Source organism: Nomascus leucogenys, chromosome 5 (genome assembly GCF_006542625.1).
Source record: "Nomascus leucogenys isolate Asia chromosome 5, Asia_NLE_v1, whole genome shotgun sequence".
Taxonomy (NCBI): Eukaryota; Metazoa; Chordata; class Mammalia; order Primates; family Hylobatidae; genus Nomascus; species Nomascus leucogenys.
Genome location: NC_044385.1, coordinates 9755369 through 9827457, shown reverse-complemented (window position 1 = coordinate 9827457; position 72089 = coordinate 9755369).

Genomic DNA, 72089 nt, shown 5'->3' with positions numbered 1-72089 from the left:
CACACTTCCAGTAACAAGATCACAACTTTTACTCCTTTGTTAGGAAGGTGTTTGTTACATTGACCCCAGATTCTCACTTTGACACTCCTTTTACCTGTGAAGATCTAAAAAAAAAAGTTATTTATTTACCATAAAATATAGCTGTTGATTCAGCTAGATTAGGAAGCCCTGGAAATATTGACAAAGATGATATAAGTATAAATGTCTATCAGACAGACATGTCTATCTGAAAGAGGGACAGTAAATAAGAACAAGGACACTTTTAAGTATTAAATATTAACATAATATTTCACGTGAAATATTAACATAATATTTAACGTTAAATATTAACTGTTCTCTGGATTTTTCATTTATCAGGTTAAATATCTTGATTTTTTTTTCAGTAATCCCTAAAATGAAATCTTTACTCATATTTTACATTTGTATAAATACTCTTTGCCTATACTTCAGTTTCTCTATATATTATAAAGAAATGAAAATCATAGAGTTGTACCTTTTCAGAAGTAGAATTATTACTTATAATAAATTATAGCACATGTTATTAGGAGTCAGGCAACAAAACGGTCTCAGATTGAGCTAAAAGTTCATATCTTTTTTTTTTTTTTGAGCTGGAGTCTTTCTTTCTCTGTCACGCAGGCTGGAGTTCAGTGGTGCGATCTTGGCCCACTGAAACCTCTGCCTCCCGGGTTCAAGCGATTCTCCTGCCTCATCCTCCCGAGTAGCTGGGATTACAGGTGGCTGCCACCATGGCCAGCAAATTGTTGTATTTTTAGTAGAGATGAGCTTTCGCCATGTCTTGAACTCCTGATCTCAAGTGATCTGCCTGCCTCAGCCTCCCAACGTGCCATAATCATTTTTTGCATTAGGCCCTATTCACACACTGCCACTGCTCAGGAAGCTAAGTTTCTCTCATCCTGTATATATGCTGCTGAACATTTGAGCATATTGACTTCGCTTGAGTCAATATGTAAAAAGCCCTTAGGAATATTAGTTTGTCAAATCCTATTAAAATTCAGAATTTTGATGTGGCTGTCAAGAAAGTTAATGTGATGAAAATAATTGAGGACATTTTTTCTAGATAAATAAAGAGGAAAATTTGTCTTCAAATATTGAAAGATGAGTCAGATGAAGAGGAATTAAATGTTAAATTTTCCTTAGCATCAGAGGATAAATGTGATAGTAGGATATTTGGGTTTAATAACGTATCATGTTCTCTTACCCTCTGTGCATTTGAACCGTTCATGTCCTCTCTGAGCTGTATTTTTCTGGTTTGCAAAACAGAAACTAAAAAAGATTCATGCCTCAAAGCATTGATGAAATAATGTACTTGAAATTGTTTAACATAATGTAAGTGTGCTTATTGGGCGTCACGTGGCTTCTCTAAGCGTGTCTTTCTCATCTGCCAAATACTTGTTCGTTCATTCATGCATTTATCTAGTACCTTTCACCTCGCTGAACAATGCTCCCTGTCTCCTCAAATCACAGAGACCACCATTTCCTCCTGTGTTTTCTTTTTTTTTTTTTTTTTTTTTTTTGAGACAGAGTCTCGCTGTCGCCGAGGCTGGAGTGCAGTGGCGCGATCTCGGCTCACTGCAGGCTCCACCCACCAGGGTTCACACCATTCTCCTGCCTCAGCCTCCCGAGTAGCTGGGACTACAGGTGCCCGCCACCTCGCCCAGCTAATTTTTTGTATTTTTAGTAGAGACGGGGTTTCACTGTGTTAGCCAGGATGGTCTCAATCTCCTGACCTCGTGATCCTCCTGCCTCGGCCTCCCAAAGTGCTGGGATTACAGGGGTGAGCCACCGCACCCGGCCTCCTCCTGTGTTTTCTTCCTTCATGCAGTAGGCTGGGACAATGGCAGAAATCATAGCTCCTGCTATGATTTTTTCCTGGGTTACTAGTTTCTAAGGGTCGAGAGTAATTCTGAAAACTTTTAATCCTTCATGGGCAAAAGTGGAAGTCTCTAGTATTCTTTATTGATGTATATATGTGTAAATATATGCTTAATATATTCAGCAATAATTCCTTACCAAACGTGGCAGTGTGCTGCCATATTTGACTGAATGTGAGTAAGATACAATTTTTTTTTCCAAAAATCTTAAAATCCTGGGAAGAGAAAACCAAAACAGGCAAACACACTAATAAGTATAATATGATGCATTATATACCAACTGGCCTATGTCACATGTAAAATTATTTGCAAAAAGAGTGCCGTAATGTCACTTGATTGAAGATCTTGGAGAAGCCTTCAGAAGGAGGTGATATATTTGATACAGATCTCGACACACAAAAAGCATTTTAACTGATAGAGAATAAATGGAAAGTTTTCCATTAAGCCTTCCCCAATCCCTTCAGTCAGAATTTGCTACTCACTGGGTTGTATTTTGTTTTCAGATTTATTGTGTCAATTATCCATGATTACTTTATAGTGTAAGTGTGTAGGTGGATAACTTTATCACCTCTATAATAGCAGCCTCCTTCAAAGCAGGAGCTAGAGTGAAAGTGATTCATCTTTACATCACTCTCCTTCAAATTAGAGTGTAAAGTCCTCTCAATCTAGTAATGCATCTTCTGCCTTTTTGCCAAATGCAACAAATCTGAGAAAATAATATTTATGAAATGAGACCAAAACTGGGTGTTAAATTGAACTGGGGAGAAAGGATTAGAGAAAGATTGATAACATAAAATGTCACTAAATTGCAGGTCAAATCTCATTATAATATGCTTGAAGGGAATCGGCCAAATTTTCTGTATTGTATTATATTTTGTCATATTAAGAACTACTTGAAATAAGTAGATCAATGATAGATTTTTGGTATTTTTTTCCTAACCAAGGATGTTTAATGTTGTGGTATTTGTTTGAACTGGTTTGATCTGCACAAAACTTAGTTATTTATGTGAGATATTTTCTATAAAAACAGACATATGCTTGTAATGACATGAGAAGGTTTGAAAATGAGGTAGGAGTTCCCTCTAGCATCCTTGAGGGAATTTGGAGGAGGAGTAATCAGGAAAAACATTCACACAACTATAGCCTTCAATTTGTCTCAACTTTGAAGTTCAGGAAAAATGTAACATAAATAAATTAAAAGTGGGGGAATTACAGATTAGAGTCCTAATAGAGCAGGAAAATTGTGTATTAGGCTTAAAATTGTAACTCACCAAACATTACAATCAGTAAATATTTAGAAATTAGTGCATTTTGGCCGGGCGCGGTGGCTCACGCCTGTAATCCCAGCACTTTGGGAGGCCGAGACGGGCGGATCATGAGGTCAGGAGATCGAGACCATCCTGGCTAACACGGTGAAACTCCGTCTCTACTAAAAATACAAAAAAAAATTAGCCAAGCATGGTGGCGGGCGCCTGTAGTCCCAGCTACTCGGGAGGCTGAGGCAGGAGAATGGCGTGAACCTGGGAGGCAGAGCTTGCAGTGAGCCGAGGTCACGCCACTGCACTCCAGCCTGGGCGACAGAGCGAGACTCCATCTCGAAAAAAAAAAAAAAAAGAAATTAGTGCATTGTATCTAATAAAATGATGCATACAGTTTTGAACAATAGTCAATAATGTGATTAATATAGGGGTATTATAACTTTGTTTTAGTGAGAGAAGCCGTAGTAGGTTGAATAATGGCTACATTAAAATACCAAGTCTTAATTTCTGGAAAGTGTAAAAATTCCCCATTTTTAATTTTTTATATTACATTTTTAAACATTTTACATTTATAAACATTTTTATACATTTTACTTTTATAAAACTCCCCTTCTGAGTTTTATCAATTGAAGATAATGTGAACAATTACAATCAAAATATTAAGATAAAATTTTAAACAACACTATGTAACATAAACATCAGTAATATTATAGGCTTTTATTATGAAGCTTTTGATATAGAGAGTCATTTATTGTAACATGAGTATGTGGTTTTCAGTAATGAGATTGGATGAACTGAAGTTTAGATCGGGGAAGCTAAATGGCCTATAGATCTGATATGAAACTCTCCAGTGAGAAGCCTACCTTGGCCTTTCAAGGGCATATTCTTGAAAAGTTCTGTATATGTTTAATATTATCAATCAAATCATCTTTCAATTGTCTCATGGTTAAATCTGGGGTAAAATGTCAAATATATTGACTATTTAATTTTCACTAACTATATTGTCATTTGAAATTTTATATCAAAATTTTAGGCATAATTAGGAACATAGATATTTGCATAGTTTTCATCTAAGTTTATGAGAATGTTATTCTATCAAAACAGTACCATTTTAACTAGCAGTTCAATAAACATCTGTAAGTTATGGAATGGCTGTCAATGAATTTGTTTTCTATGAAATATTTTATTAGAAATCACTTTTGTTCTATAGTCCAGGATTAGTTTGAGATTTCCAGCTGTGCATAGTTTAATGGGTTCAAAAGGGACCTGAAGTCCTAGGGCTGATAATGCACAGGCTGGTCTTCATAGAGAGGAGATGGTTGATATGAAGAATAATGGTGCTGCTACTGTGTTAACTTTGTATACTTTGCATGGGATAGATTGTTTTAATCTTTTAACTGATACAGGTGTTTGTTTTATTATTATTTTCCCCTTTTTCAAATTTTATTTTAGGTTCAGGGTGTACATGTGCAGGTTTGTTACATGGCTAAATTGCAGGTAGCTGGAGTTTGGTGTACAAATGATTTTTTCACCCAGGTAAGTAAGCATAGTACTTATAAGTAGTTTTTTGACTCTCACACTCCTCCCAGCCTCCATGCCCAAGTAGCCCCTGGTGTCTGTTGTTCCCCTGTTTGTTTCTATGTGTACTCAATGTTTAGTTACCACTTCTAGGTGAGAACATACAATATTTGTTTTCTGTTTGGCATAAATTTGCTTAGGATAATGGCCTTCAGTTGCATCCACGTTGCTGCAAAACGATGATTTCACTCTTTTTTATGACTATGTAGTATTTTATGGTGTATATGCACCACATTTTTTTATCCAGTCCACCAGTGATGGGCATCTAGTTTGATTTCATGTCTTGGCTCTTGTGAGTAGTGCTGTGATGAACATATGAGTGTGTGTATGTTTTTGGTAGAACAATGTATATTTCTTTGCAGCCCAGTAATGGGATTGCTGGATCAAATGGTAGTTCTGTGTTAGGTTCTTTGAGAAATCCCCAAGCTGTTTTCTACAGTGGCTGACCTAATTTACACTCCCTCTAGCAGTGCCTAAGAGTTCCTTTTTTCACACAACCTCACCAGCATCTGTTTTCTTTTGTTGTTGTTTGTTTTTGTTTTTGTTTTGGCCCTTTGACAATAGCCATTCTGACTTGTGTGAGGGGATATCTCATTGTGGCTTTGATTTGCATTTCTCTAATGATTAGTGATGCTGAGAATTAAAAAAAATTTTTTTTTGACTGTGTGTATGTCTTCTTTGTAGAAGTGTCTATTCCAGTCCTTTGCTCATGTTTTTCAGAGGTTGTTTGATTTTGCTTGTTAAGTTTCTTATATATTCTGAATGTTATACCCTTGTTGGATGCAAAGTTTGCAAATATTTTCTCTCATTCTGTAAGTTTTCTGTTTACTCTTTGATAATTTCTTTTGCTGTGCAGAAGCTCGTTAGTTTAATAATGTCCCATTTGTCTATTTTTGTTTTAGTTGCAATTGCTTTTGAAGACTTCATCATGAAATCTTTGCTAAGGCCTATATCCAGAATGATAGTTCTTAGGTTTTCTTCTAGGGCTTCTGTAATTTTAGGTTTTTCATTTAAGTCTTTAATCCATCTCTAGTTGATTTTTGTATATGATGAAAGGAAGGAGTCTGGTTTCAATCTGCTGCATATGGCTTCCCAGTTATCCCAGCACCATCTATTGAACAACAGATCCTTTCCCCATTGCTTGTTATTGTTGACTTTGTCAGAGATCAGATGGTTGTAGGGGTGTAGCTATATTTCTGGGTTCTTTAACCTGTTCCATTGGTCTATATGTCTGTTTTTGTAACAGTACCATGCTATTTTGGTTACTGTAGGCTTATAGAATTGTTTGAATTTGGGTAGTGTGATACTTCTGGCATTGTTCTTTTTGCTTAGGATTTCTTTGGCTATTTGGGCTCTTAGTTGGTTCCATATAAATTTTAGAATAGTTTTTCTAATTCTGTGAAAAATGTCATTGGTAGTTTGATAGGAATACTATTAAATCTATAAATTTCTCTCAGCAGTATGGCCATTTCAACAATATTGATCCTCCCTCAAGAGCATGGAAAGTTTTCCATTTGCTTGTGTCATCTCTTAATTCTTCAGCAGTAATTCTCACTGTAGAAATTTCTTACCTCTCTGCTTAGTTATATTCCTATTTTATTCTTTTTGTGGCTGTTGTGAATGGGATTGTGTTCTTGATTTTGTTCTCAGCTTGGATGTTATTGATGTATACAAATGCTACTAATTTTTGCACATTGATTTTTGTTCCCTGAAACTTTGCTAAAATTGTTTATCAGTTCTAGGAGCCTTTTGGCAGAGACTCCAGGGTTTTCTAGCTGTAGAATCATAACGTCTGTAAAGAGAGGTAGTTTGACCTCCTCTCTTTCTCTTTGGATGCCTTTTTAAAATTTATCTTGCCAGGTTGCTGTAGCTAGTGAGAGGTGAAGCCAGCTGGACTTCTGGGTCAGGTGGGGACTTGGAGAACTTTTCTGTCTAGCTAGAGGATTGTAAACACACGAATCAGTGCTTTGTGTCTAGCTAAAGGATTGTAAATGCACCAATCAGCACTTTGTAAAAATGCACCAATCAGTACTCTGTAAAATGGACCAATCAGTACTCTGTAAAATGGACCGATCAGCAATCTGTAAAATGGACTAATCAGCACTCTGTAAAATGGACCAATCAGCAGGATGTGGGCAGGGACAAATAAGGGAATAAAAGCTGGCCACCCCCCAGCCAGTAGCAATCACCCTGGTCTCTTTCTGCACAGTGGGAGCTTTGTTCGTTTGCTCTTCACGAAAAATCTTGCTGGTGCTTGCTCTTTGGGTCCACACTACCTTTATGAGCTGTAATGCACTACCTTTATGAGCTGTAATGCTCACCGCGAGGGTCTGAGGCTTCATTCCTGAAGTCAGCGAGACCAAGAACCCACCAGGAGGAACAAACAACTCTGGACGTGCCACTTTTAAGAGCGCTAACACTCACTGTGAAAGTCTGCGGCTTCACTCCTGAAGTCAGCAACACCACAAACCCAGCGGGAGGAACAAACAACTCTGGACGTGCCACCTTTAAGAGCTGTAACACTTACTGCGAAGTTTTGCGGCTTCACTCCTGAAGTCAGCGAGATTACGAACCCACCGGAAGGGAGAAACTCCAGACACATCTGAACATCTGAAGAAACAGACTCCAGACACACCATCTTTAAGAACTGTTAATACTCACCGTGAGGATTTGCGGCTTCATTCTTGAAGTCAGCGAGACCAAGAACCCACTGGAAGGAACCAATTCCAGACACACTAGGCCTTCCAGTACTATGTTGGATAGAAGTGGTGAGAGTGGGCATCCTTGTCTTGTCTTGTTCCAGTTAGTTTTTTTAAGTAACTACAGTTGACCTTGAACAACATGGTTTTGAATTGCATGGGTCCAACGACATGTGGATTTTTTTAAATAAAATTTACACCAAGTATGCCTGCCTCTCCTGCTTCCACTTCCATCTCTTCCATGTCTTCTGCCTCTGCTACCCCTGAGACAGCAAGACCAACCCCTCTTCTTCTTCCTCCTCCTCCTCAGCCTACTCAATGTGAAGACAGTAAGAATGAAGGCCTTTATGATGATGAACTTCCAAATAGTAAATGCGTTTTATTTCTTACAATTTTCTTAATAACTATCTTTTCTCTAGCTTACTTTATTGTATATAAAGAAATAGAGTATCTAATAGATAACCCGAATCCTTTTTAAAAGAATAATTAGGCCAGGCGTGGTGGCTCATGCCTGCAATCCCAGCACTTAGGGAGGCTAAGGTGGGTGGAGCACAAGGTCAGGAGTTCGAGACCAGCCTGGCCAACATGGTGAAACCCTGTCTCTACTAAAAATACAAAAATTAGCTGGGTGTGGTGGCAGGCTCTTATAATCCCAACTACTCAGGAGGCTGACACAGGAGAATCACTTGAACCCTGGAGGCGGAGGTTGCAGTGAACTGAGATTGCGCCACTACACTCCAGCCTGGGCAACAGAGCAAGATTACATCTCAAAAAAAAAGAATAATTAAATATAAGAATACAGTATATTATACACATACGAGATATGTTAATCAACTCTTTACGTTATTGGTAAGGCTTCTGGTAAATAGGAAGATACTAATAGTTGGGGGAGTCAAAAGTTATATGTGGATCTTCAACTGTGCAAAGGTTCAGCCTTAACCCCCATGTTGTTCAAGGGTCAAACTGTAATTAAAATTTTCTTCTTATGTTAGATTTGATATGGTAGAGTATTTGTTTTTTACATTGAATGTGTATTAGTGTGCTAGAGCTGCTGTAACAAATACCACAGACTGGATGGCTTTAACAACAACCAAAATATATTTTCTCAAAATTTTGTATGCTAGAAGTCCAAGATAAAGATGTCATAAAAAATTAGTTTCTTCTGAGACCTTCTTCTTTGGCACACAGATGGCAGCTTCCTAGTGTCTTCACATCACCTTCCCTGTGTATGTGTCTGTGTCCTAATCTCCTCCTCTTATAAGAACACAAGTCAAATTAGTTTAGGGTTCAGTGTGATGACCTCATTTAAGCTTGATTTTATCATTAAAGTCCTTTTCTCCAAGTATTATCACATGCTGAGGAGGATTAGAACCTTAGTGTGTAAATTTTGGGCAAACCACGCAGATAGTTACCTTCGGATAAGAAACATTTGTATTTATGTACTGTAAGAGTACACAGATCTACTATACAAATGTAATTAATCATGTAAAAGGGTACATAGGTATATGGTTCTATCACATGGAAGAACACACTAGAAAGATAGTAGAATTTACTATATGTTTTCCCTCCCTTTATTGTATAGGTTATGGAAATGCCCAATTTTATAAAAGACAATATTCTTCCGTGATGTGTACTATAAAGAATACTTAAATCTTCATTCACCACAAGATATGAACCAATATCTCTTCAGATCAAATTATCCTCGGAATTCATAGTCTACTCTATGATCAATGGAGTTTCAATTGTGCTTCTCCCAGACTGTATTAACATGGAGCAATGATACCATTTGAAGTCTGTCGCCATTTTCAGGTGGTGTATTATCAGTGTTTCAAAAAGAGCAAGTTGTGGCAATATTTGATGAGCCATATGCTGTGAGATACTAATACATGCTACATGAAAAATAGTTTCTGTTGCCAAGTAATTTTGGCAACATTATTAAAGTAATTTTGGCATCTTCATTAAAGATGTTTCCATGTGGAAGCATTTCTTATAGTTTAAAATGTTCTAAAGTGAAATAATATGGTGGAATATAACATGGAACATATCTGAAACTTATTTTATCATAGAAAATTTGTGGAATAAGCGTCTCAGAACACAGATTTTGAATCAGGAAGGGTAGGAAGTCTTTCTGTTACTAAATACGATCCCCTCCCTCTTTAAAAACTTCATGGGTACTCATCTTGTATTTATTTTACTTATTGTATGATGCCTTTTATTATTAGCATCTATGCAGGCAAAATGATTTTGTAATAGACCCAAAGACAAACAGCCACTAAAACACACCAGCAAAATTTGAATACAAGGTTAGTGTTTTATTTTGTTTTAACTTTAAAACCCTCACTCTTTTCAGTCTACTATTAATCTGGGCTTTCAAGCCAGCCCCTGAGGCATACTCCTGTATTCTCAGCTACTTGGGGGCTGTGGCAGGAAGATCCTTTGAGCCCAGAAGTTGGAGGTCAGCCTGGGCAACATAGCAAGTCTCCATCTCAAAAAATAAAATAAAATAAAAATAAGTACTTATAGAGCTACAGAAATCCTAGAGCTTCCTTATACCTAGTTAATGGCTAGGTTAACACATATGGCCTTCCTATAAAAGAGCACTTCCACACCTTGAAGAAATATTGTCTAGTTATGAAGTGCTATATTTGCTAGAGAGCATTGCCACTCAAACGTATTGTTTACTGTCTATGAGTTTTTAAGTCTAAATTTAGATAGGATTTTGAGACTCAGTGAGCTCCAATGATTCATCATAGATAAATTATGTAAAACCTACAAAAATTTGAAGACACAAAGTAGAAACATTTTTGAAAGACGAAGGGGTTTTGTGATATAAAAGCTGTAAAATTGGAACTTTGTCTTCAAGATACGATGATGACATGAACACTAGAATGTGCTCATTTTCTGGCATAATTCTGATATTCCTATTTGTTGACAAAACATCAGCTCCACCTATTCAATAGTATTGCTTCAATAAACAAATATTAATGACTAGAGAAAAGAGACTTTAATATTCATAATTATTCTCAAACTTTAATTATGTCAGTTCATATTTATTACTGTGCCTGAATTTCAGCTATGATTGAGGAAGCAGTCGTATTTATTATTACATTATGATTTCCAGTAATTTATAAGATTCGAGTCAGCCACATAAAGACTGCTAATAGTAGTGTTTGTAAAAACTCACCAGAATGCCTCATTTGAAATCTAATTAAGGCAATCCATGAAGTAATTAATATAAACTTACAGCTTTGAACAAAAAGGAAAAAGGAAAACCTTTCTCAGTTTGACACCTCAAAGTAGAAGCAGTCCTTTTATCAAAATAGAGTCTTTTGCTTAATAAAGACTACATTAAAAATCATGAGGTTTCATATTTATTTCCTTCTATCTTCTAAGGTCCTTATCATTACGCATGAGGACTTCAGTCTCCAGAATCCACAGGATCATGACAGTAAGAATGAAGTAACTGGAACATTAGTTTAGACACAGGCTACAATTTACAGCCTCAGCTGAAAAGGGTTTGTAATAGTTTGCTACTTGAAATTCAGACTTAAATTACTATTTAGCCACACACTGAAATGTAACAATTTAAATTCATTAAATTACAGTTAAACAATAGCATCTCAATACCATCTATCATAAATCATTGCATATTTAAAATGACTCTGGTAAACCATTCAATAAATATTTCTTCCTATTTTTCACAGCTAAAAATGGATGTTGGGGCATACCAATTCATATACGCCTATTTCTAATAAACGAAGCCTGAGAACAAGAAGTAACTTAACTGAATTAGCTCCTAAATCAATTTAGTGGTAATCTGGGTAGCTGATTGAAAATAAAGTCCCAAAGAATACTCCCGTATGACAAAAATCAAGAGGCCTAGAAAAGAAATCAGGACAGTGGGGATCTAGTTACTAAATATGTTTTTTTCTTTTCTTTTTCTTTTCTTTTCTTTTCTTTTCTTTTCTTTTCTTTTCTTTTCTTTTCTTTTCTTTTCTTTTCTTTTCTTTCCTTCCTTCCTTCCTTCCTTCCTTCCTTCCTTCCTTCCTTCCTTCCTTCCTTCCTTCCTTTCTTTTTTTTTATACATTCTCTCTCTGTTGCCCAGGCTGGAGTGCAGTGGTGCAATCTTGGCTCACTGCAACCTCCGCCTCCTGGGTTCAAGCCATTCTTGTGCCTCAGCCACCCGAGTAGCTGAGATTACAGGTGCGGCCTCCATGCCCGGCTAATTTTTGTATTTTTAGTAGAGATAGACTTTCGCCATTTTGGCCAGCCTGATCTCGAACTCCTGACCTCAAGTGATCTGCCCACCTCCACCTCCCAACATGCTGGGATTGCAGGTGTGAACCACCAAGCCCAGCCCTCTTGAATATGCACTTCCATTACTGGTGTGAAAAGGAAAATCACTTCAGCTCCCTGAATATCAGTTCTCCATCAGTCAGATGAAGAGGATAAAGTTTTCTGATGTCTAGTTCCAAAGACTCTGTCTTCTTAATTGAATTTTTTTAGTGTTCTGAGTATAGAATTCTATGTATAGCATTTAAGTTTGTGACAGGCACTCTTATAAATATTAAATGGGCACATTTGTCATGACATTTTTCAAACAGGTTTGTTAACTGAGAAATAATTCACATATCCAATTCACCCATCTAAAGTGTGCAGTAAATGACTTTTAGTGTATTCATAGAGTTATGCAGACTTCACCACAATCAATTTTAGAACCCTTTCATTACCCAGAAAAAAAAACCCTGTACACTTTGGCCGTCACCCTCATCCCAAAATTTCCCATCCCTCCCAGCCTTAGGCAACCACTAAAGCACTTCTGTCTCTATAGATTTGCCAATTCTGGTATTTAATATAAATGGAATCATGCAATATGTGGTCCTTTGTAAATGGTTTATTTTTTAATGACAAAATATTTTGAAGTTTCATTCATCTTTTAGCATGTTTCAGTACTTTATTTCTATTTCCACTCCTAGTTATATACCCAAAAGAAATAAAAACAAATACTGCCAAAAAAGCTTTTATGCGAATGTTCATAGCAGCATTATGAATGGAAAAATTACATGTGAGTATACCTATTTGGAATAATGGAATATTATTAGTTACACAATAATTATTAATTATAATTAATTATTATTGTAAATTATAACATTATTAATAACAATGGAACATGATTTCTGAATAATATTCTCAATGTTATTTCTGAATAATATTCTCAATAATCCATTATATGGATATACTCTCATTTTATTTTTCCATTCATAATGCTGCTATGAACATTCACATAAAAGCTTTTTTGGTAATGTTTGTTTTTATTTCTTTTGGGTGTATAGGTAGGAGTAAAATTGATGGGTCTTACGGTAATTCTATGGTTAGCTTTTGAGGAGAATCTAGTCTGTTTTCTAAAGCGGCTGCACCATTGTACATTCCTGCCATCAGCATACCAGAGTTCCAATGTCACTACATTCTCATTCTTGCCAACACTTGTTATCATCTTTCTGTTTGTTTATTGACATCTTAGTGGGTATAAAGTGGTATCTCACTGTGGTTTTCATTTCCATTTCTTTGATTAATAATGTTGAACGTCTTTTCATTTGTTTTTTGGCCAATTATATATATTCTTTAAAAAATGTCAATTCGAAACCTTTGCCCATTTTGAAAATTAGACTTTATGTCTTTTCATTATTGAGTGGTAAGAGTTCTTTATATAGCTTAGACACAATTCTCTTATCAACCACATGATTTGCAAAAGTTATCTCCCATTTTGTAGGTTTTCTTTTCACTTTCCTTATGGTGTTTTTGGAACCAGAAAGTTTTTTTTTTGGTGTGAAGTCCAGTACACACATACACACACGTATACATATACAGACACACACCTATATAGACACTCTCATTTATATGTGTGTATATATATATGTGCCTATACTTTTGCTGTCATATTAAAGAGAGCTTTGTCCAATCTAAGGCTGAATTGAATTTTCAATTTTCACCTCAACATGAGCTTGGAATAAAAAACTCACAATACCAAACATGTGCTTCAGACTGTCAGATAATATTTCAAGTTTACACAATGACATAAAACCTCATGTTATGTTAATTTATGTATAACTTTTGGTAGTAAAATGCAAATATAGATGTCTTATACGTATGTATTTTGAGATAATTTAACCGTCAATAACTTTTTATGTTTTAATTTTTTTTATTTTAGAAGTTTTAGATTCACAGAAAAGTTACTAAGATAGCACAGAGAGTTTATTTGTTTGTTTGTCTGTTTTTAAGACAGGGTCTTGCTCTGTTGCCCAGGCTGGAGTGCAGTGGTGTGATCTCAGCTCACTGCAACCTCCACCTCCTGTGTTCAAGCGATTCTCCTGCCTCAGTCTCCTGAGTAGCTGGGATTACAGGTGCATGCCACCATGCTCAGCTAATTTTTGTATTTTTTAGTAGAGACGGGGTTTCACCATGTTGGTCAGGCTGGTCTCAAACTCCTGACCTTGTGATCCGCCCACCTCAGCCTCCCAAAGTGCTAGGATTACAGGCATGAGCTACCGCGCCTGGCCTTTGTTTTTTTTTTTTTTTCTTTTTTGAGACAGAGTCTTGCTCTGTCACCAGGCTGGAGTGGAGTGGCATGATCTCAGCTCACTGCAACCTCCACCTCCCAGGTTCAAGTGACTCTCCTGCCTCAGCCTCCTGAGTAGCTGGGACTAAAGGTGCCTGGCACCACACCTGGCTAATTTTGTATTTTTAGTAGAAGCAAGATTTCACCGCCTTGGCCAGGGTGGTCTTAAACTCCTGATTTCAAATGATCCACCCACCTCGGCTTCCCAGAGTGCTGGGATTACAGGTGTGAGCCACCATGCCCAGCCACACAGAGTTTTCATGTACTTTGCACCCAGTTTTCCCTATTATTAACTTCTTAGCCAGGTGCACTGGCTCACACCTGTAATCCCAGTGCTTTGGGAGGCTGAGGCAGTAGGATTGCTTGAGTTCAGGAGTTAAGAGACCAGCCTGAGCAATATAGCAAGACCTGATGTCTACTTAAATAAATAAATATATAAATAATAAAAACCTGTCTACTTAAATAAATACATACATACATAAATAATAAAAAGGACAAGCCTATAATCCTAGCTACTCAAGAGACTGAGGCAGGAGGATCACTTGAGCCCAGAAGGCCAAGGCTGCAGTGAGCTATGATCACACTAGCCTGGGTGAAGGAGGAAAAGGAGGAAGACCTTGTCTTAAAAAAAAAAAAAAAAGATTCTTATATTAGTATGTTGCATTTGTCTCAATTAATGAGCCAACATAGATATAGTATTATTAGCTAATATTCATATATTATTTAAATTTCCTTAGTTTTTATGTAATGTCCTTTTTACAGAAAACCATACTGCATTTAGTCATCCTGTCTCCTTACGCTCCTGTTATCTGCAACAGTTTCTCAGGCTATCCTTGTTTTTTTGATTACCTTGTCCTTTTGAAAAGTACTGGCCAGATAGTTTATAGAATGATCTTTAGTTGGTACTTGCTTAATGATTTTCTCATGATTAGACTGAGGCCCTGAGTCTCTGGGCAGAAGACTACAGAGGTAAAATGCCATTTTAATCCATTGTAACAAGCATATATTCTGTCAGTGTGATTTCTTTTCATGGCATACTGTTATCCTTGATCATAGGCTGGGGTAGGATTTATCTGATTTCTCCACTGAAAAGTTACTCTTTTTTCACCTATTCGTACTGTAATCTTTGGAATAAAGTCACTATACGTGGTCCACCTTATGTTCCACTACCTTGAGGGAAGAATATCCTCAGATAGTATTTGGAATTATTCTGCATAGAAGATTTGTCTTTACCTGATGATTTATTTGTATCAGTACAGACTCATGCACATTTATTTTATACTTTGGGTTATAATCCACTACTACTTTACTGATTTTTGTCATTCAATTTGTTCCAACTTTGAACATTGGGAGCTTTTGCAGTTGGATCCTATGTCCCTTAGACATATTATTGTGGGATTTATTTATGTATTTATGTATGTGTGTATATGTTTAGTGCTTTCTTTCTTTCTGGCACTATGCAATACTATAGACTTACCATGTATACTCCCTGTCCATTCCTACAATCAGGCATTTCTTCAAAGAGCCCTGGTTTCTTTTTATTGGAAAATGGTACTAGACTGGGCACAGTGGCTCACACCTGTAATCCCAGCACTTTAAGAGGCCGAGGCCGGCAGATCACCTGAGGTCAGGAGTTTGAGACCATCCTGACCAATATGGTGAAACCCCGTCTCTACTAAAAATACAAAAATTAGCCAGGCATGGTGGTGGGTGCCTGTGATCCCAGCTACTCAGGAGGCTGAGGTAGGAGAATCACTTGAACCCAGGAGGTGGAGGTTGCAGTGACCTGAGATCACGCCACTGCATTCCAGTCTGGGCGACAGAGCAAGACTGTCTAAAAAAAAAAAAAAAAAAGAATAGTGCTGGAAAGGATCTGGGCACTAGGTAGACTGGTTGTGAACAAGGATCTTTGCTTCTGGAACCTATCAGCTAATATCCAATGATGTTTTGGTCAGTGACCAACTGCATTTATGATGGTGGACCGGTAAGATTATAATAGAGCTGAAAAATTCTTAGCACCTAGTCACATTGTAGACATGGTAACGTCATAAGGCAATGCATTACCTTTTCTATGTTTGATACATTTAGATACACAAATACTCATGATTGTGTTACAATTGCCTACAGTATTCAGTGCAGTAACACCCCGTACAGATGTGTAGCTTAGGAGGAATAGGCTATACCATATAGCCTACATGTGTAGTAGGCTATACCACCTAGTTTGTGTAAGTATATTTCATGATTTTTGCACAGTGATGAAATGCATTTTTCAGAATGTATCCCTGTCATTAAGTAATACAGGAATGTGTATGTATCTGTATGTAAGTATATTAAGCTACACATGGGGTAGTATCAAGGTCTCCAACTAAAATTCACCACCACATTGATCATTCTAGCTTTTTTTCTTGCTTATCTGTAACCTCCCAACAGTCACAAAACATGGCTCTCACCATCTGTGATCCATTTATTTACTCAATTCTGGTGTACATGTACAGTGGGTTCAGAACTCCTTAGCCATACATCTACCGGGAATACCCTTATTAACCACAAATGATTTCCAAAGTTGCTTAGGTCAGCACTGATTCCCTTTAGTGAGATTTTAATAGTATACGTAGTAAGACCCTTTTGTCACATTCTGCATGTCATACTGAGAACCTCCAATCTTCTAAATATATATTTTAAATTTGCATACATTAATAGTCACTCTGTGTGTAAAGGTCTGTGTGTTTTGACAAATTCATTGTGCCATGTGTCCACCATTAGGTTCCTACAGAATAATTTTCCCACTCTAAAATAATCCTCTTAGCTTCACCAAGTTAACCCGATGATACTTTGAACCCTGCCAAACACTGCTCTGTTTACCAACTGCACGGTTCTGTCTTGACACAGAAATGTAATTATAAAGGATATAATTTTTTCATACTGTCTTTTTTCAATTAAAATAAACATATAATATGTATCCATGTATTTTCATGACTTGGTAGCTCATTCCTTTTTATCTCTGAATAATATTCCACTGTATGGTGTACCATAGTTGTCCATTAACTTATTGTAGGGCATCTTTGCCTCCAAGCTTTGGCAATTATGAATAAAGCTGCTATAAAATTTTGCTTACAAGCATTTATATGAACATAAGTTTTCAAATAAGTTGAGAGAATACCAAAACATGTGATTGCTGGATGTTATGGTAATACTATGCTTAGCTTTGTAAGAAACTGCCAATAACCTGGTGCGGTGGCTCACGCCTGTAATCCCAGCACTTTGGGAGGCCGAGGTGGGTGGATCACGAGGTCAGGAGTTCGAGACCAGCCTGACCAACATGGAGAAACCCCGTCTCTACTAAAAATACAAAAATTAGCCAGGCGTGGTGGTACCTGCCTGTAATCCCAGCTACTCAGGAGGCTGAGGCAGGAGAATTGCTTGAACCCAGGAGGCGGAGGTTGCAGTGAGCTGAGAGTGTGCTACTGCACGCCAGCCTGGGCGACAGAGTGAGACTTCATCTCAAAAAAAAAAAAAAAAAAGAAACTGCCAAACTGCTTTCTAAAGTGGCTGTGAAATCCCACCATTTCAAATTTCAAAATCCCGTTTTGAAATCTCACCACCAATTAATGAAAGTTCCAGTTGAGTCTTCACCAACAATTAATATTTTCTGTATGTTTTGTTTTGCTTAATGTTAGCCATTCTATGTAGTGTTATTTAATTTTTGTTTTTATTTGTGGTTCTAATGACAAATGATGTTGGAAATCTTTTTTTTAATTAATTAATTTATTTTTTTTGAGACGGAGTCTCGCTCTGTCACCGGGCTGGAGTGCAGTGGCACAATCTTGGCTCACTACAACCTCTGCCTTCCGGGTTCAAGTGATTCTCCTGCCTCAGCCTGGACTGGGATTAGCTGGGACTACAGGCGCCCACCACCACATCCGGCTAACTTTTTATATTTTAGTAAAGACGGGGTTTCACCATGTTAGCTGGGATGGTCTGGATCTCTTGACCTCGTGATCCACCCGCCTCGGCCTCCCAAAGTGCTGGGATTACAGGTGTGAGCCACTGCGCCCGGCCTGGAAATCTTTTTTTAATGGTTATTTTTTATCTATCATCTAACTGTTTATTTTACCTATTGATATCATATTGGTGATGTGGATAGTTAAATTTTTGCCAATTGTTTAGTTGGGTTGTTCATTTTTTATTATGGAGTTTTAAGAGTTCTTTTTGTAGTTTATACACAAATCTTTTGTCAGATACATGTTATTCAAATATTTTCTCCTAGTCTGTGGTTTAACTTTTCATTCTCTTAACTCTGTACTTCATTTGTCAGAAGTTTAAATTTTAATCAATTCAAACATCATTTTCCCCTTTACTATTGAAATTGTTGTGTTGAATCTAAAGTCTCATCACCAAACCCAAGGTCATAGAAATATGTTTTTTCTCCTTTGTTTTCTTCTAGAAGTTTTCAAGTTTTGCATTTTCAAGTTAATGATTCAGTTTAATTTTAGTGTAAGGGGTGGGTTCTATGCCTAGATTTATTTGTTCTTGCATGAGCGTCCAAGTCCAATTGTTCCAGCAGTTTTTTGAAAACACCATACTTTCTCCACTGAAGTGCCTTTGCTCATTTGTCAAAAATCACTTGGCTATATTTTTATCAGTCTATTTCTGGGCTCTCTCTGTGTTCCACAGTTCTGTGTCTATTCTTTCATCAAAACCATGTTATCTTGATTTCTATAAGTTTTACGGTGTCTTAAAATCAGGTAGTGGGGGTTTTCCAACTTTGTTCTTTCTAGGTATTGTGTTAATTATTCTTGACATTTTGTCTTTCCATACACATTTTACAATCAGTTTGTATTTACTAATAGTTTGCTGGAATTTTCACAATGGTTACAAGGAGTCTACAGATGAAGTTGGATAGGACTGACATTTAACCAATCTTGTGTCTTCCAATCTATTTAGTAATATTTTATTTAATTTTTTCATCAGTGTTTCGTAGTTTCCACATATTTATTTTGTTAATACTATATTTTGGTGCTACTATGTATTTTATGTTTTTTTTAAATTTTCAAATTTCAATTATTCATTGCTGGTATGTAGAGAAACAACTGACTTTTGTATATTGACCTTGTTATTTTTCCTTATTTATTTCAGTTTTGTTTTGTTTTGTTTTCCTGGGCAGAGATTTGGGTAGGGTAGATACTTTGGAATTTTCCATATAGACAATCATATCTGTAGGATGTTGAATAGGAGTTGTGAAAGAGGACATCATTGCTTTGTTCCCAGTCCAGAAGGGAAAGAGTTTCTCACCATTAAGTACGATATTAACTATAAGATTTTTATATATTTTAAAAATCAAATCGAGAACTTCTGTCTATTCCTAGTACTCTGAGAGTTTTATTACGAATGGACGTTGAATTTTTTCAAATGATTTTAATGTCAAATTATATGCTCATGCAATTTTCTTTATTAGCCTGTGGATTGCAATAGTGATTTACTAATGTTGAACCTGTCTTGAATACCTGGAATAAATCCTGCTTCGTTATGGTGTGTAATGATGGTTATACATTATTGGATTTGGTCTGATAATTTGTAGAGGACTTTTATGTCTGTATGCATGAGAAAGATTGGTATGTAGTTTTTTTTTTCCTGTAATGTCTTTATCTGATTTTGGTATTAAAATAATTTGGAATTAAGACAATTTTGGAATTAAGATAATTCTAGCCTCATAGAATAAGTCAGGAAGTATTCCTTTTGCTCCATTTCTAAGGAAAATTGGTATTATTTCTTCATAAATGTCTGATAGAATGCAGCAATGAAATTATTTGGATCTGGTTTTTTTTTATTTTTAAAGCTTATTACTTTTTGATTCGATTTATTTGACAAGTATAGAGCTGCTTATATTAATATTTCTCCTAATATAAGTTTCGATTGTTTATGTCTTTTAATAAATGGGTCCATTTAAGTTATCAAATGTATGCGAATATAATTGTTCACAATATTTCTTTATTAGTCTTTTAAAATCCTTGAAATTATTAGTAGTGATGCCTCCTCTTTCATAACTGATTTTAATAATTTATGCCTTTCTCTCTTGTCATGATTATCCTGACTAGAGGTTTATTTACTTTATTGATCTTTTCAAAAAACAATGTTTTAATTTTCTTGATTTTTTACATTGTTTTTGTTTTAAAATCATTGAATATTGCTTAATTTATACTTTTTATTTTCTTCTGCTTGCTTTAAGCTTTATTTAGTCTTTTCTTTCTACTTTCCTAAGACAGAGGCTAAATTATTAATTTTAGATCTTAATTATTTTTAATTTATAAGTTTAGTGCTGTAATTTTCTATCTAGGCACTGTTTTTGCAGGAGCTCACAAATGTTCCGTTGTACTTTCGATTCCATTTAGCACACTATATTTTTCTCTTTATCTTCAGATTATCTTATTTACTTAATATCTTATTATCTATATCTTATTTAGAAGTATGTTGCTTAATCTCTTTATTTTTGGATTTTCCAAATATCTTTCTGTTACTGATTTCCAGTTTAACTTCATTGCAGAGAAAGTACATACTTTGTATAATTTCCACAGTTTTAATTGGCTGAAGGGTCTTTTATGACCCAGGATGGGCTTTATTTATATTGGTGAATATTTTATGCCAGCTTGAGAATGTACAGTCTGCTCCTGTTGAATGGAATATTCCACAAATAATTTGTGGAATCACAAATTCATTGATAGTGCTTTTCAAATCCCCTATATTCTTACTGATTTTCTGCCTGCTTGATCTATTGAACACTGACTAACGAGTGCCGAAGTCTCTAATTATAGTAGTGGAATTATCAATTCTCCTTTTATATATGTATGTATGTATGTATGTATGTATGTATGCATTTATTTATTTTGAGACAAAGCCTCACTCTCTTGCCCAGGCTGGAGTGCAGTGGCATCATCTCGGCTCACTGCAACCTCCACCTCCCGAGTTCAAGTGATTCTCCTGCCTCAGCTTCCTGAGTAGCTGGGATTACAGGCATGTGCCACCATGCCCAGCTAATTTTTGTATTTTAGTGGAGATGGGGTTTTGCCATGTTGGCCAGGCTGGTCTCAAACTCCTGACCTCAGGTGATCCATCCACCTCGGCCCCGCAAAGTGTCATTTATTTTCATGTTCTATTGTTAAAGGCATATACATTTTGTAGTGTTACGTAGATTCAAGTCTCCTACCTATATTATTTCTTTCCATTTGAAGAACATGTAACTTTATTGTAGAAAGATCTGCTGGTAATTAATTAGTTTGTGTTAGTCTGAATGAGTCTTTATTTCTCCTTTAATTTTAAAGCACAATTTCCATAGGTATAGCTATAGATCTAGGCTGGTGGGGTGTTTTTTTCTTTCAAGAAGATAAGCGTTTTACTCTACTCTCTTCTTGTTTACATTGCTTCCAACAGACGTCTTGTGTAACTTCCAATTCTTTCCCTTCTATAGTTAACATTTCTCTCTTCATCTCAAGATATTCACTACTGGTACTCAAATCATACCCATGTTACACCTTTTAAAATTGTCCTAAAATTTCTTCATGTTCTATCGTGTTTTTCCCTGTTCTTTTTTCTCTTTGCGTTTCTGTTTGGGAAGTTTCTATTGACCTATCTTCAGATTCACTGACTCTTTCCTTGGTCCTGTCAAATCTACTAATGAGCCTGTTAAAGGCACCCTTTATTTCTGTTAGTATACTTTTTATTTCTAGTATTTCCTTTTAGAACCTTGTTAGAGCTCTCATCTTGCTGTCTGCTTGCATTGCCCATTTGTTTTTAAACTTTGTTAACTTTTTGGTTAGAGCCCCATATTAGTCTGTTCTCACACTGCTAATAAAGACATACCTGAGACTGGGTAATTTATAAAGAAAAAGAGGTTTAACAGACTTACAGTTCCACATGGCTGGGAAGGCCTCACGATCATGGCAGAAGGCAAAGGAGGAGAAAGTCGTGTCTTAAGTGGTGGCAGGCAAGAGAGAGCGTGTGCAGGGGAATTCCCCTTTATAAAACCATCACATCTCATGAGACTTATTCACTATCAGAAGAACAGCCTTGGAAAGACCTGTCCGCATGATTTAATTACCTCCCACTGGGTCCCTCCCATGACATGTGGAAATTATGGGAGCTGCAATTGGAGATTTGAGTGGGGATACAGCCAAACCATATCCAGCCCTTGACCAACGAGTCATAATTTAAAATATTTATCTCATAATTTCATAATCCGTGTCATAGCTGAGTCTGGTTCTGAACCTCTTTTGTGTCTCTGATTTTTTTTTTTTTTTGCCATTTAGCAAGTCTTGTAATATTTTTAAGTTAATATACTGTTTAGTTAACAGGAACTAAGGAACTGAGGTACATAGGTGAATAGAGTGGAGACTTCTGTTAATTTGCCTAAGATTTAGCCTGTATTTAGTATCTGCTGTAGCTAAGGTGGCAGAAGCTTCATCTTTCTCTAATGTCCCTATCTGTATTCCCTTTCTTACCTTTCAGCTTCCCTAAGTACTCTTCTTCCAAGAGTCTGTGTCCTGCAGCTCTTTCAGCTGTAATCTTGTTTTATTTTACTGAAGGTCTGTCACTGTGGCGGAAAGTTGTGGTGGAGGGGGAATGTTTTATAATTTTACGAGCAATCTTGGTCTTTTAGTGGGCCTGTGTCTCTGGCCTATAACCTTCACATATGTTTCTCTGGTGATTTTTGTTTGTTTGTTTCATTTTTGGGCCCTCATTCCCTCTACTCTCTTCCCATACTGCAGTCTTCCCAATCTATTTCTTTGAATCTTTGCCTTCTCATTGACTATATTTTTATCCTTCCATAAGAGAGACAGAAAGGCTAAAGTGGACAGGAGTAGAAGGAATAATGGATAATCCTTGGCCAAAGTCATTTACCCTAGAAAGAAGGCCTTTGTTAAGGAGAAAGGTCAGATATGTTTCACAATGATTACTCTTTCCCTTCCTCTGACAGAGCCAGGAGGTGAACGTTGTTCTTCACTATGAGAGCCTGGTGTGGTTCCTAGAGTTAAAACCCATGGAAACTTGGCCTACAAACCTGTGGTCCTCCGGAGACTCTTACTTTCCACACCAGTCCACTTCCACGCCAGTCCACTTCCACACCAGTCCACTTCCACACCAGTCCACTTCCACGCCAGTCCACTTCCACGCCAGTCCACTTCCAGCGATTTATCACACCTGTCCACTTCCAGCAATTTATCAAAATTACCATTTAAGTGCTCCTACTGGTTTATGGCTACCATAGCTTCAGTTCCAGTTAAGGAAATCTCATCTGTGTCTCTCTGGATGAATCTGTTTCTCCAGATATTAGAATGGCTATTTGCCCTGCAATCTCATTTCTTTGATAGGTCCATGATAAGTCATTGCCCAGTTCTTTTTTATATAGGAAGGGATTACTTCCAAGGACTTTGAAGCTAAAACCAATAGTACCACCAATGATTTTATTTAAAAAATAAGAAAACAGTAAAGATAAGAAAATATGTATTCTTGATCCTCAGCAAGATAGAAAGAGACATAGAAAGAGAGATAAACACATAACGTACACAGAAAGAGAGAGAGATCCTTTAAAGACTATGGTACTTTAAATACTAAAACACTAGACACCACAGGCTTAATCAGGCTTCATCATGAAGCCATGATTATTTGTGGATATTAATAGAGTAAAAGGTGAATAGCTCATAAAGAGTTAATTTATATAATGAATAGAAATATAACAACAGGGATCTACAACGTGTAAGTCAAAGACACAGGCAGTTGAGATATAATAATAGAAATAAATAATTTTTATATTCTATCTCTGTTGATGTGATGGACACACTGTAAGTTGATCCTTGATAATTCCTTTTTCCTAGTGTCTATATTTGATTGTAATTCCTTCCTATTAATGTGAGTGGATTATGTGACTTGCTTCTAACCAATAATACAGATTAATAGTACAGGTGATAAGATGCCACTTCCATGATTCCATTATATCTTATAAAAAATACTGTCTTTGCAGACTAGTGGGACACTCCCCTGCTGAACCTGAAAAAGCAAGGTACTATGATGTACTACATACCACCTATGCAGAGGAACATGTGACAAGAAACTATGGTAGTCTACTCCAGCCTTAGGCAGAAACTGAGGGTGACCCCCAAGCAACAGTTTGCAAAAAGCAGGGTGCTCAGTCCTACTGAAGACGTGAATGCTTCCAACTCCCTGGTTTAGCTTGGATATGGATTCTTCCCCACCCGACCATCCAGATGAAAACACACCTGGGCTAACACCTTGACTGCAACTGCAGACTTTTGAAACGTTGTGTAGAGAGTCCCGCTACACCATGCCAGACTTCTGACCCACAGAAACTGTGAGGGGATAAGCACACATTTTGTGGTATGTTTGTGGTCATTTGTTACACAGCAATAAAAAGCCAATGTAGTTGATAACATAAATGTTTATGGGATGGTCTTTTTGAGAAAATAAAAAAGTTAAATTTAAGGGAAAGAAAGAAAAAAAAGAAAATTGGAGATCCAGTTTGACTTTTATGCTGTGAGATTATTGTTTATATTCAAAGGAAACCAGAAAATAAGTATAGTATACATTAAAATCTAAAGACAACAAATATAAATTTTGTTTTTATGCTGTAGAAGACTCAGTTGCTTTATGCAATGATTATGACTTTCATGGCATATTGGAAAGAGGAACACTACAGGCTCTGGGTAGATATGACCTATAGGAGCTGTCATTGCTGCTTCCCAAATGTTTGCAACTTTCCGAATTGCACTTCCTGACCTCCCTGTGAGTCAAGAATGGGATCATATGGCCTCATTGACCGTGATCATATGATTGTCAGGGTAAGGGACATGGTTCAGCTCTGTGCTAAAGCATTTAATTGCTGTTTTAAGATTTCTTGTTCCCTCTGTTACAAAAAATAGTGGACTTGGAGATGTTATGTTCTCTATTGCCCTGGATCCTTAAAAAATTGGGATAAGCAGGTGTCTGTTATCAGTCCATAATGAGCATGTCACATGAAATTACTCAACTTTGATTATGTTTCCTCAAGGATACAGTGGGAGAAATAATAATATCTCTCTCTTAAGGTTATTAGGACTAAATGAGAGAAGTCAAATTTTTTAGAGTAATGTCTTCCAGGCTCATACATGTTGTCACAATGGCATGATTTCCTTCTCGTTAAAGGCTGACTAGCATTCTATTCTGTATATATGCTATATTTTCTTACTTACATTTAAAGATATTCCATTCTAAAGTCAAGTATTCCATTCTGTATATATACCTAATTTTCTATATGCCATTCATCTGTGATTAGCACTCACATCGATTCTATATTTGATTATTGTAAATAATACTGCATTAAACATGGGAGAGTAGCTAGCCCTTCAACATATTGATTTAATTTTTATTTTATATACCCCCAGAAGTGGGATTGCTGGGTCATATGGTAGTTCTATTTTTAGTTTTTTGAAGAACCTCCACAGCATTTTCCTTAATGGCTGTACTAATTTACATTCCCACCATCACCTTACAAGTGTTTCCTTTTCTACATTTTTGCCAACACTTATCTTTCATCTTTGAGAGAAATAAGCTAAGCACAGAAAGACAGATATCACATGATCTCACTTATATGTGGAATCTAAAAAAATCCAACTCATCAAAGTAGAGAATAATGGTTACCACATGCTGGGGGTAAGGTCAAGAGGAAAGGAATAGGAAGTAGTTGGTCAGAGGGCACAAAGTTTCAGCTAGATAGGGGGATGAGTTTTGAGATCTGTTGCATACTGGGTTGAGCACAGTTAATAACAATGTGTTGTATATTTCAAAATAACTAAAAGTGCACATTTCAAAAGTCTCATCACAAACATGGATAAGTAAGTGAGGTGATGAGTGTATTAATTAGGTTGATTTAATAATTCTACATTGTATCCATGTATTAAATCTTCACATTGTACACCATAAATTTATGCAAGTATGATTTGTCAATTGAAAATAACATTAATAACAAAGATAAATTAAAAAAATAGAACAGTACAGTTCTTAGTATGTAGCAGGTATTGTTGCTGGTGTCATAATTATAGTACTCTGACACCCGCTTGCTTCTGAAATCTGGTATTTGGCCAAGATAAAAAGACAAAGAATTCAAAGAGCACACAATTCAAACCAGTGTGTCTGAAGTTGCCTACAAAGGAGTTCCTAAAGTTGATTTCAGAATCAACTTTTGATTTTCTTATTCCAGGGACTTGCATTTGATTGGATTTTATAAACAGTCTTGAATTGGCTGTTGAATTCCAAGGAAAAGAACGTGTGTGTGTGTGTGTGTGTGTGTGTGTACGTGTGTGTACACAGGTTTATTTTTTTTTACTTAGTTTGGGAAATATTTCTATCTACATACATTTATGCAAAGAAAATATATAGATCTCTGTACATATATTTAGTTATTTTGGGAAATGAGGACTCCCTTGTGATAAGGAAGATAAACTAAATAGTCAAGAAAGGGAAAGAGCATTCCAGTGTTTTGGCCACTTGAGGCAAAGGCTATGCTTTGGGTGCTTCTTCAGGCTTTTATCCTCTGAAGTACATTATTTTCCTGCTTCTACAAATAGTATTGGCCAAGTGAGATCTGACATTTTATAATCTCATGTAAATATATATAATACTCAGCTGCGTTTACTTGTTAGAAAAGTAAAAACATGTCCTTTGCCCACTTTTTGATGGGGTTGTTTGTTTTTTTCTTGTAAATTTGTTTGAGTTCATTGTAGATTCTGGATATTAGCCCTTTGTCAGATGAGTAGCTTGCAAAAATTTTCTCCCATTCTGTAGGTTGCCTGTTCACTCTGATGGTAGTTTCTTTTGCTGTGCAGAAGCTCTTTAGTTTAATTAGATCCCATTTGTCAATTTTGGCTTTTGTTGCCATGGCTTTTGGTGTTTTAGACATGAAGTCCTTGCCCGTGCCTATGTCCTGAATGGTATTGCCTAGGTTTTCTTCTAGGGTGTTTATGGTTTTAGGTCTAACATGTAAGTCTTTAATCCATCTTGAATTAATTTTTGTATAAGGTGTAAGGAAGGGATCCAGTTGCAGCTTTCTACATATGGCTAGCCAGTTTTCCCAGCACCATTTATTAAATAGGGAATCCTTTCCCCATTGCTTGTTTTTGTCAGGTTTGTCAAAGATCAGATAGTTGTAGATATGCAGCATTATTTCTGAGGGCTCTGTTCTGTTCCATTGATCTATGTCTCTGTTGTGGTACCAGTACCATGCTGTTTTGGTTACTGTAGCCTTGTAGTATAGTTTGAAGTCAGGTAGCATGATGCCTCCAGCTTTGTTCTTTTGGCTTAGGATTGACTTGGCGATGTGGGCTCTTTTTTGGTTACATATGAACTTTAAAGTAATTTTTTCCAATTCTTTGAAGAAAGTCATTGGTAGCTTGATGGGGATGACACTGAATCTATAAATTACATTGGGCAGTATGGCCATTTTCACGATATTGATTCTTCCAACCCATGAGCATGGAATGTTCTTCCATTTGTTTGTATCCTCTTTTATTTCATTAAGCAGTGGTTTGTAGTTCTCCTTGAAGAGGTCCTTCACATCCCTTGTAAGTTGGATTCCTATGTATTTTATTCTCTTTGAAGCAATTGTGAATGGGAGTTCACTCATGATTTGGCTCTCTGTTTGTGATTGGTGTACAAGAATGCTTGTGATTTTTGTACATTGATTTTGTATCCTGAGACTTTGCTGAAGTTGCCAATCAGCTTAAGGAGATTTTGGGCTGAGACAATGGGGTTTTCTAGATATACAATCATGTCATCTGCAAACAGGGACAATTTGACTTCCTCTTTTCCTAATTGAATACCCTTTATTTCCTTCTCCTGCCTGATTGCCCTGGCCAGAACTTCCAGCACTATGTTGAATAGGAGTGGTGAGAGAGGGCATCCCTGTCTTGTGCCAGTTTTCAAAGGGAATACTTCCAGTTTTTGCCCATTCAGTATGATATTGGCTGTGGGTTTGTCATAGATAGCTCTTATTATTTCAAGATACGTCCCATCAATACCTAACAGACACTTCTCAAAAGAAGACATTTATGCAGCCAAAAAACACATGAAAAAATGCTCATCATCACTGGCCATCAGAGAAATGCAAATCAAAACCACAATGAGATACCATCTCACACCAGTTAGAATGGCCATCATTAAAAAGTCAGGAAACAACAGGTGCTGGAGAGGATGTGGAGAAATAGGAACACTTTTACACTGTTGGTGGGACTGTAAACTAGTTCAACCATTGTGGAAGTCAGTGTGGCGATTCCTCAGGGATCTAGAACTAGAAATACCATTTGACCCAGCCATCCCATTACTGGGTATATACCCAAAGGACTATAAATCATGCTGCTATAAAGACACATGCACACGTATGTTTGTTGCGGCACTATTCACAATAGCAAAGACTTGCAACCAACCCAAATGTCCAACAACGATAGACTGGATTAAGAAAATGTGGCACATATACACCATGGAATACTATGCAGCCATAAAAAATGATGAGTTCATGTTCTTTGTAAGGACATGGATGAAACTGGAAACCATCATTCTCAGTAAACTATCGCAAGGACAAAAAACCAAACACCGCATGTTCTCACTCATAGGTGGGAATTGAACAATGAGAACACATGGACACAGGAAGGGGAACATCACACTCTGGGGACTGTTGTGGGTTGGGGGGAGGGGGGAGGGACAGCATTAGGAGATATACCTAATGCTAAATGACGAGTTAATGGGTGCAGCAAACCAACATGGCACATGGATACATATGTAACAAACCTGCACATTGTGCACATGTACCCTAAAACCTAAAGTATAATAATAATAAAAAAAAAGAAGAGTAAAAACATTTTCTGGCAACTTCTTAGATGTTAGCATGAAAACAAAATATAGAAATAACTTTGCATAATAAAAATAACTTACATAACTTTTTGAGAAATAGATTTATCAATTTTTTTGAAAATTCACTTGAAGTTTGAAGAACAGTGCAACCTTCTAATGTATCATCAGATATATTACAAAATATTTTCTATATTACCCAAACTTATCTGAAACAAATATCTGGATACAACTTTTCAGCATTAATATTTTCATATCCACTCTTTTATCTACTATTTACTTGCTAGAAAAGTAAAAACATTTTCAGGCAATTTCTTAGACCTTAGTATGAAAACAAATGATAAAAGTAACTTGTATAATAAAGATAGGTGTTAAAACACATAACTTTTAAAGAAATAGATGAATTAGTTTTTTTTGAAATAGAAAACCACCATGGGAGGTAGGCAAGGCATTCTTCTAATTTTACAGATAAAACGGTGTTTAGAGATATGGGGTGACTAGCCCAAGGCCCCAGGAAGAATTAACCTGAAACCCCTCGGTTCCCCCCTCAAGCCTTGTAGGTGTGTGAGTCAAGAAGGGCCTTTTACAGATGGAACTGGGGGAATAAGATTCTCTCAGAACATAAAATTACCTTGGATTCCTTATCCAGCCTTCCACCACCAACCATAGCCTGTCAGTCACCAAATTCTGCTATTTTACCTCCCAAATATTTTTTCCACTCTATTGTTTTCATCTCCCCTCTGAGGTCCTGTGAAATAAAAGAAGTAATGAAGTGCTTGACTTGGTCTAAGCTCTGGCTCTCAGTTAACTTTGGTTTTGAGGCAGTTCATGGAATGTTTAGAGCATATGCTTCGGTGTCAGGAAAACCTAGTTGGAGTCTGGCCATGATGGCTCATGCCTGTAATCCTAGCACTTTGGAAGGCCAAGGCTGGCAGATCTCTTGAGCCCAGGAGTTCAAGACCAGCCTGGGCAACATGACAAAACCCCTTCTCTACCAAAATATACAAAAATTAGCCAAGTGTGATGACACACACCTGTAGTCCCAGCTACTTGGGAGGCTGAGGTGGGAGGATTGCTTAAGCCAGGATGTCAAGGTTGCAGTCAGCCGTGAGCTGCCATTGCACACTAGCCTGCATGACAGAAGACTCTGTCTCAATAAAAAACAGACAACTTTTTTTTTTAATTAAAGGAAGACCTATTCTGAGTCACTAACTACAGATAAAATTGTGAGTTGAACTCATCATTCGTCTTTCTAACTCTGTTTATTCTATTTTAAAATGTAGCTAACATCTAGTACGTGCAACAGGGGTTGTTTTAAGAAGTAAATGAGATTCTAGGAGGTAAAGTTATTAGTAGAGTGCAGATGAATAGTAAGTGCTTAATTCATGTTACTCATATTTATTATTGTATCACTGGTTTTGATTATCTCCCTTGTTTCCCGGTTTATAATTTTAATGCTTTTTTTTGCAAATTTACTGCAAATTATTTGATCATTTATAAAGATTCCTGACCTTTGTGGAAATAAACAAAGATCAACCAAATGAGATATCAAAGGCTATTTTATTCATAACTTGCTATAAGGAGAGTCAGCTGCCATTCATGTGTTTGGCAGAGGCTGAAAAGCAGGCAGAGGAGAGGAAAGCTATTTGGTGAGTAAAAGGGAATCCTCCAGGTGTGCCCCGATTGGAGGCTGTTGGCCTGAGGAAGTTGTCTGCTAACAATGGGGCATCCCATGTGATTGGTTAGGAGAACAGACTCAGCCTCCTCTAGTTGGTCCCAAGTTGGAAGTGGGAACTCAAATTAGGGAAGCTGCCAATTATTAATCAAGTCCTGGCCACTTAGAGACAATTTTACAGATGTTATCGCTTGCCTTCATGGACTGCTGCTAGAGACAGCAGTGTGAGTATCTACAAATTGACTTCAACAGGCTGGCTTACTGGGCTAGTTATTAAACACGAGGTTGGTTTAATATGCAGGTTGGAATTCTAGTTTTGTACATGGTTTAGCCATTGTCCACTAGTATGTGTAGACTCTCACCTTGCTGTCATGGTGATACATCCAAAGCACAAATCAAATTGGTGACTTCTCTGCTTAAAATCCTTCAATGGTTTCATGTGTCTCCAGGATAAGGGCAAAGGCCCTGAGCAGGACACGAAAGGTGCTCAGTGGTCCCATCTTTTCCTGTGTTTGTGGTTTTATCCAAGATCACGGTTGGCAGGAGGTTGTGCTTTATCCTAGAGGAATAAAAACATCATTTGCATTTCCGATGCATACACTAGACTGCTGGACAGCTCTGTTGATTGTTGTCCTTGCAGGGAACACCCTCCACCCACTGCTTTGCTCTTTATTGCCTTCATTTCAGCCTGTTTAGCCACCACCATCTCTGGAAGCCTGCAGTGAACGTGTTCAGCTTCTCATCTGTGCTCCCAGAACACCACGTGCCAACTTCGGCTCCAGGACTCAGTGCATCACATTCCAATTCCATCTTCAGGTATGTCTCTCTCCCATTCCAGACTGGGAGCTTCCCAAAGGTGAAATCTGTTTTATTTGTCCTCTTCCCTGGCACTTTCAGCAGGTCCTGGCACATATTTAATGTACTGTGCTGAATAAGAGTGGTAGGGGATTAGGACCAACATTTTCCAACTTCTGTTTGAGAGTTCTTTCCAGTAAGAAACGTCTTATGAAAATGTGACATTAAAAATGAATGCTGGAAAGTAATTTCGAGTGGTCCAATGGAACCAAATATGATTAAGGCATTTTCAATCTGTCCTCCATGGCATTTCAGAAAATGTCTCCATCCTGAGCTTAAGTGTGGTGAGTAGTCTGCAACAGCTATTGGAAGACAAATCCTGTTCTTTCCCTGACAATAAAAACTGGATAAAGGAGCTCTTTTTGAAGCATCTATTTGTGTCCTGGAATGTAAATATCTGCCACTTTTCTAATTAAGACTTCAGTAAGAGAACTCTGACACTCTCAGCAAAGATCCAACCTTAAGACAAAGAGAAACAGCAAATCTCAAAGATGAAAGTGGTAAAAATGGTCCCTAGAGGTGATGGCGTGCTTTTGAAGTGGTACCTTTCTGCCGAGGCCGATAGCTGCAGGGAATGTGAGAGTTATTCTTGAAGACTAGGGGAATGTCACCAGGACCTTTGTCTCTTAGAACTGCCTCCTGCCGGCCGGGCGCAGTGGCTCACGCCTGTAATCCCAGCACTTGGGGAGGCCGAGGCGGGCGGATCACGAGGTCAGGAGATCGAGACCATCCTGGCTAACACGGTGAAACCCCGTCTCTACTTAAAAAAAAAACAAAAAACGAAAAAATACAACAAGTTAGCTGGGTGTGGTAGCACGTGCCTGTAGTTTCAGCTAGTCAGGAGGCTGAGGCAGGAGAATCGCTTGAACTCGGGAGGCAGAGGTTGCAATGAGCCGAGATCACGCAACTGTACTCCAGCCTGGGAGACGGAGCGAGACTCTGTCTCAAAGAAAAAGAAAAAAAAAGAACTGCCTTGCTTGTGCTTTCCCTCCTCCGTGACTCAAGATGAGTGCTCTCTCCCAAAAGGCAGTTACAATTTTTCTGTAAACTAGTCTTTCCATTTTCCCTTCTTGCCCTACCAATCCAAAGATTGATGCTTCCTAAGGCATGCTTTTGATCTTGTCATTCATCTGCTCAAAATGTCACAGTTTCTAAAGGCCCAACCAGTAGGCATGCGTCCAAGATGATCTGTCCTGAGACCACAACTTGTCTTTCCATTTCTAGTTCACTATACAGTCTTTGAGTCATACTCCAGCAATTTCAGAATATACCTTGCACGGTCCCACATCCATAAGTTTCTTGACTTGAAATTTTCTACATGTCTATGATGGTTTTGCTGATCTCTTTATCTTAGAGTTTTCTAGACTCACCTGAAGGGGCTGGGGAGAAAGAGTTTATAAAATATACAGAGTCCTTGGTCTGATGGCAGCTTATTACTTCTACAAAAAGTGCTCTTAAAGGAAGCAATATTTTGGGGGAAAACGTTTGTGAGTGGAAATGCCTAAAGAACCTGTCTTCAAGTGGTACCAGTATATTATGAAAATTGTTTTTACTTGGGTTGAATGACACAGATTAATAAAAATAGCAGACTCTCTAAATGACATTTTATTCAGACATCATAGAAGAGGACAGCAATCAGTGACCCAGATCAGACATTATGATGATTTTCATTTGGATTTGGTGGGCTTTAAGAAGACTGATTGCAGCATCCAAATCTATAGCACAGACTTTTGAGTGTGTCTAGATGCTGCATTTGTAAGAAGCACCCAAAGGGATTACTCTTTTTTTTTTTTTTTTTTTTTTTTTTTTTTTTTGAGAGTGAGTCTCAGTGCAGTGGCGCAATCTCGGCTCACTGCAGCCTCTGCCTCCAGGGTTCAAGCAATTCTCCTGCCTCAGCCTCCCGAGTAGCTGGGACTACAGGTGCCCGCCACCACGCCTGGCTAATTTTTTGTATTTTTTTGGTAGAGATGAGGTTTCACCATGTTAGCCAGGTTGGTCTCGATCTGACCTCGTGATCCACCCGCCTCAGCCTCCCAAAATGCTGGGATTACAGGCGTGAGCCACCGCGCCTGGCCAGGAGTACTCTTTAGACTAAATTTTAAAGAGACCTTGTGGGAAATACTCCAATATCTTTCATAACGTTTTTTGTAGTTGGTGAAACTTTATACCTGGGTAATTATTTTTTCTAGAGGATTATCAGTACAACAAAAGGCCCTGCATTACTTATTTTTATTTATTTATTTATTTATTTATTTATTTATTTATTTATTTATTTTCTTTAGAGACAGGGTTTTGCTTTGTCACTTAGGCTGGAGTGCAGTGGTGTGATCATAGCTCACTGCAGCCTCAAACTCCTGGTAACAAATGATCCTCCTGCCTCAGCTTCCCAAAGTGTTGAAATTACAGGCTGAGTCACCACACTTGAAGGCCATGTATTATTTCCCTTGAATCTCCACAGAACATGCCAGTGTTACCAGAAATAAACCACCATATGTTAACTTCTGGACTACGACAGTTTGAGGGAACGAACACAGGTTGTTTGATATTGTTACAGAGCAATAATTTGGGGGTAATAACAGGTTATTCTAATGCAATTTTATTCAATTTAGAAGATATATTCCTGAAAAAAGCCAACTGTGCTCATCGTTTGTAGCCTTACTAGAAAAATAAAGTTTAGTATAAGCAGGCATGTTGAATGTGCAATTTAACAGAATTTGCACTGAAATAGTTTGACTCGAAAGATTCTGTACTTTAATTTCTGAACTCCCAGTAATTTAGGTGACAGATATTTGTTGAAATTCATTGTATTCGTAATGGCACAGGAATATTCTCAGTCCAAGCTGAACAGCATGTATCATCCTGGAACATGGAAAATCACCAACAATACGCAGGAAAAGAAGGAACCAAAAGGACATAGATGGTTTTGAAGTAACAAACATTCTTGCTTCAGGGAGTTACCAACTGGACATAAAGCCAGGCTGAATTGTCTTAAGGAATGTACGTTAAATGTGGTTTGAAACCTTGCTTTATCAATAGTATGTCTTTTCTTTTTTAAATGCAGACACTTATTTAAATAATTTATAGACGACCTTAATTGGTCATTGGTCTTCTAGTGGTGATGCCTTGTTAAATTTGTAAAACAGATAGATCTACAGAGAACTGTTTTAGGTAGATCAAAGCAGATCCACAAAATGTTGGTCAGAGAATGAATTGAAAGTACAATGGGCGTTCCACAACAGGGAACACTCAATGAGCTGCATAGAATTTCTCAGTGTTGGGTGTTCTGATTTGAAGCCTCATTACTTCCTCTGTATCATTAGGTAGCAAATTTACTTCATCCAAATTAAATTAATCAGTTATCTAATTAATACTTATACAATATTTTTAACAGTTGAGGGAAATTGAGGGAGGGGGAGGATGACAGATGTCGATGTGCCATAATTGGTAATGCACCAATTAAGCCAATCAGATATGACAAATTGGATTAAAACCTAACAGATGCAGGGATGTGTTTTGCCTTTTTTCACCCCTGCAGCTGTAATGCAAAGTGAAAAAAAAAATTCAGTATGTACAAATGAACCTTCGGATTAGTCATGACTGTTTCATGCTATACTGTACAGTTGAGCAACATCTTTGGATGTGACATTAATTGGGAGGGAAAGAACAGGTGATTTGTCCTACCAAGGCATGGTGTAAGATGTTATCATATATGGCTCCTACATGTTGTTCCATGACATGCAAATTGTCCTACAACAGCAACGTGGTTTATTAGGAATGTTCCGGACTCTAAATTTGGTGAATCCTTATATAAACGGTGATCTAAACTGGAGAAGAATGGTAATTTAGTTTTAAGTAGACAGATAGGGACAGCATGAATCTCAAAAGTTGCTCTTATTTCACCAAGTGTAAAGACAACGATGGCAGATTGTGACTAGAGCTTCTGTCTGTCCCTCTCTCCACACAGCAGGCACGGCCGCTTGGCAGCAGCAATGTTTTCCACCAGAGATTAATATCATTTTACAAATCTTCTACACGCAGATTTCCAGGGAGCCACTACCCACCGGGTGGACCCAACCTATTTTGATTGTGAATGTACTATCAATTTTATGTTACATTAGTAATATGAGGACTTAAGGCTTAGGGGGAAATGGAGAGGGCAGGAAACATTATGACATTTTGATGCCCGAATGTGAAATATGAATATCACATACCTTTTCACCACTTAGCCCCATGCCTACTAGTGGCACAGATGAGATGTTAGGGAAAGAAAGTCAGAAACATTGTTTGGTTCCAATTTAGTGGATATTACTCAATTGCTGCAGGCCTGAGTGTGAGCCACCACGCCCAGCCCAACCTATCAAAAATCACTCACGTCCTCTGCTTGTGTATTTTCTAGCATTTCTTGTCTCATCAATACACTAGGTGTTGAAGATGGTGATTGAGTAACTCTAGAAGTCATAAGTAGGTGAGAATGACCATATAGAGTTTATGATTGTAATAGGATGGGAGAAGACAAACTGCAAAGAGCTAATGTCACTCCAAGCTTCCTTTTTTTTTTTTGAGACAGAGTCTCTCTCTGTCACCCAGGCTGGAGCACAGTGGCAAGATTTTGGCTCACCGCAGCCTCTACCTCCTGGGTTCAAGCAATTCTCTTGCCTCAGCCTCCTGAGTAGCTGGGACTACAGGCGTGTACTACCACACCTGGCTAATATTTGTTTGTTTGTTTGTTTTGAGATGGAATCTCGGTCTGTCACCAGGCTGGAATGCAGTGGCACGATCTCAGCTCACTGCAACCTCCACCTCCCGGGTTCAAGCAATTCTCCTGCCTCAGCCTCCCAGGTAGCTGGGACTACAGGCACACGCCACCATGCCCAGCTGATTTTTGTATTTTTAGTAGAGACAGGGTTTCACCATGTTGGCCAGGATGGTCTTGATCTCTTGACCTCATGATCCACCCCCCTCAGCCTCCCAAAGTGCTGGGATTACAGGCGTTAATTTTTGTATTTTTAATAGAGATGGGGTTTCACCATGTTGGCCAGGCTGGTCTCAAACTCCTGACCTCAAGTGATCCACCCAACCCAGCCTCCCAAAGTACTGGGATTACAGGCGTGAGCCACCACGCCCAGCCAAAGCCTCATTTCTCGAAGAAAATCTTAGCTTCTAAATCTTTTTGTGTCCAAATTCCACACATCAGACTTTGAGGGAAGGTGGGGGGTATGTACATGTGTGCTAAAGATAAGATTACAGTGGCGCAGTCTGCATACACTCAGGCCTGCAGCAATTGAGTAATATTCACTAAATTAGAACCAATGTTTCTGACTTTCTTTCCCTAATGTCTCATCTGTGCCACTAGCAGGCATGGGGCTAAGTGGTGAAAAGGTGTGTGATATTCATATTTCACATTCTGGCATCATAATGTCATAATGTTTCCTGCCCTCTCCATTCCCACCCTGAGCCTTAAGTCAGCCAGTACAAATCCGGACCACCCAGCTGCCGGAATCCCAACAGCAATGACAGCTCAAGAGTCCTGCTTTATCTGTGGCTCACATCCCAACACATGCCCCTTGCCAAGTTTCGTACTCTCTTTTTACCTGCTCTAGTTGCCCTCTTTGACCTCCTGTCTCTTTTGTGTCCTGCATATAAGATGCTGGTTTTCTGGCATTGATGACAGCTCCTCTCCTATGTCACACTTTCCCCTTGCCCTTCAGTTTGTGCTTGCTTTTGATGTCACCGTGTGTAAGACAACTGGAGTCCCTGGCTTCCCTTTACCCGGCCAGTGTTTCCCCTGAGTTTGCCATTCATCTCACAGAAGTTTTTCTTATAACCTTAAGAGTTTTTCTTTCCTTCCCTTTGTACAAAGAAAAAAAAAAGTCACTTCTCAGGTCCCAGCTCCTTCCTTTCTGGTGCCCTCATTTGTCAAAGTGACATCTGGTTATTGGAAAGTGGCAATTCCTGCTATTCCGTGAATAATGTGAATGGGCTAATTTGAGGGGTACTGCCCCATTTCCTGTTTAGAACTTACCAGAGAGGCATGTGCTTTTGAAAATTGCTTTCAGAGAAAAACCTTCTAGACCAAGCTTGTCCAACCTGTGGCATGCAAGCTGCATGCGGCCCAGGACAGCTTTGAATGCAGCCCAACACAAATTCCTAAATTTTCTTAAAACATTATAATATCTTTTGTGTGTGAATTTTTTTTAGCTCTTCAGCTATCATTAGTATTAAGTTTATGTGTGGTCCAAGACAATTCTTCTTCTTCCAATGTAGCCCACAGAAGTCAAAAGATTGGGCACCCCTGTTGTAGACTTTTATTAAGCTAAAGTTCAAAGGTTTCCTTAGTTATTCAGGTTTCCTTAGTTTTTCACCCTAGTGTTATTTTTCTGTCCCGGGTTTTGATCCTGGATACCATATTTCATTCAATCATCCTGTCTCCCTAGGCTCCTCTTGTCTGTGGCAGTTTCTCAGAGTTTCCTTATTTTTGATGACTTTGCCAGTTTGGGGCAGTCGTGATCAAGTTTTTGGAGTGTCTCTTAATTGAGGTTTTCCTAATGTTTTTCTCATGATGAGACTGAGATTTTGAGTTTTGAGAAAGCTCACAGACTTGTTAAGTTCTATCTTCTTCACATCACGTCAAGCGTACATAACATCAACACGGCTTTTCACTGTTGATGTTAATCCTGGTCACCTGGCCACAGGAGTGTTTGTGAGGTTTCCCCAGTGTAAAGTTATTCCCCAGCCCCTTTTCAGCAGTGTTTGGGATTCTGGCATAAGTCATAGATGTTGGCCGCCTTTGGATTGTCTCCCAGGCTTTCAGTATTGGTCCCTGTGAACTGGGCAATCACATCGTGCTTAAAACAGGTCTGTTGTCTAAGAAATTAGGGTTCTAATACTCTTACTTTGTTGGAGACCAAAAAAAACTTCTTTGGGTTGTTGTTTATTTTTATTTATGTTTTTAGTAGATGCCAGGTAAGGAAGGAAAATAGCTGTGATCCTTGTGGTGAAACTCTTCTGCATCTTGGCTGTAATGGTGGTTACATGAATGTACACATCTGACAAAATCACATAGAATGAATCATACACACACACAGACATACACACAACTGCATGTAAAACTGATGAGATCTGAACACAGTCAGATCTTTGTGTCAATGTCAATTTCCTGCTTGTGACATTATACTCTAGTTATGCAAAGTATTACCACTGGGGAAAGCTGAGTAAGGGATGCATCTTTCTGTATTATTTCTTACAACCTGCAGGTGAAGCTACAATTATCACAAAATAATAAGTTTAAAAAGATTAAACTATTAAATACAATTTAAAGTATCTGTGCAGTGCTTTTTGTTTTTAGAATACACCTCACTAAGCCTATATAGTCAAAAAATATATATTTTAAGGTCACGTGAAAAAAATGTGCTGTGGGCTGATATTATTAATGCAATATTCAGTTAGAGTTATTTGCCCATTTACTTTTATTTGTTTTCAATATCAGGGATTTCTTACTAAACTGAATTGTGTTTTCTTAATAGGTAATGTATTTACATGATTCAAAAGTTAACAATAATACGAAGAGGTGCCTAGAAAATCTTGCTTCCTTTAGTGCCTCTTTGTTTTCCTTCTCAATCCCTTATAGGTAAATATTTTCTTATGTCATACTTACCCTTCCACAGTTTGTTTGTATGAACAAATAATTGCCTTATCTTACTAAAGAAATCAACATACAGTATATACTATGATGAATGTTGCTCGTCTCCCCAGTATATTTTAGAATAGCAGTATAATCTCTCTTTATCATAATACATACAGAACGTCCTTATTCTTAAAATCTATATTATATTATATTCCACCACAAGAATGTACCATAGTTTACTCAGTTTTCTTTTGCAGAACATTAAGCTAACAGATAATATCACAATGAATAACCTGGCACATATGAAATTTCTTACTTATTCGGGAATATCTGTAGTGGGCATTGCTGAAAGTTTGTCAGGTTTAAAAATTAAAGAACTTGCAATGTTATTAGATACTGTCAGATTTTCCTCCATAGATAATGAACCATTTTGCACTTCTTCTAGAAATTACCAGTGCCTCTTCAACAACATTATTTTCAAACTTCTGTATTTTCTCCAATTCGATAGCTAGGAAATGATTATTAACGTAGTTAATTTTTATTCATTTTATTATGAGTGAGGTTGCACATCTTCACAAATGCTTAAATGCTATTTGTAATTTGTTTTTTGTGTAATTTGTCTTTTTATATCCTCTGTTTAGTTTTTTCCATTGGGGTGCTCTTCTATTCTCAATTTCAAGAAGTTTAAAATGTATATATTACATATAAATATATACTATATGTAATTGATATAAATTTTAAATACATATATTTATGTTTTTAAATACATGTATTTATGTTTTTAAACACATGTATTTAAATACATGTATTTATTTTAAATATATGTTTATTATATTTTATATATTTTATAAATATATACGTATGTCATACAATATATTATATAATATATATGAACATATATGCAGTTTATATATAATGTATATGTATAACTTACATATTATATAGCATAATATATATTAATAGGCCATATATAGGAAATGCTTAGAAATTTAGTTATGTGTGTATACATATATATGTAGTCATATATATATATATATATATGTACACACACACACACACATTTACTTCTTTGGGTTTTTAAACTGACATCCTATGGCTCAAAAGGAGATAGAGTGAGCATTGAACAAGTCAAATCCTCCATTTTTAACCATTCCCAAACTACAGGATCAACACAATCAATACATGTATTATGATTAGACAACAAAAGTTAACACAATCAGTTCCAGATATTGATCTCAAAGCTCAGAATAACAAACACATTCCATCTTGAATCATAAAACATTCCATTAGGTAATAAGTGAACCCAGTACAATGCCTGGTGATGTAGTACTTAATAAATATTTATTGAAATAATTAATGATATTTGGAATGTTTTATTTATTTTAAAACATATTACTGATTGACTAAAATATGTTAGCTATGTTAATCCAAGTTCTGTGTGTCCCAGTTATGAGTTCCTTGTACCTTGTGTTAACTACATCAGTTCCTCCAGGTAGACACCTAACAATTGTTATTGTTGACATGATTGCAACTATGTAAAAAAGGTACATACAGCAAAGAGTCTTCTATGAAATACACCAGAATGGTTGTCACTTTTCTAGATGCTGAGACAATAGGTGATTCTCAACTTCATTCATTTATATATTGTCACATTTTCCATAATAAATTCACTACACTGTTAATGGTTAAAAATGCCTTATTTTTTTAAAAATGCAAATGTGGCCAGGTGCAGTGGCTCATGCCTGTAATCCCAGCACTTTGGGAGGCTGAGGCGGACGGATCACCCGAGGTCAGGAGTTCAAGACCAGCCTGGCCAACATGGTGAAACCCCATCTCTACTAAAAATACAAAAATTACCTGGGCGTGGTGGCAGGCACCTGTGATCCCAGCTACTTGGGAGGCTGGGGCAGGAGAATCACTTGAACCTGGGAGGTGGAGGTTGCAGTGAGCCGAGATCATGCTATTGGACTCTAGCCTGGGGGAAAGAGCAAGACCTCGTCTCAAAAAAAAGAAAAAGCAAATGCTTCTACTACTGATACCATATATGGGCAGTTATTCCATATTTTGGCAGTTGTTTCGGATTTTGGTCCCATTGCAATGGAAGCTATAAACTTCTAACTGGGGAAGTTTAGGTAGATAACAAAAACTATTACAACCATTAACAAGACTTTATCCCCAGTGCAATGGGTTTATTAAAAACAAGCAATGCAAGGATATGATTATATATCTTAGTTTCTGATAGCCATTCTCGATATGAAAATAGCTGAAAAGCGATTCCAGAGCAACTAGGGATTCTTCTATAATAAGCTATTGCTGTCAAGATTAAAGCAAATTCATCCATTCTCTGCAGAGTAACTCTCATTAATTATATGAGCATGATTTTCTTCCTGGAGAGTTATTTAAGTGAGCATTTTCTCCCACCACTGTGGGATGTGGTCAGGCACACTTGAACTTTAAGGAGTGTGCCTTTGATTCTCTTATTTCTGACTAAATTGCTAAAAGTCAGACATTGTGTGGAAATGGATTTTGGTACCAACCTACATGAAGCAAGATCACTTAGCGTTCTCCTAATGCACCGAGGTTTTCCTTTGAAGTCTGTTCAAGGGAAAGGTTTTGCTTTCTGACAACATAAAAATTATTCTCCTGGACTGTGCTTTGAGTTTATCAATTTGTGGGGGTCATATCCCGAGCAAAACTACAAAGAATTGCATTCAGCAAGCATCGAAGACCTTTGTCATGTAGAAACACTATATGCTGGGATGATCTAGGGTAGAGGGGAAAGGGTATTTTTAAAAAAGGGGAGAATCAAGGGCATGATAAACTTTACTGCTCTAAATGCGTATTTTTCTTTTATTCTTCAATTTATACATCAAAGTATTAAATTATAAAAATATTTATAATCCTCTCATTTGCAAGTCTTTATATTGCTGTTGATGGTGCTGATGACCATGATGATTGTATTTTCCCTATACACTATGCATCCCTATAATTCTTTGAACCTTTTCATACTTCATGCTTCAGACCACATAATATTAGGGGTTACAATTATGCCAAATTAGTGATAGCTCTTATTATTTTGACACTTATTTTCACTGGCCCTTGCTGAGCCTCCAAGCTTTGTGAAATATCTGCATTTATCTTTGTGAGTCCCCAGGGCAAGCTTTAAGGATACTCATGAAGAGACCTGATTAAATTCCCAGTGTAATCATGAATTAATTCTCCCATCAGGGCCCTAGTCCTGCTTTTTTTTTGACACCACTATCAACTTCACTAAAGACACATTAAATTTTGGAGCGTGTCAAAGCAGCACATTCTTGGTCTCCATACCCACCTCGTGAAGATGGAGCTGAACTGTGAGACGAGAAGGCTGCCTTCATTATTGATTTGTTTGACACTTTTATACATAGACCTATACCCTAAAGTTTCATAAGAGGAACATGCCTCTTGATGTGGATTTTTAGCCCTTTCCTCACTAGGGTTTAGAAGGCTGCTCCTGGAGTCTGGCATAAGGAGATGACTGATTTCTGAGACTGACCTGGGCTGCATTATCTGCTTTCATCCCATCCGATGGTCAAGCCCCTTCCATCTGAGTCTCACTTCCTTCTTTAGGTTTAGCTTGCCATCCCCTAGGGTTCCATCATCAAATGCTTTGACAAATGCAGTGGGTCACTTTCTAACTTCCTCTATATTGTAGCATGAGTTGTATGTCGGAAAGCATGGTCTTATTCTTATCTTTACTAATTATTCACTTCCATGAGCCTACACAGTTTCTTACCTCTGAGTTTCTCTTTTCTCATTTGTAAAACAGGACAGAAATACCTCCCCAAGAGAGTTATAAAAATGACATGATGTGACATAAGCAACATTTAAAATGCCCTTCTACCCATTATAGACCCTAATACGGTAATGCATTAGTATTGGGTAACTTAGGGAGCTGAGAATCTTCTGGATGAAAGCAGGGAAAATAGGAAGTTCTCTGGCCAAATGAAGGAAAGGATTAGGTCAGAAAATTTTCAATTCTCAGGTATGCCATCTCTCTCTCTCTACTCCAGAAAATTCCCTTCTGGAGGAAAAAGTGAATATAGGTAGGAAATAGATACGAGCATCGTAGTAGTTTTGAGAAAAGGGAAAGTGATCACCCATAATGCAACTAAGGACATGATATCAACCTCAAGTCTGTGGAAATCTGGCAGTTCTCCTTCCCACACTTGTACAAATCTACACATTTTATGAATTATGCCAGGTGAGTGGGACTCTAGATGCTTTAAGATTTCACATCCTAGAAAGGTGGGAAAATATCACTGGCAGCAGCATAGGCGAAAGAGAATTTACAGTGAATCATCTAGACGGTCTCAACGTCTGTATACAGTCTTGGATTTCAGATATTTCCAGGACTGCTGAGAAAGGGAAATGTCTCCTCAAATAAAATATATCAACAAAGCAGCTACCTGGGAGCATCATAGCAGGTTGCGAGCATTATGATATTGTCATTATCTCATCTCTATTGTAAGAGAGAAAGAAATGCATCTTAATTATCTTTGTTTCTCTCAAAGTATGAGCTCATAGCTCTGTACATAATAGGCTATAATAATTTTATAATTGTTGAAATTAAACATCCAAAGACTAAATTTGCCTTAGAAAAGTCATTTGACTATTGTGTATCTGACTATGACAATTCCACATCGTACTTCTGACAGCTTCTCATTGTCCCAGCACTATGACAATTCCACATCATACCTTTGACAGCTTATTGTTCCAGCAGGTACCTCCAGGCCTGCTGCCTGCAGTCTGCTGCATCTAAAACTCACAGGAGTGGGGCTCTTCGGCACAGAGAAAGAGTCAATGTTCTGAGCACTCTATGAATGGAGTAGAGTTGCCCTGTGATTTCTTCATTATGAATATGCCGGTGACCTTGGCTGAATTATGCTGCTATGGTGTGTTCCTTACACATTTCTTTTTCCTGGCTTTTGTCCAATTACCTTCATTCCATTCACCAAGGTGGCTGCTCCTGTATGAGGGTTTTATCTTAGTTTTTTCCACATTTAGTCTAGTGTAGCCAGAGGCCAATAAACATGTCCTTCATTCTTAGAAACCAATGGCAATTCAGAACCTCATTTACTGAGGGCTTTGTCCTGCCACTTTCTGTTAAATGGAACTGGTAGAAAAGCAGGGGAAAGTTGGCCTGACTCTGGTTTTGACACTGCATTTTCAGAGCTCACATTCTGTTGGAAAGAACAATCATTAAATGGGTCAGGCAAGCTCAGGATTTCAATTTGGGGAGTTTCACTGAATTTGAATTAGTTCTAAGGTTGTGAGAAAAATGGTTTGCTTGCTATTCTATACCAGCAGTATAAGTCTGAGAAGACAGTGGCAGGCTGTTGGGGAAGAATCCTAATGGGAGTCTATTGATTAAAGAAACTTCTCAATTCTTAGGTATGCCATATAAAGATCTTCCTCTTTTAAAAATCCATCAAAGGGTCATAGTTTGGAAAAATACTTACAGAGAAGCAAATTATAAGTAGTCAATACATTGGGGCCAGGCGTGGTGGCTCATGCCTGTAATCCCAGTACTTTGGGAGGCCGCGGCAGGCGGATCATGAGGTCAGGAGATCAAGACCATCCTGGCTAACACAGTAAAACCCCGTCTCTACTAAAAATACAAAAAATTAGCCAGGTGTGGTGGTGGGCGCCTGTAGTCCCATCTACTCGCTAGGCTGAGGCAGGAGAATGACATGAACCTGGGAGGTGGAGCTTGGAGTGAGCTGAGATTGTGCCACTGCACTCCAGCCTGGGCGACAGAGCAAGACTCTGTCTCAAGAAAAAAAAGAAAAGTAGTCAATACATCAACATTTTGTATAGTGCCTACTTAGAACAATCACAATGCCAACTTTCAACAAATTTTTATTCATGAATACTTGCTGCATCCAGTCTGTTCTTAATGAAATGTGATGTGAAATGGAGACAAGTTAGATTACTGATAGTCAAGAATCCCTGAAATACTATCTCACCTCTTGAAGGTCAGTTTTTGTAGGGATAAAATGAGATAATCATTCTTACTTCTCTTGTTAAATGAGACTTTTTCTATTGCCTTGGAGTTTCAGCAAAAGTTGCAAAGCTGAAGACAATAGATGATAGTTGAATCCTTCCTTATTCTAAAGATTAAGCTGAGCAGGAGCCTAGGAGCCTCTCCAGTGTTTACTGTGACCCTCATCCTCCCATCGCAATAGAACAAGAGAGAAGACTAGAGAATTTGGGAAACATTCCTAGTACTGGGGCATTTTCTCTCCTCCCTCTGTCAGGGAGTGGAGAGCGTGATCCCCAGGTCAATCAGTTGGAGGGACTTTAAGAGGATATTCACAGAGCTGTCCTGGCTGCAGGTGTTTTAAGTTGTGCAAAATCATGGTGAGGTGAAAGTGAGAGGCTTCTGAGAAGGCCTTGAGTTGTTCCCTGAAAAGTGAGGCCCATAGAGGATGCAGAGACTCTTTGCTGGGAGAATGCTGGAGTGGGAGGCATGGAGAGAGAGGAGAAAAGGATTAGGGTGGGGCCTGCCCTTCTCCCCATTTGGCAAGAATACATACATTTCCTGTGAGCCAGAAGGATGCTGTTAAATTCAGTCAGTCCTGAGGCAGGGAGATTTTGGCAGTAAGTAGAGAGTTGGTGGCAGGGAAGCCTACAGAGGCCAGACAGAGACCCCTTTGGGACTCTTTTGGGAAACTGCAATTTAAAAGACAGTGTGTTTGTGTGTGTGTGTGTGTGTGTGTGTGTGTGTTTGCGAGTGCCTCCTGAAGAAACCCACCTGCCCTCTGACAAGCAGCCTTTCATTTGTATTGATAAGTGAATACATCAGTGTCCAACACTTTTTGTGATTTTCTTCTAATTTGCAACACATGCGCCCCTCCTGAAGCGCAGACCCACCGGCACTGGTCAGTACCTCAAGGCCATGAGTGTCACGATTTTCTTCTAATTTGCAGCACATGCGCCCCTCCCCAGGTGCAGGCCCACCCACACTGGTCAGTACCTCAAGGCCATGAGTGTCACGATTTTCTTCTAATTTGCAGCACATGCGCCCCTCCCCAGGTGCAGACCCACCCGCACTGGTCAGTACCTCAAGGCCATGAGTGTCAAGACTGAATGTAAAACCCACCAGTGCATAGTGAGCGCTGAGAAAGGAAAGCTCTTGTGAGCATGATCACAAGGATTCTGTGAAAGAAGATTGTGTTACATAAATAAAGTCATTGTAAGTATTTCCATATTACTCTGATAGAAACATTTCTGAAAAATCCATCAAGTAGTGTTTTTTTTAATAGAGTGCACACCTTGCTCCTGACTTAAATAATCAAACTAAAATTCTGTGGCCCTGAAAACATTTTCCCAAAGTATTATTAAAGCAAATAAGTAATTTAATTTAATAAATGATTAAAATCATAGAAACAAAGATAGAGATAAACAAGTTGTAAATGTTTATTGTTTTAAATCATTTCAGTTCACTTTCAGTTCTGGTTCATTGGCACTAAAATTTAAAGGAAAAATATGGGCTAGAAAATATTGAACAGAAAAATCACTTATCTGCCATAATATCTTCTGAATTATTCTTGTTTGTTTTTCACACCCCCTTTTCCAATATTTTAAAGCTATATTTTCATGACATCATCTTCATTTATTCAAATGCAGATTTTTTCACGTGTGTTGTAACTTGTGTTTACGCTACACCAAAAGAGTGTGGGGAGAGAGAGATGCAGAGAGGGCAAGACAGCAATTCAAAAATGCAGCCAGGGATTACTTGAAAAAATGCAGAACTCCACAACAAAATGGGTGGCACTTTTAATTAAATTTATAGTCGAACTGATAATAAAATTGGTAATTTGACTTGTATTTTCTTTTAAATCTCCTTTAATTCTTAAAAATAAGATACAGTAGTATAATTTTCTATTCTGAGTTATACTTGTTCAGATTCAAGCTCAAGGCATTGTTATTTCTGAGGCATCTGTCACAGAAAAATACATAGAACATATATTCTAAACCTTTGCAATAATCTCCACAAAGATGTATCTGATCAGTTACATACCGCTGGAACTTACATGGGCCTGTAGGCCCTTTATTCAAATAACTAATCATTTTTTCCTGGTGGTATCAAGTGATAAGGGTAGAAATCACTCCTTTTCTTGACACCGGGTCAAGAGAGGCAGGCTTATTTCTTTAAGCCTGTAGAGATCTACTTTGAAAAGAACTGAATGGTATGCAGCATTTTTCAATGCCAAATGGCCTATTTAAGATTTTTATCAGAGATTCTTATTTCTAGTAATGTCAAGTTTTGATATTCAGATCAAACCCTTAATGAAAATGCCTGAAACTCTTTAGACATAGTAAAGAGCTGACAAGAAAGGAAAGAGCTCCCTGGCCAACATCTAAGAGGAAATGAGAGAAAGAGAGTGCACCAGGGCTTCAGATGGCTAGAGCCACTTTAGCCTGGAGGGTATTTGTGGAGCTCAGTGATTTGGGGCCCACAGATGCTCAAGGAGAGGAGTCAAATGGGGAATGCTCTGCATTAATCTGAGATACCAAAGGGCACCCCTCTCAGAGTAGAAGTGAATTAGATTTATACCTCCACCTCACTATCACAGGGAACAGCAGGGAAATGGCTGCTTTGGGTCTTAGGTTGAGTTTTCACACAGCTGACTTTAAAGAATGTGTTAGTCAGCAATCTCGGAGAAATGGAACCAATGAGAGATTATCTATCTATCTATGAATCATCTATCTCTCTATTTCAATATTTATTTATTTATTTTTGAGATGGAGTCTTGCTCTGTCGCCCAGGATGGAGTACAGTGGCACGATCTCAGCTCATGCAAGCTCCACCTCCCAGGTTCATGCCATTCTCCTACCTCAGCCTCCCAAGTAGCTGGGACTACAGGCGCCCGCCTCCACGCCCAGCTAATATTTTGTATTTTTAGTAGAGACAGAGTTTCACCGTGTTAGTCAGGATGGTCTCGATCTCCTGACCTCGTGATCCGCCCGCCTCAGCCTCCCAAAGTGCTGGGATTACAGGTGTGAGCCACCGCTCCCGGCCTCAATATCTATTTATTATAAGAAATTGTCTCATGTGATTATGAAGGCTGTGAAGTCCAATGATCTGCCTTCTGCAAACTGGAGACCCAGAAAAACTGGTACTAGAATTCAGTCCAAGTCCGAAGGCCTGAGAAGCAGGGAAGCCGAAGGTACAAATGCCAGTACAAAGGCTGGAGAAACTGACAAACGGTGTCCCAGCTTAAGCAGTGGGGCAGGACAAAAAGGGACAGATTTTTTCTATTTCTGACTTTTGTTCTATTCAAGTCCTCAACAGATTGGATGATGCTACCCACATTGGGTAGAGTGATTTGCTTTACTGGGCCCACTGCTTCAAATGCTAATCTCATCCAGAAACACCTTCACAGACTCACTCATAAACAATGTTTAATATGAGCACCACATGGCCCAATAAAGTTGACACAAAAAATTAACCATCACAGAGGCAGATTTGAGTACAAATAGTTCATTGGCAACCTTGGTGGATGCTGTGTTATGCAACCTATATTCTCCCTTCATGAAAGACACACTCATTCCCCTACATCTATGAGTGTGGGTTGCAGCTGGCTCTCAGGTGAATGCCTCTCCAGGACTTGCCCTCAGCTGAAGGGAGCTCCTCATCCATGGTCACCCCTTCCGTGGTATCAGCCACATCCAGTGACTTGTTTGTGCAGGGGATATACAGGCCTGGCCTCCTTGTCTGAAGGTGAGAAATCTCTGAAGGTCATTCCTATTCTGAAGCTCCCTGTGGGGTCATTTGAGGCCTCTGCTGAAACTGTATTGTGTTAGCTTTTCTCTCTGCTCAATTCTGCTTACTCTGCCTTCACACATCCTTCAATAAGCCTCTTTTATATAAAATCTCAGAGACTTGGAGTTTGTTTCCTGGGGAACCAAATGACAAGAAACAATTCCAGAGAATGTGGATATAAGCTAAGAAAGGGAGGAAGATGAACAGATTGTGTTAGGCAACCGATTACTGCTCGGGGAAACTGCAGCTCAATCCCACTGCAGAGCCCTGTGAGATGGCACAGAACATGCCTCAGAGGGACAACAACATTTAACTATTTTTCACCAACTTTCGCTCTTTTTTTTTTTTTTTTTGATACGGAGTCTCGCTCTGTCGCCCAGGCTGGAGTGCAGTGGTGCGATCTCAGCACACTGCAAGCTCCGCCTCCTGGGTTCACGCCATTCTTCTGCCTCGGCCTCCTGAGTAGCTGGGACTACAGGTGCCCACCACCACGCCTGGCTCATTTTTTGTATTTTTAGTAGAGACAGGGTTTCACCGTGTTAGCCAGGATGGTCTCAATCTTCTGACCTCGTGATCCGCCTGCCTCGGCCTCCCAAAGTGCTGGGATTACAGGTATGAGCACCTTGCCCCAACTTTCATTCATCGTCAATTGAGAGTTGTTCTCAGGACTGTCCACTATCATGTCCCCAGCATCACCAGCCTGCCTGGAAAATATGCCAGCACTCTTCCATGATCCCAGGAATATCAGGGGTCATGCAGTAAGAACGACTTCAGGAATGGAAATGAGTTTTGATGGGATGTGATCAGAACATCAGTGACAGCCACTATAATTTGATTCTGAAGGAGCACAGTAAAATAGGAAAAGGGAAATAACCTCAGTCGTTGTGGCAAAGATCCAGTTCCAATGTGAATTCATTCCCCTTGCACACACCACCTCTTCATGGTCCATGGACTTGACACCCTGTAAACTTGCTTCAACTGGGTCTAGACTAGTACTGACTCCAACAGCCTGAAAGAAGGAAGTTCAAACCTGCTATAAAAGAAGAATCCATCATCCTAGGTATTGGTAAATACCCACGTATATATTCCTAAAGAACAATATAAAGAAAAAAGTAAACATAAATTCAAATTGAGAAGTTGAGGAGGCACAGAGAGGGAAAAGCTGTTGAAGCAATAAAAAGAAAACCTAGACTTATAAGGACTCTGGCTATTGGACTTGTAAGAGATTGCACAACAACCAGTTTATTATGCACACAGGGAAAAACAAACTGGAGTTTATTTGCAGCAATAGAACTTTATAAGATGACTAGGCATATTTGAAAAAATAGAATGTCTGGAAATGAAAATAAAAATTTCTATCAATCTGAAATTCAATACTCAGTAGAAAGATTAACAGCTGACTAGAATGTGCTGATAAGAGAAATGACAGATGTGTCACAAGAAATTATGAAGAATATAAAATTGAAGAATATTAAAATGTGTGGTAAGAAGACAAGGAAAGTATGCTTGTAATTGGAGTTCCAGAGTAAAAGAAGTGGGACCAAAATCATTTGAAAAATTAGTTGCCAAAATTGTGCAAATTTGCTGAAAGCTAAAACCCACAGATCAGAAAATCTCAGTAAAGCTCAAGAAGAATAAACATAAAGAAAACCACACCAAGTCACAAAAACTATTGCTTAAACTATGTGATAAAGAAAAATATCTGAGGCAGAAAAAAAGACTAATTACTTATTGAAAAGTGAAGATAACAATTATAACCTGACTTATTACCAGAAACTGTGTGACCCAGAAAAAAAATAAATTAAATAGAATATTTGAAGTTCCAGAAAAAAGTAAAGGTTGTCAAACTAGAATTTTGTACCTAGAATGAATAATTTTTAAACATGAAGGTGAAATAAAGGTGAGAGACTCCTTTGCCAGCAGATCTGTACTACAAGAAATGTTAAGGAAAGTTCTTTAGGCAGTAAGAAAATGATACCAGATACAATTTAGACCCACGCAAAAGGATGAATAGTGTCAGAAATAGTAAACTGTGGCATATTCATACAATAGAATGCTATTAACAATATAAAGGAACCAACTACAAATACACATAAAATGTAAATGAAGAATATAAAATCCTTAAAAAGATTTGCTGAATGGTACATATTCATACTGAAAATTTTCATTTATGTAAAATTGTAAAACAGGCAAAACTAATCTATGGGGAAAAATACCAGAGCAGCAATTTTTTTGGAAGTGTGGGTGAAGGATTGGCAGAGAAGGAACATGAGGTTACTTTCTGAGTTCATGGTAATATTTTATATTTTTATAGAGGTTTGGGTTTCAGAGGTATATGCTTTTCAAAATTCAATAAATGTACACATTAGATGTGTTCATTTCATTTAAGTAACATCTAGAGATAAAACTAAACAAATATTGGACTCTGGTTAATAAGATGCATGCTGATTATCTCTGGGGAGGTCTGCCATCTGCAATTTACTTTGAAATGTATCAAAAAGAATAATTAATAAATTGATAGAAAAGTAAATAGGCATATAGTAATATGGGAAGATAGAATAAAGATGGAAGCTATACAGGTGCTCACTGACTTCAGCTTTGCTCTATATTGGAAATTGTTCATAATAAAATTTTAAAGAACAATGAGGGCCAGGCGCGGTGGCTCATGCCTGTAATCCCAGCACTTTGGGAGGCCAAGGCGGGTGGATCACGAGGTCAGGAGATCGAGACCATCCTGACTAACACGGTGAAACCCTGTCTCTACTAAAAATACAAAAAATTAGCCAGGCGTGGTGGCGGGTGCCTGTAGTCCCAGCTACTCGGGAGGCTGAGGCAGCAGAATGGCGTGAACCTGGGAGGCGGAGCTTGCAGTGAGCCGAGATCGTGCCACTGCACTGCAGCCTGGGCGACAGAGCAAGACTCCGTCTCAAAAAAAAAAAAAAAAAAAAAAGAACAATGAAGAAAAATGTTAAAACCCAAATTATAAATATTTTAGAAGCTAATATTGAAAAATGCTTCATGACATTGTGGATTTCTTAATGCAAGGCACAAAGAGAATGAACCATAAAGTAACAGAGTAATGAATTCAACTACATTGTACTCAAGAACTTCTCTTCATCGAAACGAAAGACAGGATGAATAGAGCACAAAGATGAACTACTGGGCACAGGATGATATCTGCAACATATAACTGACCTAGTTTCCAGATCCTGCAGAGAACTCCTACAAATCAAATTATTGGTTTAATTTAAATCAATTAATGAAGAAAAGTCAGGAAGCATAATAGAAATATTGAGCCAAATAATTGCTTGGGAATTTCACCAAAAAGGCGGTCTGAAGAATGCTAGGTAACATGTAATTAACAAATGTAAATTACCCCCCCCATACAAATCTTTTATCCAAACATGTAGAAATAATCTCCCAAGGTTTATTTTTTGTATTTCATTTTTATGCTGTTGTTTAATTAATACCACTTCTCCTACATTTCTTATTGATGAAAATATTCATAATGCATATATAAGGAATATGATATCATTCAGGAAGGGTAGGGAAAGGTGGCCAATTCCATGATGCTTAATCTCTGGAAAACTGGTTCAATTGTAAGTGAAAGTTTATTTTTAGAATAAAAATCTGAAGTGACTCGAATTCAACCCACTTCCTAGTCTAATCCCACATACTTACTAATTAGGTCAGTGTCGCATATTCTATTCCCCATTCTTCTCTCGATAAGAAGGGATACATTTTTTAACGGATTAAGTAAACAGATGGAAACCCATGACATCTAAAGAATGGTCTTTTAATATTTTAATTTTTTAATATTTAATGCCTAAATATATTTTATAATAGAATAAATATGTATTCTACTAGTTCCTCAAGGCAAGTATCAGTTTTAATATTGCAGTTCAGACAAAATTTCCATTTTCCAATGTAATATTGAGATGGTAGATTGGAAGACGGATAGATGCCTAGAGACACAGTATAATACAGAAAATTATATATGTCCGTATACACATATATATGAATTTTTAGAAGCACCTACACTAGTTTCTATAAGAAACTTTATTTGATAAAGTTACAGAACCTGAGATGAATCTTATTCAGTGCAAAACTCTAATTGGAAAGCAAAAATGTGAGAATCTTTGGAGCAGAGTTTCTCTAATATAGTTCATAACACTATTTGCTGCTTAAATTTACTCATTTAAAAATTATTTGTTAATTAAGTACTAGGTACTCGACACTCTTCTATGCTATGGGAACCCAACAGTAAGCAAAATAGTCAAGTTCCAACCCTCATGGAGACCAAAAATATGGATGGATTTGAGATGTATTTTGGGAGACAAATTAAGGATTTATTGAAAGATCTGACATAAGGCGTGAGGAAAGGAAAAATAAGAGACAAACGAGATTAGGAAAATGATGAGGAAAAGGTGTTGGAGGGAAGCGTCTCAAGGATTTACACTGAAGTGTCTGGAGGAATTATGTCGGACATTTTAAGTAGACAATTGTTCATTAATCGGAATCTTAGAGAAAGCATTGGAGGGAAAAATAAAATTAGGAATTGTGAAAATGTAAGGTCATGCTTTACATAATGACAGGGATATGTTCTGAGAAATGCATCATTAGGCGACTTCCCATATGTTCCTATAATGTTCATTGTGTGAACATTAGAGAATGTATTTACATAATTCCAGACAGTATAGACTACTGCACACCTAGGCTACATGGTACAGCCTGTTGCTTGCAGGTTACAAGCCTGTACAGCATGTTACTGTTCTGAATACCGCAGGCAAGTATAACACAATGGTAAGTGTTTGTGTATCTAAACATAAAAAGGTACAGTAAAAAATCATAATCTTATGGGACCACCATTGTATATGGGGTCCATCACTGGCTGAAAGATTGTTATATGGTACGTGAATATATATCATATTTAAAATCATAGGATTGATGATACTACAATACAGAGAACAGCACAGGGTAAAGACTGAGCCTTGAGGAGCTGTGACATATAGAGATCAAGTAAAATGAAAACCAGCAACAGAAACCATGAAGGAACAGCAACAAAGAGAAACTGTAAGCTCTTATACTGGGTGCACATCAGAGAAGCAAGAGGGCAGAATATGGCAAGAAGAAGAGAGCCATCCACAGTGTTGAATTCTACTTTGTATTATGCACCAACACAATATGGAGAGCAAGATGATTTTTCTGAGTGTTCCCTGCACTTTCCAGATGTTTATTCTTGGCACCAAGTGAAGTTAGGAAGACACCGTCAGTCTCTTATGTTATCTTGTACAAATCTTGTGTTATACAGGTAAAACATTATTTTTTCTCCACGGCCTCTCATCCATTTCAAGCAAGCAGTGAGTTTTTATAATTTGTTGTTCCCATGATTTAGCCAAGTTATAATGAAGAATCAACTTGAGGTCAGTGGCTCTGCCTGCATTTTCTAAGGGCCTAATGCTGTCAAAGACTTTTTGTTGGTTATTCTGGAGGTAGATTAGGAGCGATAGTGATGTTGTGAAGTGAGAGGCAGGAAGTTGAACTTCCCTGAATGAAACTCGAGTGGGAACAAGGGAGACAGAGCAGCAAATTTCCCCCAGCATCTGGCCACCCTCTTCCCCATCCTAATCCCAGGAGTGAGGTGGCAACCCCTCAACAAGAAGGCCTGTGTGACACCCTTAGGGAGGCTGTAACCTGGTACAGACGCTGTCAATCCCATCAAAGAGTTCTCTTTCGTATGGGTGGCTTTCAAGCAGAGAATTTCAAGCCATGGTGGGGTTAGGTAGCCTTAGACAACATAACATGGCTTCTCTGGCAGCCAGTGCTATGGGTTTGAGTAATACCCTGGGAACTTAGTGAAAAACAACTATTGAGGAACAGAGCGTAGCGAAGATGAAAATATGACTGAGATTGAATTTCCCTTCAACACAGAATCACCAGTTATAGATGAAGGATGAAAATCACAAAGAAGCTGATTTTTTTAAAATAAGGAAATTATTATTTTGGGTATATACCTGGAGAAGGTAAACTGACATTCTTACTTACTTTATCTTTTTTTAAATTCAAAGAAATGATGTGTGCATGTTGTCTTGTATTTAATGCCCAATAAATGTAAGATCATTTATGGTCCTAGACTAGACCGAATTTACTTATAGTAGAAGGAATTCCCTTCCAATATTTCTGACTTAGGGTGTATGAAAAAGTCCTCATGCTTCAAAACATTTTGCTTACATCATGAGATATTTTGGGAAATAACTCTTTAAATACATAAGTGTTTCTCAAAGCTTATTCTTGCAAATCTACTCTTTACATTAAACTAAAAGTTGTGACTAAAAGTCTATTTTCATGAAATGTTATTTAGTCAAATACTTTGCCATCAATGATTTATTGAATTATTTCTTCTTTCAATGCAGTAGTAGAGTGGAAGAAGGAATAATTTCAAAGCAAAGTGAATGGTGTGTGGGCATTGATATGAGACTTTAGGTAGTAGAAGGAAATCAGAGGGAACAGTAGAATAGCAGGCGTTCATTGAGGAATGGAAGAAAAGAAAGAGAGGGAAGGAGGGAAATACGACACTGAAAGGAAGATATGATATCAAATCGGAACTAAAAGAAGCATACCGGTTTTCTCCTAGTTTTGTTAATTACTGCCAAATCTAAGCCTTAATAATCCTGGGATTCTCTTCCAGACCCCTAAGCTGCCTCTTCCCTATATTAAAATGATCAGAATAGGAGCTTGGATATGAAAGATAAAATAGAATGATCTTTATTAAAAAAAATTGAAGGTGTATTAGTTCATTTTCACACTGTTGATAAAGAAATAATCAAGACTGGGTAATTTATAAAGAAAAAGAAGTTTAATAGACTCAGTTGCATGTGGCTGGGGGCCCTCACAATCACGGCGGAAGGCGAAAGGCACGCCTCACATCACAGCAGGCAAGAGAGAGAATGAGAACCAAGCCAAAAGGGTTTCCCCTTATAAAACCATCAGATCTTGGGAGACTTAGTCACTACCAAGAGAACAGTATAAGTGAAACCCACCCCATGATTCAATTATTTCCCATCAGGTCCCTCCCACAACACGTGGGAATTATGGGCGCTACAGTTCAAGATGAGATTGGGGCGGGGACACAGCCAACCCATATTACAAGGACAGTAGGACATTTAATTAGGACAGATAGCTGTGCTAGAGCCAACAAATAGTTATCTGTTCCGCTTTTAACAGGACCTTCTAATGCCTGGCCATGTGTTGTGTCATTTTATCCTCACATGAGGGATAAATGCCTACCTGGTGTTTATTTACTCTTCATTAAGTTTCTGGGTGGTGATCCTGCGCTCTATTCTGGGTCAAAATTATTGAAGCCTATTGTGAGAAGTTCATACCTATGGCAGATCATTGCTTCACTATAAGGAATTAGAAATGACAGTTGTTTCTTATTGCATCTTTCTTCTTAGAAAAGGCACATGGAAATTTGACTAAAAAAAGGAAAAAAAAATACCAAAAGGATTGACATGCATTTCATCATGTCCTGTCAGTTTCTGAGACTATTCTTCAACAGTTTTCTCCTCCATAAGTGTTGCACAAATAGCTTGAGTTTAAAAATTAATGAAAAAATTACAACAAAAGTAGATTGAACAAGGGTTCCTCAGATTAGACTCATTTTCCAAAAACAACCTAAAAACAACTATTGATCTGCTCAAAAAAATTACACCTTTTGCTGTTCAGAAGAGATTAAAGGAAAGATGTGTTGGAGATTTTCCTTTGATTAAGTGTCCTTTAAGGTATAATTTTGGAAATAGTTTGCTGGAAGATAGTTTTGTATCTATACATATACACACACACACACACACACACATATAGACACATACACATATGTGTGTGTGTATATATATATATATATATATATATATATAGGCCTAAGCCATATATACAGACACATATATAGCTATCTATCTATATAGATATAAACATATATATGACATAAACCTATGTATACACACTATATATATATATTTATTACCATATATATATATCAGAAGCATATACATATATAATAGTGATTGCTTCTGATAACTAGGGATAGTTAGGCACTAAAATAAAAAGGAAACAAAAGAATGGAGAAATATATGAAGAAAAGGGGTGGAAAATAGTTCAAATTAGAAATTAAATTGTAAAAGTCCAATGATATCTATTGGCATTTACAAATCCAGTGGTTTAGTGCAGTGTGCATTTCAGCTCTTAAAACACATTTCCGTAGTAGTGGTTAAAAGGGAGATTTAATGTCAGATCAACAAAGCCCGGTATTTTAGAAATGATATATTTTCTTATTGTTAACCTAGTTATTTTCTGTGCTCTGAAGTCCTATTACCTTCCTTTGAGAATAAATTTTTGGATTAAATCTTAATGGCTTTTCAGAGAAGATTGATGTGTAGAAACATACAATAAAATGAATTATCTAATGATTTTCCTCATTACTGCAGATGGATGGCTTGCTTCCTTAGTGTCTAGTTGGCTAAGACTAGCTTCCTAAAGAGTTTGAGATGAAATATAAAATAAGTGAAATCATGTGCATTTTAAAAGAAATGTTGAAAGAGTCCTGCGAGTGTGTGTGTATGTATGTGTGTGTACACGTGTGCACACACCCATTCCCATGTGCTTCCTAATGAATGAGTCCAGCTTTGTAAAAGCCTCGGTCTTGTCTCTCCTCTCCTTTCCTCTCCTCTCCTCTCCTCTCTTCTTTCTCTTCTTTCTCTCTTTTCTTTTCTTTGACAGTCCCCCTCTGTCACCCAGACTGGAATGCAGTGGTATGATCTCAGCTCACTGCAAGCTCCGCCTCCCAGGTTCACACCATTCTCCTACGTCAGCCTCCCAAGTAGCTGGGATTACAGGCATGCACCACCATACCTGACTAATTTTTGTATATTTAGTAGAGACGGGATTTTGCCATGTTGGCCAGGCTGGTCTCAAACTCCTGACCTCAAGTGATCTGCCTGCCTCGGCCTCCCAAAGTGCTGAGATTACAGGTGTGAGCCACGGAGCCCAGCCCTCAGTGTTTTCTAATTAATGAAACAACAACTTAAGGAACAATTAGGCAGAGAAACACAGATCAGTAAAAATGTTTTCCTCCTAGCACACATTACTAAGAGTAAACTTTGTGCCCATTTCTTTGTTCAGTTTTTCTTTGTTTGCTGGACTAGAAGTAAATGCCATGGGGAGTCCTTGTTCTATTCCCTGCTGTGTCTCTAGTACGTGGAAGCCTGCCAAGCACACAAGAGAGGAGCAGAAATTCACAAATACATGAAAACATATTTTGATCCAAGCAATGAAGAAAATCTGGAAGTTAGTATAGTCTTTATTTTATTGTTTTTACCTAAGATTTTTGTACTATTTATTTGACTTTAGTGTTTAGAGCAGTTTAGGTTTACAGCAAAATTTAGAGGAAGGATAAATAGTTCCCACATATCACCCGACTCCACATATGAATAGCCTTTGCTGTTAACAGTATCTCCATAACAGATGCAGTTGGATAAGTGTATAAGTGTATAATGACACGTATCCACCATTCTAGTATCATACAGAGTAGTTTCAGTGCCCTAAAAATCCTGTGTTGAGACTTACTTCTTCATCCGCCACCTCCACCTTGACCCCTGGCAACTAGTGATCCTTTATTTTCTTTTGGTTTTGTTTGTTTGTTTGTGAGAGAGTCTCACTCATCCCAGCCTTGAGTGCAGTGTTGTGATCCTGGCTCACTGCAACCTCTGCCTCCTGGGTTCAAGTGATTCTCCCACTTCACCCTCCCGAGTAGCTGGGATTACAGACACCTGCCATCATGCCCGGCTAATTTTTTGCATTTTTTGTAGAGATGGGGTTTCACTATGTTGGCCAGACTGGTCTTGAACTCCTGACCTCAGGTGACCTGCCCGCCTTGGCCTCCCAAAGTGCTGGGATTACACGTGTTAGTCACCACTCCTGGCCAGTCTTTTTCTCTCTAGTTTTGCCTTTTCCAGAATGTCCTATAGTTGAAATGATGTGGTAAGTAATCTTTTAAGATTGGCTTCTTTCAATTAATCGTATGCAGTTAAGGTTGACGCCATGTCTTTTCATGGTTTGATAGCTCATTTATTTTCAGTGCTGAACAGTGTTCCATTGTTTGGATATCCCACAGTTTGTTGTTTATTCACCTACTAAAGGACATCTTGGTTGCTTGCAAGTTTTGGCAATGATGAATAAAACTTCTATTAATATCCTGTTGGATTTTTTGGGGACATAGCTTTTTAACTTCTTTGGGTAAATTCTAAGGATCAAGATTGAGAGAGCATATGGTATGAGAATGTTTAGTTTGGGATTTTTATATTTTTTAACACAGCAAAACCTATTCTATTCTGACGGATATAGTAATTTTCTTTAATATTGTGATTATTTTGGCCTATCAACTTATGATCCTTAGAGCTATAGCTATTCTATCTGGTATTATATATTGGGGAAAGCCCATCTAAATAGAAGGAAAGGAATGCATCCCAGGGGAAAAAGCCAAAACCACCTCTGCTACACCGTTGTTAACTCCTTTAGGCAACTACCCTTGTTAGGATTATGCCTTTAAAACCTCAAGGTAAAGAGATAATGGCTGGAGAGAGTCTCACATTTTTTGGTTGTAAGGACCAACTTAGTTTGTTTGGAGGGGAATGTAGGGAGCGAATGTCCCTGGGCAGCCAGTCGATTTCCATCTGTTCTCATCAAATCTTCATATTCTCAGGGCTTTTGTGAAGCTTTGCTGTTACACTGAGGGCTCCAGTATCAGCGATTTGGGTCATCCCTATTGCCTTGATAAATGAATGGTGAGGCAAAAATAAAATGTTCTATTAGAGGAAAGGAGGCATTTGCAAGCTTTCTAAATCTTGGCCTTTAATGAAACATTTTTAAAACATTTTGAGGAAATCAGTTGCATGTCTCATACCTGGACTTTACACAAGGATATATATATATATATATATATACATTTCATATGCTCTACAAGATAATATATGCAAAGTTGTTATTATCTAAATGTCTCCTTGTAATTTACTATGAGACATCATAGTAAAAGACCATGGTTACTAAAAGGGACACTGTGGGAAAAAAAGGGGGTATTTTGTGGAATTTGTAAAAATCATATTTTGTAGGAATTGATCTACTACCACAGTCTGTTACATTCTTAAAGCTGTTCTTTATAGATCCCCAGTTGTGGCAAACTTGTCGTTACAGGACTTTTCCTTAGTTCAGCTAAAGACAGGGTTCTTTGTCCCACCGTCATGAAACTTTAGGCTCACGGACCATTTGAATGGTGAGTAAGACAGGGTTTTATTGGGTGAAAAGGAAGAAAAGGGGGAAACAAGGACTCTCATTAGGCCAGAGTACCTGTCAGAGAGCTTCCCGCCCGCCATTCGAATCCCAGGTTCCACACAGGAAGAGGAGGAGCCAGGCTTCTCCTCACTGCAAAGGTGTGAACTTCCTGAGGCTCCACCCCAGTGGGCAGGCTGGTTGGAGTTTCTCCAGGCACCCCCTCCCACCTGTCTGTCTCATTGTCAGTGGATATTTCTGAGAACAAACATAGTTTGAAATATATAATTTATATTTGTTCCATCATGGTAGTCAACATCACACCAGAATCATGCCTTCTAGTGCTTTAAAAACTTAATAAACAACAGTAAAATGAGTTCACAACCCAAAGAGAGTTGACATAAAACACTGTACCCATTCCTACGTAGTGTATTTTATATTCTACTGTATTATATTGTAGGTCACAATTATAGAGTGTGAATACACTAGTTCATTTTTCTTAGAATATTTACATGAAAAATGTCCTTAGTGCTGACATAAATTCGGTGTTAGTTAATTGTTACATGTGGTAGATTGATTGCATTAATGGCCACAATTCTTTACCCTCCATATATTCCTTCCTTCTGTCATATATTTTTGTAGTGCATTCCCCAACTGGCTCTGCATCCAGGATGGAACTAGCCTTAGTCAATGAAACATCAGCAAACATGATTGAAGTAGAGGTTTGAAGATAGTTTGCATGATTGGTCTTTCTCGCTCTTGCATAGCTGCCAGCTGTTATTCAATAGATAACTGATGCAGTTAGTAAAGGATATTTAGCATTTGGTATTTGAGAATACCAAATAAGGATGATTTTTTGAGGAAGAAAGAGTAACTATTAAATGGAGAAAACAACACATCACCTAGTGATTAAAATTAATGTCATCAATAAGGACAAATTAACATCATATGTTTCTGGGTATGATACCCAGGGAATACACATGCATTATATTTATCATAAAGAGAAAACACAATTGAGGAGATATTTCATGAATGTTTTTAGCTGAGATTTGGGAAGTGCTGAGGGTGCAAGTCAAAGATGATGGGAATAATTTTTGTAGAAATTTGCCTGTGTTGAGCTATCATTGCATTTAGTATGTTCTTCTACTATACATAACTTGTATTTGACACTTGTTCCTCAATGAGAGTGTGTTCTCCATAAAGGAAGAAAATCTTAGAATCTTCTCACTCCCACCACCTCATCAAGTGCCTCCCACAGTACTTAGAACCTAGTCCACTTAGTAAATGCTTATTAAGTAAGCAGATGAATGAGTTAGTGTCAAGAGCAGTTATGTAATGGGCCCAAGGTCACTTAATCGGTAAATGGTGGTCTGTGTTAAACACTCTACTTCAGTGCCTCCCTCAACAAACTGATTTGTGGTTCATCATTTTAGGTATTATGACAGTAACTGAAAGGTGAGCAAGTATGCATGAAGCAAATCTTTATGAGGATTGATAGTAAATATCTGTCAGTGTATCTCTAGATGACTAGGGGAAGGTTTTGATGAACAGATACAGGACTTCAGTATAACTATCCCGACCTGAATATGCATGCATGATAAGACTGTCCATTCAGAATATTCGATGTTATCAAGCAATTAATGGTTATTTGATATCTTACAAGGATGTATTTGCTAACTTAGCACAAATGAGAAACAAACAGTTAACCAGTTGCATGGAAGTTTTATTTCTCATGGTAATTTAGGGAATTTTATACACATTTTGTTATTTATGAGTTTTATGAATATGTATGCATCCTCTAAGCATCTTTAGGTTAGTTTAATGGAATTCCTAGCACTAAAAGTCTGAAAATATCATTTACACAATAGTAAGGTGTCTGGTGTGAACTTATATGAGGAAGCCTGCTAATGTTACCCTGTATTTCACATTATCTGTGCCATTCCGTTCTTTGCATCAGTAGTAATTGTGAGAGAACCAATGCTCTTTCAAGGGTTCAAAATAAAATTTTCCATTTTTTTACCATCTTCACTGAACTAAAATAGAATGGGTTTTTAATAGAGCAATAATTAAACAGAACAAACTGGAAAACTGGCTTATGGTAGCATACCATATGTACAATTTCTACCTTGAACCAGAGTGTTGTGTGTGTCAAACATTGTACTTTTTTTTTGATGGCGTCTCACTCTGTCACCTAGGCTGGAGTACAGTGGTGCCATCTTGGCTCACTGCAACCCCAGGTTCAAGCAATTCTTCTGCCTAGCTTCCTGAGTAGCTGGGACTACAGGTGCGTGCCACCACGCCCGGTTAATTTTTATATTTTTAGTAGAGACGGGGTTTCACCATATTGATCAGGCTGGTCTTGAGCTCCTAACCTCGTGATCTACCTGCCTTGGCCACCCAAAGTGCTGGGATTACAGGTGTGAGCCACAGCACCAGGCCATTGTACCTCTTAAAAAGAAAATATTTATAGAAGAACCAAGTGAACTAATTAACATTCTCCAGCTTATTGTGACTTAGGAATTAAAGATAAAATATTCAGTACTCTGAGAAAAAAAACTTATTAGAGTTCAGTTGCTTTCTCCTCAATAAATGGGCAAATACAAATGTGTTGTCTTTTTTCATTAGGTAAAACATTTGCCTAGAATACTTTAAAAGTTGCATTAATTGCTTTGGACTCTCAGCAATGCAAAAGGAAGCAAACAATGGGTTTACTAAAGTCCTCACATTTAACATACTGCTTGGGGGAAAATGATCCATGCCACCTTAAACACAGAAGCACACTTCTCTGTTGCACTAGTTTGTATTTCTCTGGGGTAGGATCTGCAACTAATTATTCTCCCTCTCCCCTGGCTGGTAGCTTGCACTGTGCTTTCCTCAAAGAAGTTATTAAATCAACATCTCTCAATAGATTGTTTGGCATGACTGCAGGAAGGTCTCATTCTTCACTGTGATCTGTATTACATAAGACATCTGGAGTTGATGATACTTATCTTCACACTCCCATAACTTCACAGCTAGCTTGAACCACATCATGAATTAATAAAGGATCCTGAGTCTCCTAGAGCAATAGATATTCAAGGCTTTCTAATTAGAATAATATTTATAAAGTTCCCATGCGAGTATGTGCAATAGGCAGAAAACAATTTATTGAGGCAATTCTTAGCTCTTGGGGAGTAATATTTTAGCACAACATGCTTTAACTTACCAAAGGACAACAATACAACCAAGATACTTCTGTAAATTGTGATTGAAAAATACCTTTCTGTTGCCAGTTACAAATTCACTTTCCAACCTTTTTAAAAGAATGGCATGGAACAGCTTTAAGCCTGCTCTATGAACTTTACATCTTGTAGCTCCACTTGAATTAATATTCCAGCAGTGGGAGTAGTGGACTCACAGGAAGGAAAAGCAGAAATGAAACTCTAATAGTGCTTCTCAGCATTATTTCTTTTTGTATTGCTTGATTCCATACATTTCTATGAAAAGTTAATAGGTTATTCTTTAGCTAAAACAAAAAGCACTCGAATTGTAGTGTTCAATTGGTTTAAAACCAAATAAGCATGCAAATCCAAAGGCTTAGCTTACAACTAATCATTTTGAATATGATCATGAATACAATACTGTTAGACATCTACCAGAATATTCAGTTTGTGACGTTGTATGTGGACATAAAAAGCAGTAAACCCCATACATTATATGTTCTAATGCCAGTGAATAATTCAATGTAGTACTCAATAATCTTTCATGAATCAATCATAAATGCTGAGAAAGAAAGAAATGAAAAAAATCTGAGTATTTGTATCTGTAGGACTCTTTTTCTTTTATTATCAACCAGTGGACAAAAAGTTTAGGGGAGTTTTTTTTTTTACAAATTTTATAAAGCAAAAATTTAGCATTATTTTTATTGAATTATGCACTAGCACGGATTCAGAATGATAGCACTGAGGTCTGACTATCTTAAGCAACTCGCTTAATCCCTTTAAAGTATAACATTTATATGTGAAATGGAGATACAGTTGCATAATGTAGGTTGCAGCTTTGTTGTGAGAATAGAATAAGCTCATGTTGTAAAAATGTTAACAAATCAGAGAGTACACCATCAGAACATGTGAAGAAAAGATACAAAACTTTTTGGAGTCATTCCTACAGCAAATATTTATTGAGAACTGTTCTATGTTGCATAATATTCTTAGACTTGATAGAAAAACTAATGAACAAAATAGATCCAAATCTCTACACTCAAAGATCTTAGGTTCTGGAGGATGAAAGTAACAATAAACAAGTAAGTAAAACACATAGTATGTCAGATGGTATTAACCTCTATTTTTAAAACGCGGAAAGGGGATAAGAAACACTGAGGTTAGGGAGGTTTGCACATTTAAAGTGGGTGAGAGAAAGAGGGTGAAATGATGATATTTCACCACAGATGGAAAAAGATAAAGAATAAGTCATGCTGATATCTGATGGGAGAAAGTCCCAGGCAAAGGAAACAGAAAATGCAAATGCCTTGACTTGGGAATGAGCTTCCTGCGTTCAGTGAGAGCGGGAAGACAGTGTTGCTGCAGCAGAACCATCAGGGAACTCATGTTGGCTTCCTAAGTCCTTGGAAGCTCCTGTAAAGATTTGCATTTTCCTTCCCTGAGGTGAATATGCCAGCAGAGGATATCTAGGCCGAGGAGAGACATGATCTTTTTTTATATTTTGAAGGATCTCTCTGACAGTTGTGTTGATAAACTGAAATGAGACAAAGGTGGAAATAAGATCACTTAAGATTTATTGCAAAAACCAAGAGGAGGGATGGTGGTGGCTTAGATCAGGATGGCTACATTCAAGGTGGTGAAAAGTGGTTTACACTCCAGATATACTTTTTTTTTTTTTTTTTTTGACAGATTATCTCTCTGTCACCAGGCTGAAGTGCAGTGGCGTAATCTTGGCTCACTGCAATCTCTGCCTCCCAGGTTCAAGTGATTCTCCTGCCTCAGCCTCATGAGTAGCTGGGATTACAGGCATGTGCCACCACGCCCAGCTAATTTTTGTATTTTTTAGTAGAGACGGGGTTCCACCACATTGGTCAGGCTAGTCTTGATCCCCTGACCTTGTGATCCACCCACCTTGACCTCCCAAAGTGCTGGGATTACAGGCATGAGCCACCGCGCCCGGCCTCTAGATATACTTTAAAAATAGGATCAAGAGGATATCCTGGTGGATTGCGTGTGACCTTTGAAGAAAAGGTAAGAGGCACAGATAGCACCAATGGATGGAGCAACAAGAAGACTGAGTAGTCATTTACTGAAGAGGGTGAAACTGAAAGGATTAGGCTTAAGAATTTGGATTTGAATATATAAATTGGAAAGGGCTAAAAAGATATGTAGGAGGAAATATTGACTGCACAATTAGAGTTATTTGCTGGGAGTTCTGGGAAAGCGCCAGGCTACAGCCATATACTTGGGAGCTACTAGTTTAGAGAAAGCATTTTAAAGCAATTAGATTGGATGTGGTCACCATGAGAGTGAGCATGGATAAGGGAAAACAATCAGAAATTCATGGACTCAACACTATGGTACTTGAGCATTTAGAAGACATGAGGAGAAACCTGCAAAACCAGATCAGTAGGAGAAAAATAGAAGACTGATGTCCTGGAAGCCGAGTGAAAGAGTCTTTCAAGGGGGCCTGAGAGGTACTAGTTACATGCATCATGATGATAAATCAAGTCACAAAGAGAAAAATGAATTATTAGATTTAGCAACATATGTCTTAGGGTGATGATGAAAAGAACAGTTTGGCAGAAAGAGAGAGGAAAATTAACTGGAATGCAGTCGAGACAGGAGAAGAGTTAGAGCAGTGAAATACCATAACACTGACTCTTTCATGGAGTTTTGTTGCAGGGATTGGGGCAACACAGATAGGACAAAGGTTGGAGGAAATGGAGTTTGTGTTTGCTTATCTGTTTTTGAGATGAAAGATGCTGCAGTATGCTTTTAGGTTGTTTGCAATTATCCAGCAGGGAAGGAAAATTCACCGAAACAAGAATGAGTTGCTGAAGTAATGGTCTTGCTCAGGGAACACATTAAGCTTAAAAGTGCAAAGATCAACCCTACATAGGGATAAAGACCCTTACCACCGCGACAAGAGGACTGGCATAGGATACAGATGGTCAGATGACAGAGCACAAGGAAACGCTCCTCTGATGCACTTTTGTCGGTGAAATAAGAATCACAGCCACAAATTTCCATAGCTCTTGCTATGATTTAGGCACAGTTCTAAGGGCTGTATTTTTAATAGTCTTTAATGCTCTTAACAATCACGTGAGGTATTGTTATTATCCTCAGTTTACAGAGGAGAAAACTGAGATATAGAGAAGTTAAGCGACTTGCTTAAAGTCACACTGCTAGTCAGGGACAACCATTAGGTGAGAGGAAGGTAAAGAGAAGAGAAAGTATGAGAGGACTGCAGGGCCTGCTGAGGCCCTCTGTCAGGTTAGTGTTCCTGAAATTAAAGGAGTGGGCCCGGCGCAGTGACTCATGCATGTAATCCCAGCACTTTGGGAGGCCGAGGCAGGCGAATCACCTGAGGTCAGGAGTTTGAGACCAGCCTGACCAACATGATGAAACTACATCTCTACTAAAAATATAAAAAAATAGCTGGGCGTGGTGGCGAGTGCCTGTAATCCCAGGCACTCGGGAGACTGAGGCAGGAGAATCGCCTGAACCCAGGAGGTGGAGGTTGCAGTGAGCCAAGATCGTGCCATTGTACTCCAGCCTGGGCAACAAGAGAGAAACTCCGTCTCAAATAATAATAATAATAATATACTAATTAATTAAAGGAGTGGGTATAACGTACTGTGAGGTGGAGAACATTGAGTTCAATCATGGCCCGAATGTGTGCTTAATGTTTCATTCTCTCTGGTATAAATATTAATTTCACTTTCTTCATTTGTAAAAATATTAAAGATTAAAAATAACAATATATGCTAACAGAGTTGGCAGTCTAAAAATATAATCTTTCCCCTGATTTTTATTACTGGTAGCAATGTTTCTTTCCATCAGTTCAACTCAGACTACCTTGCCCTTGCCAATTGTATCTTTCGATTGTTCATTGGCTGACAGCCAGCAAGTTTGCTTGATAAGTTCAACTTTTTTCCTTAGACATATGTTTCAAGAGTGGCACTTAACTTTTGTGGCCTCTCCACAAATTAATGGGTAAGAACTTTTCGCTCTTGATATGGTTTGGATCTGTGTCCCCATTCAAATCTTATGAGGAATGGTAATCCCCAATGTTTGAGGTGGGGCCTGGTGGGAGGTGATTGGATCTTGGGGATGGAGCTCCCCCTTGGTGCTGTTCTGTGTGATAGTGAGTGAGTCTTGGGAGATCTGGTCGTTTAAAAGTGTGTGGCATCTCCTCCCACCCTCTTCCCCTTGCTCCAGCTGTGTGAGGTGCCAGCTCCCCCTTCGCCTTTTGCCATGATTATAAGTTTCCTGAGGCCTCCCCAGAAGCCCAGCATATGCTAGCATTACGATTCCCGTATGGTCTGCAGAACCATGAGCCAATTAAACCTCTTTTCTTTATAAATTAATTACCCAGTCTCAAATATTTCTTTCTAGCAGTGCAAGAACTGACTAACACAACTCTCTTCTTTAATTTCACAACAGTTCAGTTCTCAGGCCTTCAGAGGATCGGCAGCCACATAACTGAGGCTGGAGTTAACTTGAAACCTGTGGAGGGGGCTGGCTTGCAACAAAATTGTTAAGGAGTTTTGACTCCTAGTTCCGACACTTCATAGAAACATTATGCATGAATTATATCCCTCCGGCAAGTAGGATTTGGCTGTCTGCCTCTCCACCTCGTAAGAGGAGCTCTTGCTTGGAGCTGGCTTATTTGCACCCTGGTTGAGTTTTCGAGCCCCATTGAGAAGTGTACACAGTTACTATACTCATGTTGGGTTTGGAAACAGTGCAGCAATGCTAGATTCATTAGTATCTGGAAGTACAGAGCCAGGAGCCAAGTGTGTCATAATAATGATAACAGAAAAACAAATCCAACTGTAAATTAACATTTTGGCAACTCTAAAAGTAATGCTGGAAAAAGAATATTTGTATTATAACTGAAAAATAAAGTAGAGATGAGTAAAAGCAAAAGCATAAAATCTTAAACTGTGACTGATCTGAATTGGAGATAGCTTGCTTACTCAATTTTACATTTCACCCTTCTTCATAGAGTTGAAGATCTGTTTATTGAATTATTTGTGGGACTATAGAGCCATTTATAGTCATCCATTGATTCAAATGAATCAAATATTCATTTGGCAGTAAAGTTATCTAGATTTCGTTATATTCACCTCAATTCAAAACTCACCCCTCATTATTTATTCTTCCATATATACTTTCTAATCACCCAACTATTGATTTTGAAGACATATGTTATGTGCAACATTGTTGAAGATTTAAAGACATGTATGCATTACTTAATTCCCTATGTTGTGTTAGAAATAACAGTAACACAAGCTTCACAAGTAGATAATATTTTTAAACTTGTTTCCTAGCAAATAGCATGGTAGTCAAGAGCAGGAAGTGTGAGGGAAAACGTCTGATTCTGAAATCCAGCTGTGACACTCACACGCTCTATTACCTCAAGCGACTGACTTGTGCCTCAGTTTCCTGAGCTGAAAAATGGGAAATACAATAGTGCCTACTTCAAAGAAGTATTAAGGATGGAGTGAAGTAATATACATGAAGTACAACACTGCCTGCATGTGATGGTTAATACTGAGGGTCAACTTGATTGGATTGAAGGATGCAAAGTATTGTTCCTGGGTGTGTCTGTGAGGGTGCTGCCAAAGGAGATTAACAATTTGAGTCAGTGGACTGGGAGAGACAGACCCACCCTCAATCTGGGTGGGCACCATCTAATCAGCTGCCATCGTGGCTAGAATAGAGCAGGCAGAAACTGGAAGGATTTGACTTGCTGAGTCTTCTGGCCTTCATCTTTCTCTCGTGCTGGATGCTTCCTGCCCTCAAACACCAGACTCCAAATTCAGCCTTGGAACTCTTGGACTTACACCAGTACATTTGCCAGGGACTCTCGGGCCTTTGGCCACAGACTGAAGGCTGCACTGTCAGCTTCCCTACGTCTGAGGTTTTGGGACTCGGACTGGCTTCCTTGCTTCTCAGCTTGCAGATGGCCTTTCATGGGACTTCACCTTGTGATCGTGTGAGTCAATTCTCCTAATAAACTCCCCTTCATATATAAATCTCTCATATTAGTTCTGTCCCTCTAGAGAACACTGGCTAATACACTGTTCATAATAAGTACTTAATAAGAATTAGCTGTTGTTTTTATAATTATTACTATGGCTTGGTTATTACTATCTCATTATACATCCTTGATGCCTACCACCTTCTCTTGTGTTTGATGACCCTGAATCAAATGTGAGAGAGAACCCTAGTGGTGGAAAAGTGCCAGCATCATCTAGACCACACAGAACCACTGGTGTAACAGAGTGCCTCGTCTTCTGTTGGAGGTGTACATCAGGATTTATAGACAAACTGTGTTTCTTTGGGGCAAGTCATCAACTGATGCAGTACCAAGTGTGTGTTTTGGGGGTATCCTTTCCTGGGTTGAACGCCCTCTTCTTTACAACATCCCATAGAAAAAGTGTGTCAGAGGGAGAGAGCAGATAGAGGAGACTAAAGGACATTAAAGAGATTGTCAAAAGTCAGAGGATAAACTCTTTTTCAACAAAAATGCCATTTTGTGGTGCTTATGTCAAAATATAGAATCATTATCAATAGTATTGTTTTATGAAAAGCAATATTTTGATTCTTTTTTCTTTTTTTTTTTTTTTTTTTTTGAGACGGAGTTTTGTTCTTGTTGCCCAGACTGGAGTGCAGTGGCGCGATCTCGGCTCACCACAACCTCCGCCTCTCAGGTTCAAGCAATTCTCCTGCCTCAGCCTCCCAAGTAGCTGGGTTTACAGGGATGGGCCACCACGCTTGGCTAATTTTCTGTATTTTTGGTAGAGATGGGGTTTCTCCATGTTGGTCAGGCTGGTCTCGAACTCCTGACCTCAAGTGATCCACCCGCCTCGGCCTCCCAAAGTGCTGGGATTACAGGTGTGAGTCACTGCGCCTGGCCTGATTCTTTCCTCATAAAATACAGCATGACTATAGACTATATGTTCTAATGCCAGTGAATAATTCAATGTAGTACTCAATAATCTTTCATGAATCAATCATAAATGCTGAGAAAGAAAGAAATGAAAAAAATCTGAGTGTTTGTATCTGTAGGACTCTTTTTCTTTTATTATCAACCAGTGGACAAAAAGTTTAGGGGAGTTTTTTTTTTACAAATTTTATAAAGCAAAAATTTAGTATTATTTTTATTGAATTATGCACTAGCACGGATTCAGAATGATAGCACTGAGGTCTGACTATCTTAAGCAACTCACTTAATCCCTTTAAAGTATAACATTTATATGTGAAATGGAGATACAGTTGCATAATGTAGGTTGCAGCTTTGTTATGAGAATAGAATAAGCTCATGTTGTAAAAATGTTAACTAATTGAATGTTCACTAATAGAAAAGTGAATTAAACATATTTGTGTTTATACATATCTGTATATTTTAACTAAGAAAATGACCAAGCATGTCATTGCCACTCAGGTGAGGAAATAGAACATTGCCAGCACCCCAGGGGCACACTCATTGCGAGGCCTGCCCAGGCACAGGGACATCACTGCCCTCTAACCATTATGTTCACACTGCTGATGATCATGTCTTATTTTTTCTACATGGCTTCACCAATTAGATATGCATTCTGAATATGGATTTGTTTTGCCTCATTTTGAACTTTATGTGAATGACTCATACAATGTGTTTTCTTTTGTGTCTTGATTTTCTTGTTCAACATTATGTTTCTGTTTCTTTCCAAGTTGGTGGGTTGATTGATTTTTTTTTTTGTATTTTTAGGGAAGGGGGGTACAAGCCTGAAATGAAATGTATTCTACATCCACTATACTGGCACATATATGTGAGATTTTCTCTATACATGTAGGGATGAATTTATTTTTTCTTATTTTTCCATATTTGACTTAATTAGATAATGTTAGATAGTTTCCTGATGTAATTTTACCAAATACAGCAACAGTGGATAGTTTCACTGGTCCACGTCTTCAACAGCATGATGTGTTTTAGACTTTGTACATATACAGGGTCTGTTGAGATATTTATGGTATTTTTTTAATGTATTTTTTTAAGACAGGGTCTTGCTATGTTGCCCTTCAGATTTCCCTTTTCTGTTGGAAGGAAGGAAGGAAGGAAGGAAGGAAGGAAGGAAGGAAGGGAGAGTGGGAGGGGGGGAAAAAGAAAGAAAGAAAAGAAAGAGAAAGAAAGAAAGAAAGAAAGAAAGAAAGAAAGAAAGAAAGAAAGAAAGAAAGAAAGAAAGAAAAGAAAGAAAGAAAGAACGAACTAGGTATTTCCACACAAGAAAATACTACTCAGTGATAAAATGGACTGGTATACTCACCAGCATATGTAATAAATGCATCATGCTAAGTGAAACAAGCAAATAAAAAGTATATATATGTATTCCATGATTTAATTTAAATGACTTTCTGGAAAAGACAAAGGCATAGAAGAAACAGAAAGCAATGCAGTGTTTTCCAGAAGACAGAACGGGGATAAAGTTGACTAAAAAAGGACATGAGATAATATTTTGGGTGATGGAAATTTTCAATATCTTGATGGTGCATTTATCAAAAATCACCGAATTCTACACTCAAAAGCATACATTTTACTGGATGTAACTTATATTTCAGTAAAATATACTGGGAAAGTCAATTTGTTAAATCAATCAATCCTACAATCAGTAAGTTAAGAAATA